We start from the raw sequence: 72,089 nt of genomic DNA, 5'->3' as shown, positions 1-72,089 counted from the left end.
TGTACTTTGAAGCAGTGATTACCCCCGAGTCTCTGCACCCCTTCAACCAGGCGGAGGACCTCCAGGTGTCTCCTGAATTCCCCGGGGTACTACCTGATAAACGGAGAGAGACTTTCCTACACCCCGTACCTGGTACGCCGCCCATTTCTTCAAGTAAGCTTGGCAAAGTGTACATCATAGCGGTGGTTACCCCCGAGCCTCTGCACCCCTCCAACCAGGCGGAGGACCTCCAGTTGTCTCCTGAATCCACCAGGGTGCTACCTGATAACAAATGGAGAGAAACTTTCCTGTGTTCTGTTCCTGGTACTTCACCCACTTCATCTGTTGCTGAGGATGGCTTGATAGGAGGAAGCATCCTAGTCACCAAGATGATGAGACCAGTTTCATTTCCTCTAGTGGACAGAAGAGGTAATCCTCTTGAAGAGAAGGATTGGCCTCCAAACTCTCTGCAGAAGACCCTTGCAGGCCTGAAGAAGAGGGGGCATAAAGGGGGGGTACTGTAACATCCCTGGCGGCGTGCTTGCATAGTGCACCACCTCCCACCATGCAAGACCGCAATCTTACCCTTCAGTCCAGCCTGCAAACCTTGCTCCAGTTCATGCTGTGTGCATAGCTCTTGTCTGACTGCTTAGGGCGGCGGCCCGGTTACTTCCTGATTCTTATAGCTGCTGTGGGCGCACCCCTAATGCGTCTCCAGCCTATTGCTGTGAGTCTCTGGATATTTAAACCCCCTCCACCCAGAAAGAGGGGCCTGAGCAACACTATCTATCAGTGTGCTCCTTGCCTCTGAGTTGCCAGGTCTTGTCCTGTATCTTGTCTGTTTCTGCCACCCTGGGGGCTGCATACCCAGGCCTGTTATCTCTGACTTCTAGTCTGTTTCTGCCACCCTGGGGGATGCATACCCAGGCCTGTTATCTCTGACTTCTAGTCCATTTCCGCCACCCTGGGGGCTGTATACCCAGGCTCGTTCCTGTATCTTGTTGCAAAATCAGTTCCTGTCTGAACTGTCTCCTAGCCTGTTACCTGTTTGTCTCTATGTCCTTACCCTCCCTTTTCCTGCAGTGTCTGAACCTGCACCTAACTCCAACTCGTTGTCTCTGTACTTCTGTTTGTGAGTTTTGTGTCCACTCGCTACTTCATTGTAAGTACCTTGTGTATATCTGGTTCTGCTTGTCCCTTTTCCCTTCCTCCGTATCTACCTCCTGTGTTCTAGCCATCTTTCTGTATCTTCCAGTCTGTTCCATGTGAACAGAGCCCTGTTCTCTCTGCCTGCACCGTCAGCCCTGTTCTGCTCTGCTTGCTCACCGCTCCGGCGGTTTCGCTCTGCTCTGCCTTGTCCACCGCTCCGGCGGTTCCTCTCTGCTCTGCCTAGCCCACCCCTCCGGCGGTTCCTCTCTGCTCTGCCTTGTCCACCGCACCTGCGGTTTCGCTCTGCTCTGCCTTGTCCACCGCTCCAGAGGTTCCTCTCTGCTCTGCCTTGTCCACTGCACCTGCAGTTTCGCTCAGCTCTGCTTGCTCACCGTGCCAGCGTTTTCTCTCTGCTCTGCCTTGCCCACCGCTCCGGCGGTTCCTCTCCGCTCTGCCTTGTCCACTGCACCTGCAGTTTCGCTCAGCTCTGATTGCTCACCGCTCCGGTGGCTCCGCTCTGCTCTGCCTTGTCCTCCGCACCGGCGGTTTCCCTTTACTCTGCTTGTCTACCGCATCTGTGGCTCGGTTCCTGTCTCCCAGTCTGTACTGGACCCTATCCAGCCTGCACTCCAACCTGCTAGTACCTGCCTGTCTGCACTCCAGCCGTGCTTGCCAGTATCTCCCTGTCTGCACTCCAGCCGTGCTTGTCAGTACCCACCTGTCTGCATACCAGTCGTGCTTGCCAGTACCCACCTGTCTGCATACCAGCCGTGCCTGCCAATACCCACCTGTCTGTATGCCAGTCTAACCTGCCTGTTCCTGCATTCCCCGGTGTGGGGCAACAGCTGTGACCGGGGTCTGACCTGGAGTAGCACCTGGTCCCTCTGCTCGGTTCCTCCTTGGTTCACGGAGTCGACTGAGCCAACGTACGACCTTGGTCGGATCGGGTTGATACTTAGTTACGCCCCTCCAGGCACTCCTTGGTTCATGGTACAGTGGGATCACTAATCACGCTCACGCCAGTCAGTCCGGGCGCGAGCGTAACAGATAGATGGTAAATCTTTTCCAGTTATGAAACTCTAGAAGGTTTTAGTCACCCTGATCATCTGACAGTATTGACAATTACCACACCTAAATAGACTGACCCTTTCTAAAGGTAACCATTGGTGCTCTTTCACCAACAGGCTTACAAATACAGGTTACCAAACCAAAAATCTTACAATCCACACACGGATGCTGTTGACTAGAAAGAGGCTAACATTAGACAAGTACACAACCCTATAGATCTTTTAATCCAAGCACCTATTAGAAACTCATTGAAATACAAATGTATTGCCTTGATATAGAACACATTGTACACTCAAGGACAAGTACTGGTGATAGTATACCAATAGATGGAGAAAAATGGAAATAAATGGGGAGGGAAACAATGGTAGGACAGAAAAAATACTTTGTCCCAATGAAAGAATATCAATATGTACCGTGGCAGTAGCCTCAGGCAAGGCACTCGTCATCTCCTGTTATGCCCCACCGCGCTACATGAAAGAGTGGGTCCTTGCTAGGTATTGGTGTTGTGAGGGCCTTACGTCCATGCAAGCTGCCTGTAACCGATGGTGTTGGCCGGCAAGAACCATAGGTTTCAGTGTTCAAGAAAGGAGACTTCCGTTCTTAAACACTCTTTACTGCACGGTAACTTGGTAAAGGTTCTGTACAATGGTTAGCCAGTACATAGTCTCGTGGACCTTCCTTTCACAGTGTAAAGCATTTTCATACACAGAGTATCCTTCTACTGTAGTCTACTCCAGAGCCGGTGAAGCACACTGTTTTGCCCTACTTTGTCCCAGACTAGCTTGTTGCCACAGTCATGTTCCGCAAGTCTCTGTACCTACTCAGCGGTTCCACATCCTATTTCTTCCACTAGTGGCACCCTTGATCTATCATTCAGGACCCCCACAAGTCCCAAGAACTCAGTTCCTTTTAGGTCCGTTACCATCCAAAAACCCCTTTAAGGCGGAAGGCCACTCTGTCTCTTTGGTCACTTCAAGGTTATACTACTCCCTTGGCCCTTAGTCTCATTTACTGTAGTTCACCCACAACGCAGTACTGCTCACGGACACATCCTACTTGAACTCAAATTTGTCCCTATCTGCCTAACTACAGGAAGTGGTCGGGTCATTCCATGTCAAGTGAACCAATGAATTTTTCCTTTATATTTATTATGGATCCGGGTGGTGGAACCTCTGTGCTGTGGTGCAAGTAGGGACCAGAGGGGCGTGACTAAGTAACTACTCAGCCTGACCAGGTTCGCACGGCGGCTCAGTCGACTCCGTGAACCAGGGAGGGACAGAGCAGAGGGACCAGGTGCCACTCTGGGACCGACCTTGTATGAGAGCAGGTGACTCCCACGGGTCAGAAGGAAGGAACTGACCGGTACAGCGGAAGAGCACTGAAGGCAGGCTGATGGGTGGTCTAGGTAGTCAGACAGGCTGATTCGGCTGATAGCCAGACAGGTGCTCCGGGTAGGTACAGTACAGACCAAAAGATTGGACACACCTTCTCATTTAAAGATTTTTCTGTATTTGCATGACTATGAAAATTGTACATTCACACTGAAGGCATCAAAACTATGAATTAACACATGTGGAATTATATACTTAACAAAAAAGTGTGAAACAACTGAAAGTATGTCTTATATTCTAGCTTGTTCAAAGTAGCCACCTTTTGCTTTGATGACTGCTTTGCACACTCTTGGCATTCTCTTGATGAGCTTCAAGAGGTAGTCACCGGAAATGGTCTTCCAACAATCTTGAAGGAGTTCCCAGAGATGCTTAGCACTTGTTGGCCCTTTTGCCTTCACTCTGCGGTCCAGCTCACCCCAAACCATCTCGATTGGGTTCAGGTCTGGTGACTGTGGAGGCCAAGTCATCTGGCGTAGCACCCGATCACTCTCCCTCTTGGTCAAATAGCCCTTACACAGCCTGGAGGTGTGTTTGGGGTCATTGTCCTGTTGAAAAATAAATGATGGTCCAACTAAACGCAAACCGGATGGAATAGCATGCCGTTGCAAGATGCTGTGGTAGCCATGCTGGTTTAGTATGCCTTCAATTTTGAATAAATCCCTAACAGTGTCACCAGCAAAGCACCCCCACACCATCACACTTCCTCCTCCATGCTTCACGGTGGGAACCAGGCATGTAGAGTCTATCCGTTCACCTTTTCTGCGTCGCACAAAGACACGGTTGTTGGAACCAAAGATCTCAAATTTGGACTCATCAGACCAAAGCACAGATTTCCACTGGTCTGATGTCCATTCCTTGTGTTCTTTAGCCCAAACAAGTCTCTTCTGCTTGTTGCCTGTCCTTAGCAGTGGTTTCCTAGCAGCCACTTTACCATGAAGGCCTGCTGCACAAAGTCTCCTCTTAATAGTTGTTGAAGAGATGTGTCTGCTGCTAGAACTCTGTGTGGCATTGACCTGGTCTCTAATCTGAGCTGCTGTTAGCCTGAAATTTCTGAGGCTGGTGACTCGGATAAACTTATCCTTAGAAGCAGAGGTGACTCTTGGTCTTCCTTTCCTGGGGCGGTCCTCATGTGAGCCAGTTTCTTTGTAGCGCTTGATGGTTTTTGCAACTGCACTTGGGGACACTTTCAAAGTTTTCCCAATTTTTCGCACTGACTGACCTTCATTTCTTAAAGTAATGATGGCCACTCAGTTTTATTTACTTAGCTGCTTTTTTCTTGCCATAATACAAATTCTAAGTCTATTCAGTAGGACTATCAGCTGTGTATCCACCAGACTTCTGCACAACACAACTGATGGTCCCAACCCCATTTATAAGGCAAGAAATCCCACTTATTAAACCTGTGAAGTGAAAACCATTTCCGGTGACTACCTCTTGAAGCTCATCAAGAGAATGCCAAGAGTGTGCAAAGCAGTCATCAAAGCAAAAGGTGGCTACTTTGAAGAACCTAGAATATAAGACATATTTTCAGTTGTTTCACACTTTTTTGTTAAGTATATAATTCCACATGTGTTAATTCATAGTTTTGTTGCCTTCAGTGTGAATGTACAATTTTCAAAGTCATGAAAATACATATATATATATATATATATATATATATATATATATATATAGTACAATGCAAAGATTTCACTTCTTACATTACATGAGTGATATCTATTGCAAATTCTACAATAGCTCAGAAACCGGTGAATCGCTCCACACAGAATACTGGCCCCCATATAAGGCTCCATACGGAATACTGGCCCCCATATAACGCTTCATACGGAATACTGGCCCCCATATAAGGCCCCATACGGAAAACTGGCCCCCATATAAGGCTCCATACGGAATACTGGCCCCCATATAAGGCTCCATACGGAATACTGGCCCCCATATAAGGCTCCATACGGAATACTGGCCCCCATATAAGGCCCCATACGGAATACCGGCCCCCATATAAGGCTCCATGCGGAATACTGACCCCCATATAAGGCTCCATACGGAATACTGGCCCCCATATAAGGCCCCATACGGAATACTGGCCCCCATATAAGGCCCCATACGGAATACTGGCCCCCATATAAGGCTCCATGCGGAATACCGACCCCATATAAGGCTCCATACGGAATACCGGCCCCCATATAAGGCTCCATACGGAATACTGGCCCCCATATAAGGCCGCATACGGAATACTGGCCCCCATATAAGGCTCCATACGGAATACTGGCCCCCATATAAGGCTCCATACGGAATACTGGCCCCCATATAAGGCTCCATACAGAATACTGGCCCCCATATAAGGCTCCATACAGAATACTGGCCCCCATATAACGCTCCATACAGGATACTGGTCCCCTTATAAAGCTCCATACAGGATACTGGCCCCCATATAACGCTCCATACAGGATACTGGTCCCCTTATAAAACTCCATACAGGATACTGGCCCCCATATAACGCTCCATACAGGATATCGGTCCCCTTATAATGCTCCATACAGGATACCGGTCCCCTTATAATGCTCCATACAGGATACTGGCCCCCATATAATGCTGCATGCAGGCTGTTACCCCCCACATAATGCCCCATACAGGCTGTCCCCCCCCCTTATAATGCTCCATGCAGGCTGTTACCCCCCACATAATGCCCCATACAGCCCCCCCCTTTTAATGCTCCATGCAGGCTGTTCCCCCCCACATAATGCACTATGCAGGCTGCCCCCCCCCTTTATAATGCCCCATGCAGGCTGTTCCCCACCTTATAATGCCCCATGCAGGATGTCCCCCCCCCTCTTTATAATGCCCCATGCAGGATGTCCCCCCCTCTCTTTATAATGCCCCATGCAGGATGTCCCCCCTCTCTTTATAATGCCCCATGCAGGATGTCCCCACCTCTCTTTATAATGCCCCATGCAGGATGTCACCCCCCCTCTTTATAATGCCCCATGCAGGATGCCCTCCGCCCTTCTCTTTATACTGCCCCATGCCTCCATACATTAAAAAAAAAATCAAATACTCACCTCCCTCCTCCTCACCTGCTACCTGCTGCCCGCTGCCCGCTGCTCGGGTCCGAACTCCAGCGTTGTCGGCGTTGTCCCGCTCTGCGCTCCCTGTGACGGCTCAAGGGAGGGCGCGGTGTAAAGACGTCACCGCGCCCTCTGACCTGAGACGTCACAGGGAGCGCAGAGCAGGAAGACAGCGGATCTGCGGAGGCACGGGGAGAGGTAAGTATCCAACTGCCGGGGCCCTGAGCAAGCGGCGGAGAAGGGCGGGCGCTGACACCGCTCTCCTCCGCCCATAGCCCAGCAGGGTGCGCGACCGCCAGTGGGCCCCTCTGCCTGCTCAGGGCCCCGGCATTTGCCCGGGTGCGCCGGGTGCTGACGCCGGCCCTGCTTCTAGGTAAGCAGGCAGGTAGGCACGGCAGGTAACAGGCAGGTGCTTCCAGGTAAGCAGGCTGGCAGGCACGGCAGGTAACAGGCAGGTGCTTCCAGGTAAGCAGGCGGGCCGAGCCCATAGACAGACTGGCGGACTGGACTGAAGGCAGACTGTCGGGCTGGAAAGCAGTCAGACTGGGGGACTGGACTGAAGATCAGACTGGCAGACAAGACTGACTTGCACAGGACCTGAGGGCTGAAGCAAAGTAAGAATCACAGAGCAACAACCTTGCACGGGCACCTCCATATTGGAGGAGGTGCCTTATATAGGGAAAGTCCTCCGGCCATTGGCCGGGGACTTTTTAGGATGGCCCCTTTAAGAGGGAGGGAGCGTGCGCACCCTAAGCACAGAGCCAGGGAAGCTGCGTGCACCAGCAGCAGCTGCAGGGAGGCCGGAAGACGCCGGAGCAGGACCGCGGCGGTAAGGGGAACGGCGATGCTACAATATTTTTAATTCTTTTGAGATTTTCTTTGGTAATAGTGTGTTAGAGAATGCAAAATGTGAAGAAAAAAATCTATATATATTTTTTTTTCATTAATTTATAAAGTTTTGAAAAAAAATGTGAATTTCTGTGTTGAATGACTTTACATTTCTCCTCATAACTCAAGCCAGAAACAAGATAGAGGAATGAAGAAAAACACCAGTACATTCAGAACTGTACAGGTTTTCACCACGCCATAAGAATATCTTTGTTTAAAATTTTACCCATGCGGACTCAAAAACAAAATTTTGAATGGCATTTCCAAGACAACTATATAATATAAAATTTTCAAAAAATTCACATGTGCTTCCCATGCTCCTAGCCACATTAGTACCAAAATTCATGTTGGGATCTCAAAGGGATCATACTTAAAAAAAAATATCTATATGAACAGTGTCAATTTGAAAATCTTAAATCTGCTCAGCCTGTGGTCAGAAAGTGTAGGGTCTATGTTTTTAAAATAAAATAAAAAGTTTCATGACTTGTCCTGAGCTAAAACCAGCCAAATCATTAGAAAAATCTATAGAATAGTGGATACAGTGAAAGGTTTTTTACAATAGTGATGAAGTGAGCTGAATTATACCTGGCAAGAAAGACTGTGTGTCTATGAAAGTGAACAGTAAGAAAACTCGTGTCCAAAAGAGGCTGGTTATTGCCAATATGAAAGAGACCTATGATTTTTTTTTTTTTTTAATTCAACTTCTGCCAAAAAAGGATTTTCAAAATTCTCTCACCTGTGACCTAAGCATTGTGTCCTGGCTGATGGTAGTGGCGCACACTCAGTATGCGTATGTACAGCACACCAGAACACTAAGTTTAGGATTAAAGGAGGTAAGCTGCTGAAAGATATTCAGATTGGCGAGTCCAACCTTGGTGATTACAAAGTATGTGTCTCAAATAATGTGTGCAGAAAAAGAGTTCAAACTGTTACTGAAATATCTGCAAAAAATGTCCTCCACTAATGGCTCTCCAAGAAAAAATATGACATCATCTCGAAGAGGCTATGGTAGATAGTGTACCTTATAACCAGTGGATCTCTGGTGACAGATGTACTTTTGACACTGTTTCTAAAAGTGCAGAAGACTTTGTAGAATGTTTGTGACCAGCTGATAGTCCTTAAAGGGTTAGCCCAAAACCCAAAAGTAAATATCAATTAATAAATGTATAAAAATGTATAACTTTTGTAATTCAAGTCATGGTAAAATTCCCTACCATTCACTCTGTACTACAACTTAGGGTTCTGTTTATATTACCCACTTCCTATGACGATTCATTTGAGAATCCTCCGTGCATGATGGGATATTCAAACAAATCGTCATTTACTGGTTGAAACTGCTGTCACTCCCCTTTCCACCCTGAAACGAATCGTCATCGAAGGGAAGGGGGCTGGGACATCCCGACACTCACCTTGCTTTCTTTGCCGCCCTGAAACGAATTGTCATCAGTGATACTGATTTCAGGGGCTGGTCCTCAAGGTGTCTCCCTTGTGAAGTGTCTTCCTCTTGAGCCCTGTGTGAAAAGCGCAGCGTCCGGTCTGTTGTCTGCTTAGCTGAATAGTAATAAGCCAGCTCTGCTTACAGTCAGAAATAAAATACAAAAGTGTAGTTATGATATCTGAGTGCTTCATGATTCAATAGCTGTTCACTTGTTCCAAAAAAAATTGATTTTAGTGATAAAAACTGACATCCTACCAAGTTTGAGCAAGGTCTGCTACTTCTCGGATGGCTGTTCTGCACAGGTCAAAAATAGGAAAAACTTTATAAACGTATGCCATCACAAGAAAGATTTTGGAGTGGAAGCTGAATGGCACTTTTTGTCACAGCTCTTGGCAAATGTGTATGTGATGGTTTAATAGGCACCGTAAAATGCCTTGTAGCTTGAGGTAGTCCCCAGAGGCCATATTCAGACCAAATCTTAACATTCATGCAACTTTTCAACTGGAGTGAGAAAAATATTTCCAACATCCAGTTCATGTGTTGTTCAAACCAAGACTACGAAGAAGAGGAGAGTTTGTTAAAATATCGCTTTCTGGAAGCAGAACCCACCAAAGGGACTTGGCAATACCACACTCTCATTCTATGTAAGGAGACAGAAATAAAAACAATGATTTTTTCATTCAGCAACAACAGTGAAGTCCATGACGTGATTGAAGGCGGCACAAAATTGGCAATGGATGACATAACTGGTTAAGTGACCTGTGAATATTATCAGCACTAGTGGCTGGCTAATGGACTCTCCAAAGATTATAACAATGAAGAAGTAGAAGTAACTTTTTTTGCACCCTCTAGTTCATCACCATCCTTTGTGTATCCAAGAAAACCAGACATTATAAAAGTAAGCAAAAATCAGATATTAACCCCATAACAGACTGTACCTACTTTGACACAAGGAAATGGCCATTGTTAGTAAGAGATTGTGGACAAGATTATATTTCACCCAGTAGAAGGGACAAATTGATGATAAAAGGTCAGTGTAAACACTTACTATTAATTGTTTAAGACATGTTCAAATTGTTTTAGTTTATAGCTTAATGAATTAACTACTGTACTATTCATTTTGAAAACTTGAAAAAGGACGTCTAGTGACGTAATAAAAATAAAAATAATAATAATAATAATAATAAACCCTGACATAAGGCAACTAGAAATATATCTATTAATTCCCTTCACCCCAAATAAAATATAATCTTTGGAGGCTCCATACCTTTAGTTTTAACTAATTCTAGTTCGACTTTGGGACTGTTTTTAATTATAGGGAACCTGTCAGCACATTTTTGCTCCCCAAACTGATAAAATCAGGGATACGTCGCTGTAATGCTGAATTAATCCATAACTTTGTTTTATCAATCCTTGATTCCATTTCAGAGAAATCTCTGTTACAATTTTTACACTAATGAAACGTAAGTGCAGGCTGCTTGGCCCTGCACTTACAGCTCTTCAACCTCTCTCACTCTTTCCCAGTCAGCCGCTTGTCATTGACTGACAGGTCTCTCCTGTCTGTTACCTGTACCCCACCTAAGATCTTGGGTAAGCACAGTCATTCCCGGGGGCATGCGCCTCCCCTAAGAATGATGGTGCTTGTGTGAGATCTCAGGCGGGGGATCAGGTGACATAAAAGAGTGACCTGTGAGTCAGTGACAGGAGACCGGCAGTGGGCATTGAATAAGCGAGAGAGGCCAGAGAGCTGTAAGCATAGGGCCAAGGCCCCTGCACTTGCGTCTATTAGCATAAAAATTAGAATAAGGATTTCTCTGCAATGAAATCAAGGATTGACAAAACAAAGGTATGGATTAATTCTGCATGACAGCAACCTGATATAGATTATATCAGTATGGGGTACAAAAACCTGTTGACAAGTTCCTTTTAAATAATAAATGCTACGTTTTTCCTAGTGTATTGCTATCTACAGTTCTAGTTGTCTCGGGGTAATTTATTATTAGTCATTTTTAATAATTTAGCATATACACTGCTCAAAAAAATAAAGGGAACACTCAAATAACACATCCTAGATCTGAATGAATGAAATATTCTCATTGAATACTTTGTTCTGTACAAAGTTGAATGTGCTGACAACAAAATCACACAAAAATCATCAATGGAAATCAAATTTATTAACCAATGGAGGCCTGGATTTGGAGTCACCCCTAAAATTAAAGTGGAAAAACACACTACAGGCTGATCCAACCATGATGTAATGTCCTTAAAACAAGTCAAAATGAGGCTCAGTATTGTGTGTGTCCTCCACGTGCCTGTATGACCTCCCTACAATGCCTGGACATGCTGCTGATGAGGTTGCAGATGGTCTCCTGTGGGATCTCCTCCCAGACCTGGACTAAAGCATCCGCCAACTCCTGAACAGTCTGTGGTGCAACGTGATGTTGGTGGATGGAGCAAGACATGATGCCACAGATGTGCTCAATCAGATTCAGGTCTGGGGAACGAGCGGGCCAGTCCATAGCTTCAATGCCTTCATCTTGCAAGAACTGCTGACACACTCCAGCCACATGAGGTCTGGCATTGTCCTGCATTAGGAGGAACCCAGGGCCAACCGCACCACCATATGGTCTTACAAGGGGTCTGAGGATCTCATCTCTGTACCTAATGGCAGTCAGGCTACCTCTGGCGAGCACATGGAGGGCTGTGCAGCCCTCCAAAGAAATGCCAACCCCACACCATTACTGACCCACTGCCAAACCAGTCATGCTGAAGGATGTTGCAGGCAGCAAATCGCTCTCCACGGCTTCTCCAGACTCTATCACGTCTGTCACATGTGCTCAGTGTGAACCTGCTTTCATTTGTGAAGAGCACAGGGCGCCAGTGGCGACTTTGCCAATCCTGGTGTTCTGTGGCAAATGCCAAGTGTCCTGCACAGTGTTGAGCTGTGAACACAACCCCCATCTGTGGACGTCAGGCCCTCATACCACCCTCTTGGAGTCGGTTTCTAACCGTTTCTGTAGACACATGCACATTTGTGGCCTGCTGGAGGTCATTTTGCAGGGCTCTGGCAGTGCTCCTCCTGTTTTTCCTTGCACAAAGGAGGATGTAACGGTCCTGCTGCTGAGTTGTTGCCCTCCTATGGCTCCGTCCCCACTCCTGGTATCTGCTCCATGCTCTGGACACTGTGCTGACAGACACAGCTACCCTTCTTGCAACAGCTCACACTTATGTGTCAACCTGGATGAACTGCACTACCTGAGCAACTTCTGTGGGTTGTACTGTAGACACCGCCTCATGCTACTGTACCTCTAGGGGTGAGAGCAATGGCAAAATGAAAAAGTAACCAAAACAACAGCCAAAAAGGATGAGAATAGAGAAATGGTCTGTGGTCACCACATGCAGAACCACTCCTTTATAGGGGGTATCTTGCTAATTGCCTACCATTTCTACCAGTTGTCTGTTTCATTTGCACAACAGCAGGAGAAATTGATTCACAATCAGTGTTGCTTCATAAATGGACAGGTAGATTTCACAGAAGTGTTAGTGACTTGGAGTTACATTGTGTTGTTTAAGTGTTCCCTTTATTTTTTTGAGCAGTGTATTTCTAATACCAAAAATATTATTCATTAGTTATGAACTCTAACTTTGTAAGCGTTCCTATAATCCTGTCCCTTTCTAACTACAGAGGTTGGCACCCTAAAACATTTACGTTTTGGCAACTTCTCCTCCCTGATGACTAACCCTAATGTATCCATAGTTAAAGGGGTTATCCAGATTCAGAATCAAAGTCTGCAGTTACTAAAGTATGCCGAATCATAACTGCACGATGCAGACTCTTTTATGATTCCACCGTATTCCCCATCCAGGAGGGCGATAATGTGAAAGTATGTATGTGATTTCTACAAACAACTCAGTGTTTCAGAGTTATACATTCACGGCTGCAATAATGATTCATGCTGCCTGTGGTTCTCGCAATATGGAGTAGCTGATGAATTGCCTTAAACTCAAAATGTTCTAAAGGTACCATCATAATTGCGGTTTAGGTGCAATTGAAAACTGAATTTGAAAATTACATTCATTTTTTAATTAATAGCGTGTGGGTGTTAATCAATAATAATAATAATTCAGACAATTTTACAAACATTATTGCCACTGTCCCCATTTGGGCTCACAATCTACATTTCCTATCAGTATGTATTTGGAGTGTGAGAGGAAACTGGAGAACCTGGAGGAAACCCCCGCAAACACGGGGAGAACATACAAACTCCTTGCAGGTGTTGTCCTTGGTGGGATTTGAACCCAGGACCCCAGTGCTGCAAGGTTGCAGTGCTAACCACTGAGCCACCGTGCTTCCCTAATTGAGTTGAATGAGCACAGAAATTTGTGATAATATTGAGGTGTTACCTGCAAAGTGGCATTGTCTTCACTTGCACAAGGTAACTGCACCGTGGAACCCAACCATAAAATGTTAGTGTCTTAAACCTGTATGGTTGATGTATGCTTGGTTATTTGCATCTCTTGTCCTTGCTTCCTTTCTGTCTCTATTCTATTTTCTGTTTCTGCTTTGCCTTCTGGGAGTTAGTTATCCAGGACCGTCTTATTGAACGACAAACAGTTTTATTTACTATTACATTATAGAAGCTGTAGGAGTGACCACCTAAATGTTTGTGATTTACAAACAGTAGTGTTCAAAATAATAGCAGTCCAATGTAACTAACCAAATTAATGACTGGTTTTGGTATAAATTATATTACCACATGTCAAACAATTTACCAGTTGGTGCAGTAGATTCTAAGAAAACCACCAAACTCCACATTCATGATCTGCATGTTTTTGAGTCTGTGTATTTGAATAATTAATTGAAAGGGGGTGTGTTCACAATAATAGCAGTGTGTTCAATTAGTGAGGTCAATCATTCTGTGAAGGAACAGGTGTGAAACAGGTGGCCCTTATTTAAGGGTGAAGCCTGCACATGTTGTACATGCATTTCTCCTTGAAAGTCTGAGGAATATGCGTCGTTTGAGACATTGTTCAGAAGAACAGCGTACTTAGATTAAAAAGTTGATTGGAGAGGGTACAACTTGTAAAGAAGTGCAGATAATGATAGGCTTTTCAGCTAAAATGATCTCCAATGCTTTAAAATGGAAAGCAAAACTAGAGAGACGTGGAAGAAAACAGAAGACTACCATTCGAATGGATCGAAGAATAGCCAGAATGGTAAAGGCTCAGCCAATGATCAGCTCCAGGATGATCAAAGATAGTCTCAAGTTACCTGTGAGTACTGTGACAGTTAGAAGACGCCTGTGTGAAGCTAATCTCTTAGCAAGAAATCCCGCAAAGTCCCACTGTTAAAAAAAAAAAAAGACACGTACTGAAGCGGGTAAAATTTGCCAAAGAACACATCCACTGGCCTAAAGAGAAACACAAAAACATTTTGTGGACTGATGAAAGTAAAATTGTTCTTTTTGGGTCCAAGGGTCGCAGACAGTTCGTCAGACGACCCCTAAACTCTGCATTCAAGGCACAGTACACGCTGAAGACAGTGAAGCATGGTGGTGCAAGCAACATGATACGGGCATGTTTCTCTTATTATAGTGCCGGACCTATTTACCGCTTACCAGGGATCATGACCAGTTTGCAGATATTAAAATACTTGAAGAGGTCATGTTGCCTTAAGAGAAAAGAGGATATGCCCTTGAAATGGGTGTTTCGACAATGACCCTAAACACACCAGTAAATGAACAAAATCTTGGTTCCAGTCCAACAAAATTGAGGTTATGGAGTGGCCAGCCCAATCCCCGGACCTTAATCCGATAGAATACTTGTGGGGTGACAACAAAAACGCTATTTCTGAAGCAAAGCAAGCAAATTCCAAAAAATTGTGGGATGTAGTCAAAGCATCCTGGGCTGGAATAACAGTTGACAGGTGCCAGAAGTTGGTTAACTCTATGCAATATATATGTGAAGCAGTTCTAAAAAACTGTGGGTATACAACTAAGTATTAAGTTACTGATTCACAGGAATGCTAAATCCTCAAAAAAAAGAGCACCTATTGTGAGTTTGTAAAGACAAATGCAGACACTGCTATTTTTTAGAACTGCCCAATGTTCATTGTTTGCTATTTTCTGTAAAGTAGTCAAAAATTATATACATTTCTCCATGTTTTGAAATAGAAAACAGTGTGCAATGTCCCCAATGCATGGAAATAGTGTAAAGATTTTGTGCTTAACTCATGTTTTTGAACACACTGCTATTATTTTGAACACTACTGTAAATCTCTGTGTTCTAGATCAGGGTTCCCCAACTCCAGTCCTCAAGGCCCACCAACAGGTCATGTTTTCAGGATTTCCTTAGTATTGCACAGGTGATGGAATTATTGCCTGTGCAGGTGATGGAATTATCACCTGTGTAATACTAAGGAAATCCTGAAAACATGACCTGTTGGTGGGCCTTGAGGACTGGAGTTGGGGAACCCTGTTCTAGATGATCACCTCTCTGCCTTGTATATTTGGAACACAGCCCATACTGTTCCATGTCTCGTTTCTCTTCTCTTTTTATGGCATGACTTATTCCTAATAAAATTATATAATGCAAAAAATGCTATTGTTTGTGCATTGGGAGGCCTCAGACTGTGTGGGAGGGGCACTGTAGGGGCATCAAACTGTTGGGGACATTATAATGTCTTTGAGGGGCATTGTGGTGGCATTGGATTGTATATGAGGTACAAAGTGGGGGCATCAATCTGTGGGGGGATGTGCTGTGGAGACATCAGACTGTGTGTGGGGGGTCCTGTGGGGGCGTCCAGACTGTGTGTGAGGGGCATTGTGGTGGCATCCAAACTGTGTGTGGGTCATTATGGGGGCATACGATTGTGTGTTGGGGCATCTGACTGTGTGAGGGTCAATGCATTGTGTAGACATCACACTGTGTGTGAGGGGTGCTGTGGTGGTATCAGACTTTGTGAGAGGGGCACTGTGCTGGCATCAGACTGTGTGGGTCATTATGGGAGAATCAGACTGTGTGAGGGGCACTGTGGGTCATCAGACTGTGTGTGAGGGGCACTGTGGGGGCATCAAAATATGTGAACGTGCATGTCAAGGTCTCAAACTGTATTTTGGGCCATGAAAATGGTATTGTAGTGGGCAGGAACACTAAGGGTCTTCATTAGGCGCACTGTTTTGTGTGGGAGCATGAAGAGGACTGGATGATCATAGTGGGGTGTATTCCTTAACAACAAATTTTCTGCGGCCTGCAGTAGTGGCCTCTTTCCTGTTATCACATTTATGAGTTATGGTTTTTGTAATCATTTCCATGCCAAAAGCCATTGCAATTTTCAGCTCTACCACTAGATGGCAACATAACATCTCCCACAAGCTGCTAAGTACATAGAACCCTCTTGACTGCAGAAAAGTGGCATATAAACAGGAAGAAGCGCGGGAGGCGGAGTCAGTGCGGGACACAGCTCTGCTGGAGGGGCACGCTGCACAGTGTAGCCGGGGCTGACTGCTCTCCTGCGTCAGTCAGGCTGTCTTCCCTCTGCGTTCCCCGCTGCCTGAGCCTAGTGACACCCTTCGTTGCTGCCTCCCCAGGCTCACCCCGTTTCCTCCCCCGTGTGACCACGTTTGTTCAGGCTGGACTCCCTCACTCAGTCGGTCATGCTGCTGCTGGCCGCCGCCTTCTTAGTGGCATTCGTCCTGCTGCTGTACATGGTGTCTCCGCTCATCAGTCCCAAGCCCCTGAAGCTGGCAGGTGCCCATGTTGTGGTGAGTGCGGACTGAGCTGTGTGTGGAGCAGATGATTGTGCACGGCTTGTCCTCCCTGCTGATGGGGTGCACCGTGTGACGTCACGCCCCGCTGTATATACCTGTAGGATATAAAGGTGCAGATCATAAGGGGGGTTGTAGTCCTTCTTGTTCTGTCTGATCACTTGTCTGGTATACACTGGTGGGGAGTTAGGCTTGTGGGAATGGATACTGGGGCCAGCGGGTATAGTCACACATGAGGTCACGTGTAGCTTATCTTTATTTTATGATTGATAACTACATGCTGTAAATACATGGCACTACTACAATGATGGCCCTCTATTAAATCCAGAATAAGGCAAAATCTGACAAGATCCTCTGGAAACTGACCTGCAAGGTGGGTTATTAAACCTGCAGCAGGTCGGTGGTGCGTGGATGTCCTGCAGATTTGTCACTAGGGTGTACTCCCCTTTTATTGAAGATATACTCTCCTCATAAATCCGCTGAGCTCCTATGGCAGTGTGTATAGTGTCCTGTAGCAATAATGTGACAGCTGCAGTGATCAAGTGTTAACCTGACATGTCATTGGTGGGGGATGCTATACAGAGATTAGCAGGGTCCAGACAGGCACTATAGGTGCATCAGGGGATTGCAGATGTGATTATACAAGTGTCCGCACCGATATAGTTTGCTGTAGATTTATACAAACTTCAGTGAGTGAAAATCCAATCTGTATATCTGAATAAAGCCTCGTTCAGAAGTCCATGCAAGGACTGCCCACGGTCTCCTGACCTAAACTTGACAGTCTTAGGAATATATGAGCCTGTCACATTCAGATCGGGAAACTGCGGCCAGGATATGTATCACTGATCGTACGCAAACCTTATTACACTGACATCTGAATCAGGTTTTGGGGTCAAGCACTTGGGTTTGTGTATCACCTTCAACTGGGGAAAATCCACTAATAACTTATGTTAACCACAAGACAAATTGATATCCAGCAGACTTGAAAAACTAAAGTCTCACCACGTCCTGTGGAAGGGGGCTGTCTTTTAATAGTGTCCTCATCCATTATGTGTACAGTCAGTCACATCTGTTATAAAACTACCCAAGGACCATATGATGGGTAATCATAAAAGATCAGAGTTGGAGCTAGGACTTTGTAATGAGTGATGTTAAGACGCAAACTGCAATCATGTTTATGACTTAGTTAATTGTATTTTTTTTTTTCTTTTATCTCTGTTTAAAAATAGGTGACTGGTGGCTCGAGTGGTATTGGTAAATGTATTGCAGTTGAATGTGTCAAGCAAGGCGCTTTTATTACTTTGGTTGCCCGTGATGAGGTAAGATGTTATTGAATGTTCTTTACTTTCATTTATACTTTGTATTGTGATCTCAAACAGCTGGAAATGGCTGAAATGTAACTCCAGTTGAAGGATAATATCCATATCGCCATGATTCTCCCACCCATCTGATTTAAGAGTTTTCTCTTGTTGTTTCTTCAGGAGCGCACCACTCCTAAACAGTCCCCCCCACACACTTACCCTCTCTCCCCGGTTCTGGTTGCTCCAAAGATTCAGTCTGGACCAGCAGCTTGGACGCGTTGCTGGTCTGACCGGTGTGCTCTCCCATGCTGCTAGTGGAGGCATTTTGGTGAGGCACGTGGGACAGAGTCTGTTTGGATGCAGCGTTCGGACCAGTGTCTGTATGAGCTGTGAACTATAGAATTTAGGAAAAAAAGAGCATTTTTAATTACTTAATTTGCAAAGTTACTTGTTTTTACTGTCTCTGCAACTTAACTAATTTAACATCTTATGACCACTCTGATCTATGCTACAGTATATTAACATAGCAAATCTGTTTAACTGTCCCTTACCCTCAGCAACCTAGGGATGGCTTGGCCATCAATGTTCTTTCTTCACTTTGTGTTCCTAAAAAAGTAAGACGCATGCAGTTCACAGACCCACATTGTGCACAATGAAGTAATATTGGCAAGTATAAAGTATACAGCTGTTAATAATAGAAACTCTGAAGGGCTCAGAGACTGTAAAGGCGTCGATACACCATCAATAGCTGTCATACTAATGCTCTATTGGCAGATGTCTTTATGTTTAGAGCTCTCCCTCTTCCATTCAAATTCACTCTCGGTTCGGCTGAGCATGTATGTGGTTTCCATAGGGGGAGAGAGTAAGAAGCGGTCAGATGTGTCCGCTTTACTGGCAAAAGGATCAAGGATTTAAATTCAATTTGCCCTATCCACCATTATCTGTCAGAAGGCCAGAATTGACGGGTCTGTCGGCCATCATAAGCAAAGGAGGTGGAAACTGTCTACTAATACACATCTCTCTTAGGTGGAAGAGTTGCTTAGCCATCATTTTATCCATATTTCACTCTCACACCCAAGAGTGATTTATTGCAGCACTATTCAGTATTTTCAATCTTCAAAATAACATTATTTTTGCAAATAATTGAGCTAAACTGAATGTGTAAGCAGTATTTTCCTTTAGTTTGTAATGCACCTGCCCAATGTACAAAATTATAACCAATTAATAGGGGGATAGCATTCATTCCCATGGGCACGAACCTTCAAGTGTCCTGCAACTACCAATAACCTTTTGGATGGATACTGTACAGCCATGGTGATCAAATTGTAATAATTATGTAGCTCTAAATATAAGGGTATAACTTAATAGAATTATATAAAGGCAATCAGTGTTAGTTTCAGTGTAGGCCGGCCGACATTGCTGGCCCTGTTCATTTTGTGATCTGTAGATCACTTTCTGCATAAAATGCACGTACACTTATTAGAAATGTAATCTCAAAGCAAACTGTCAGTGTGGACAGAAATAGAAGAAAGGGTTGTTGGCTGAACTTCAACCTTATTATCTAATAACAGTATTGAACTAAGTTTAACTCTTCGTTGTAGTTTTTTTTTTTTTTTTTTTTTCTTCGTATTTGGCTGGCAGCTAAGAGTAGTTGATTTGTTATTTGGACTGAATTTTTTTTTTCTCCCCCATTTCAGAGCAAACTAGTTCAGGCCAAAAAGGAAATTGAAAAGTATGCCTTAAATGACAAACAGGTAAGACTTGTATGGAACATTGCATTACTACATATGTTGCATTTTTTTTATCCATGTTTTAATTTATTTATTTTTCTTTAGGTTGTGTTGTGTATATCAGTTGACGTGTCCAAAGATTACAGACAAGTAGAAAATGTCATAAAACAGGTAAGATTATTTATATATTAATTTTGTTTGATTTCTATATATAATTTGGGCATTTTCATTGAATGCAAGTGTACATGTCTCTTTTAGGCCCTGTTCACATCTACATAATGGAAGTGCTGGGTTACTAGCATCATGGTCCCCACTGACTGTAATTGGCTCTGACTAGTTTCTGACATGGTATCCAACAATTTTAGCAGACAAAATAATGCAGCGCGATTTGTTTTCTTACAGAGAATACACAATGTGTCATCATCATAGCCTATAAGTTCATTTTGGAAGGGTTTGTCATTGTGTTTCTCCATCACTTAGTGTTCCTGGAAAAAAGTAAAGTGTACGGTGTGTTGGTCCCTCATTAAGGCCAAGGAAGAAATGCTGCCAAGTATAGAACATGCAGTTTATGGTGGGTGGTAAAAACTCTGCTGGGGCTCAAAGGTATAGTTCATTGCTGCACGATCAGCAGCAGTTCTGCACATTACCTAGTGTTAGTATGCATATAAAATATCCCACCAGCCAGATGTCATCAATAACCTATGTAAATCCAGCCTGAATGGTTGAAGTTTTGTACTTTATAACAATGAGGATGTCATTGGCATTTATATAGAAAACTAACGAAACCACTGAGCATCTAGTTTACAGATTTGTACATATTATAGCTGCGTTGTTTAATTTAGGCTCAGGAAAAACTCGGACCAGTGGATATGTTGGTGAACTGCGCTGGAATGTCAATTGCTGGAAAATTTGAGGAGATAGACATTGATCGTTTTTCAGTAAGTTTTGTTCTTTGTATATATTCACTAAGGTTGGTGATAGTGCAAGAAAAATAAATATCAACAGAAAAAAATGTAAGTGCATCTTAATCTGTGTTTCACTTGAACTTAATGGGTGGAAAGTAAAGTACTGCACCACTCCAAACTTGAATCAAACAGTTAAGGTATTTATTCAGCAATATACAGTGAGTACGGAAAGTATTCAGACCCCTTTACATTTTTCATTCTTGTTTTCATTGCAGCCATTTGGTAAATTCTAAAAAGTTCATTTTTTTTTCTCATTAAAGTACACTCTGCTCCCCATCTTGACTGAAAAAAAACAAATGTAGAAATTTTTGCAAATTTATTAAAAAAGAAAGATGGAGATATCAGATGGTCATAAGTATTCAGACCCTTTGCTCAGTATTGAGTAGACGCACCCTTTTCAGCTAGTACAGCCATGAGTCTTCTTGGGAATGATGCAACAAGTTTTTCTCACCTGGATTTGGGGATCCTCTGCCATTCTTCCTTGCAGATCCTCTCCAGTTCCGTCAGGTTGTATGGTGAACGTTGGTGGACAGCCATTTTCAGGTCTCTCCAGAGATGCTCAATTGGGTTCAGGTCAGGGCTCTGGCTGGGCCTGTCAAGAATGGTCACTGAGTTGTTCTGAAGCCACTCCTTTTATTTTTAACTGTGTGCTTAGGGTCATTGGAAGGTGAACCTTCGGCCAAGTCTGAGGTCCAGAGCACTCTGGAAGAGGTTTTCATCCATGATATCTCTGGACTTGGCCGCATTCATGTTTCCTTCAATTGCAACCAGTCGTCCTGTCCCTGCAGCTGAACAACACCCCCATAGCATGATGCTGCCACCACCATGTTTCACTGTTGGGATTGTATTGGGCAGGTGATGAGCAGTGCCTGATTTTCTCCATACACACCGCTTAGAATTATCACCCAAAAGTTCTATCTTCGTCTCATCAGACCAGAGAATCTTATTTCTCTTAGTCTGGGAGTCCTTCATGTGTTTTTGAGCAAACTCTATGCGGGCTTTCATATGTCTTGCACTGAGGAGAGGCTTCCGTCGGGCCACTCTGCCATAAAGGCTCGACTGGTGGAGGGCTGCAGTGATAGTTGACTTTGTGGAACTTTCTCCCATCTCCCTACTGCATCTCTGGAGCTCAGCCACAGTGATCTTTGGGTTCTTCTTTACCTCTCTCTTCCAAGGCTCTTCTCCCACAATTGCACAGTTTAGCTGGACGGCCAGGTCTAGGAAGACTTCTGGTGGTCCCAAACTTCTTGCATTTAAGGATTATGGGAGGCTACTGTGCCCTTAGGAACCTTGAGTAATGCAGAAATTCTCTTATAACCTTGGCCAGATCTGTGCCTTGCCACAATTCTGTCTCTGAGCTCCTTGGGCAGTTCCTTTTGAGCTCATGATTCTCATTTGGTCTGACATGTACTGTGAGTAGGGTTGAGCGAGTATGTTCTGTCCGAGTATGCTCGGGCCGAGCTCCGAGTATTTATAGCTGCTCGGTGATATGGTTGAATTGCTCCCGTGTGCATGATTTGCAACTGTTTGACAGCTTTATTACATGTGAGGAATGTGTAAGAAATAGATATTCCTCACATGTAATAAAACTGTCAAACAGTTGCAAATCATGCACATGGGAGCGATTCAACCTTATCACCGAGCAGCTGTAAATACTCGGAGCTCGGCCCGAGCATACTCGGCGAAAGGGTTAATAGAACATACTCACTAACCTAGCCCTTGAGTTTATTTTTTACCCTTTTTCCTCTTGTGGTATAAGTGATTAGATGACTTTATTCTTCGGGTCGGTGCGATTACAGCGATACCAGATTCATATCAGGTTTTTATGATTGACATCTGTCACACATTAAAAGACGCTTTTTTTTTGCAAAGACTAGTTCTTGCATCGCCATATTTTGAGCTATAGTTTTATTTTTTTTCCATATTTCATCCGACAGAGTCATGTGACAGCTTGTTTTTTGCGGGACGAGTTGACGTTTTTATTGGTACCATTTTCAGGCATGTGACATTTTTTGATCACTTTCTATTCAGATTTTTGGGAGGAGGAATAAACAAAAACCAACAATTCAGGAATTTGTTGTTTTTTTTTTTTTGTTTTTTTTTTTTAATGGCGTTCCATGTGTGGTAAAATTGATAAGGCAGCATTATTCTTCAGGTCAGTACATTTACAGCGGTACCACATTTATATAGTTTCTTTATGTTTTGGAGCTTTTAAACAATAAAAACTATTTTGTTGAAGCAATATTTTTATTTATTTATTTTTTTTCATCGCTTTATTCTGAGAGCTATAACTTAATAGTGATCCTATGGTGTGAGACGTTGCCTGTCTATCTATTTTCATAGCCCTAATAAATGTTCTTGTTTCCATAATGATCCATGTCAGAAACGCTGTGGAATAATTTTTTAAAGTTGTTTTTTACCTGCCTGATATACTGAGCATTTTATCATCCTAGTAGTTGTTGTTATTATTATTATTATTAATTTATATAGCGCCATTGATTCCATGGCGCTGTACATAAGGGGGTTACATACAAAATAAGAGTATCACTACAGTAAACAAAGTAACAATGATAGACTGGTACGGAGGGAAGAGGACCCTGCCCTTGCGGGCTTACATTCTACGGGATGACTTCAATATCGAGCGGAAAACTTTAAAAAAGGATGATACTGTTACTGACTCACCAGCCTTATCAGGTCTCATAGATATATAACCTCTTAGTGACAAGCCACAGGATGGGCAAAAACTAATTGATCGGTGGAAATCTGACTACTGGATCCTGCATTGATGAATAGAACGGGGAACTTTTATCCACCTCAGGATGGAGCTGCAATGCACATGTTTGACTGTTTCTTTATTCATTCCTTTTCCCAAGCAATGCACTTTGGTGTTTCTGCAGCCTCCTAAAGAGAATGAATGGAGCAGAGGCCGCTCTAAAAAATACATATATATATATACAGTACAGACCAAAAGTTTGGACACACCTTCTCATTTAAAGATTTTTCTGTATTTTCATGACTATGAAAATTGTACATTCACACTGAAGGCATCAAAACTATGAATTAACACATGTGGAATTATATACTTAACAAAAAAGTGTGAAATAACTGAAAATATGTCTTATATTTTAGATTCTTCCAAGTAGCCACCTTTTGCTTTGATGACTGCTTTGCACACTCTTGGCATTCTCTTGATGAGCTTAAAGATGTAGTCACCGGAAATGGTTTTCACTTCACAGGTGTGCCCTGTCAGGTTTAATAAGTGGGATTTCTTGCCTTATAAATGGCGTTGGGACCATCAGTTGTGTTGTGCAGAAGTCAGGTGGATACACAGCTGATAGTCCTACTGAATAGACTGTTAGCTGCTTTTTTTCTTGCCATAATACAAATTCTAAGTAAAGAAAAACGAGTGGCCATCATCACTTTAAGAAATGAAGGTCAGTCAGTGCGAAAAATTGGGCAAACTTTGAAACTGTCCCCAAGTGCAGTTGCAAAAACCATCAAGCGCTACAAAGAAGCTGGCTCACATGAGGACCGCCCCAGGAAAGGAAGACCAAGAGTCACCTCTGCTTCTGAGGATCAGTTTATCCGAGTCACCAGCCTCAGAAATCGCAGGTTAACAGCAGCTCAGATTAGAGACCAGGTCAATGCCACACAGAGTTCTAGCAGCAGACACATCTCTACAACAACTGTTAAGAGGAGACTTTGTGCAGCAGGCCTTCATGGTAAAATAGCTGCTAGGAAACCACTGCTAAGGACAGGCAACAAGCAGAAGAGACTTGTTTAGGCTAAAGAACACAAGGAATGGACATTAGACTAGTGGAAATCTGTGCTTTGGTCTGATGAGTCCAAATTTGAGATCTTTGGTTCCAACCACCGTGTCCTTGTGCGATGCAGAAAAGGTGAACGGATGGACTCTACATGCCTGGCTCCCACCATGAAGCATGGAGGAGGAAGTGTGATGGTGTGGAGGTGCTTTGCTGGTGACACTGTTGGGGATTTAATCAAAATTGAAGGCATACTGAACCAGCGTGGCTACCACAGCATCTTGCAGCGGCATGCTATTCCATCCGGTTTGCGTTTAGTTGGACCATTTATTTTTTCAACAGGACAATGACCCCAAACACACCTTCAGGCTGTGTAGAAGCTATTTGACCAAGAATGAGAGTGATGGGGTGCTACGCCAGATGACCTGGCCTCCACAGTCACCAGACCTGAACCCAATCGAGATGGTTTGGGGTGAGCTGGACCGCAGAGTGAAGGCAAAAGGGCCAACAAGTGCTAAGCATCTCTGGGAACTCCTTCAAGATTGTTGGAAGACCATTTCCGGTGACTACCTCTTGAAGCTCATCAAGAGAATGCCAAGAGTGTGCAAAGCAGTCATGAAAGCAAAAGGTGGCTACTTTGAAGAACCTAGAATATAAGACATATTTTCAGTTGTTTCACACTTTTTTGTTAAGTATATAATTCCACATGTGTTAATTCATAGTTTTGATGCCTTCAGTGTGAATGTACAATTTTCATAGTCATGAAAATACAGAAAAATCTTTAAATGAGAAGGTGTGTCCAAACTTTTGGTCTGTACTATATATATATATATATATATATATATATATATATATATATATATATATATATATATATATATATATATATATATATATATATATATATATATATATATATATATATATATATATATATATATATATATATTTTATTTTTTTTAACTGGGATAACTGTTCTCCTTTTGAGGATAAAATTTCTTCAGTTTGCCAATTGTTGTGGGTCACGACTGTGGTCTGTGGCAAGTGGAAGGGAGATGGGGATCTCTTATTTGACTAAATCTTCTTTTAATAAGTCGGTCTGGTACGGCGTGACTCACAAGAGTCGGCACCAGACTAACTAATCAAAATAAGAACTGCTGCGTTTAGCAGTTAAAGGGAATCTGTCACCACTTTGGAGTTATCAGACCTCTACTATGGCCATACGGGGTGTAGAAAAGTAAATCTATACATACCTGTATGGCCCATAGTAGAGGTCTGATTGCAGAGAAAAGCGCGTTAATCAATTCTATTATGTACAGGCTTGGTGTCCGGGAGACGCCAAGCAATTCCCGCCTATGTGCTTATTATTCCCCCAAATCCATGCCTGTATGCTTAATTATCATACTCCACCCCACCCCCTGTGACGTGCACTGTGCTCCCTGACTTCCCGGGCATGCGCAAAGCGCCGCTCACATAGAGCGCGCTTTGCTTCATCCCGGCACCGTCTGCCTGTGCACTTCGCCGCAGGGTTCTATTACTGGGGAGTCACTGTCACTTCCCGGCGCCTGCGCAATAGAACCCTGTGGCGCAGAGCACTGGGAGACGGGCCGTGATGAAGCAAAGCGTGTTCTATGTGAGCGGCGCTTTGCGCATGCCTGGAAGTCAGGAAGCACAGTGCATGTCACAGGGCCCTGTGACGTGCAGAGGAGGGGGGATATGATGATTAAGAATACAGGAGGGGATTTGGGGGAATAATAAGCACATGGGCGGGGATTGCTTGGCGTTCCCCAGGACGCCAAGCCTGTACAAAATAGAATTGATTAAAGCGCTTTTCTCTGCAATCAAACCTCTACTATGGGCCATACAAGTATGTATAGATTTACTTTTCTATACCATATATGGCCATAGTAGAGGTCTGATAACTCCAAAGTGGTGACAGATTCCCTTTTAAGAGGTGGTTCTCCTAATCCCCTCCTGTGGACACAGATCACACTTGTGGCCTATGGATTGGGATGTGCGAATTGATTTGCACCAACTCAAATTATCACCTATCCTGTAGATAGATGTTAACTGGAACCATTTAATAGCTGTCCAAATTTTTTTGTTTGTTTTTTTTTCAATTATGTTCCTGTTTGATGCTTTTTGTTTTATACGTGACAAACTGGGTTTGTTTTGCCATGGGGAGTTTTAATTTTTTGGGGAGTTGTATACACAAATTGCCACCCAAGACATCACAAAAGATCTCCCTAGGGAAAAATGATTGCTTTTTTTTTTTCCACTGCATATGGGGCAGCCCATATGATAAGGTAAAGGTATTTTTTTTGTTTTTTAGGTCAGAGGCCTGGCAGATATTTGCCCAGGACCAAGATCCATACATTTACGGTGTTCGCTCGTTATCAGATTAAATCTATGCATTTTGCATTGTGCAATCTCTTTACATGTACACCATGCAAAACATTTATTGCGGTGATTGTTAATCCTTCTCCCATCTTAATTTAGAGACTGATGGAAGTGAATTATTTGGGCAGTGTGTACCCCAGTCGTGCTGTGATCTCTACTATGAAGGAGAGGAGAATGGGAAGAATTGTGTTTGTTTCGTCACAAGCCGGACAGCTGGGGCTGTTTGGATACACTGCTTACTCTCCAACAAAGTTTGCACTCCGAGGCCTTGCAGAAGCACTACAAATGGAGGTATTTACATACAGCAAAGCAGTTATAGACAACTGCAATAGTGTTTATATTAAGGTCCCCCATACTCATTATACCTTTTTTTTTTTTTTTTTTGGCCCTTGTGCCGCTTTTGTGTTTTTTTTAACTTGCAATATAAAATTAAATCTTGTTTCTCCTTCCCCCATGACGGCACCACGGAGAGAGGGGATCCACCCTTCAAGGACAGGAAACCTACAGATAAAAGGGCGGTGCCTCTCTCCCGCATCAGTTGGTTTCCTGTCCTTGACAGGACCCTACAGTCCGGAGGAGGCATAGTTGCGGGGTGCCAGAAGATGGACGTCGTGGGATGCCAGACCCGGCCAGTCCGATCCAGGCAGTGGGGGTCCCCCTTCCTCGGCTGGTGCGGTGTCCTGATGTTCCACCGCTGAGGTCAGTGGGCCTTTAGGGTGTGCGGAGGGGGGGGTCTGGACGAAGAGGAGGCCGCCAGGACTGTGCTGGACCCCCCTGGATGCGGAGGTGAGAGCGCGCGCGCGGCCCGGCAGCATGCATTTTAAGCTTACGTGTTCACCGCGCGGGCGCCCCCGGATGATGCGGCGCCGCAATGCATGACTGGGTAGCCAGTAGGCGCGGGCGCCGTCCCCCGCACGCGCGGGCGCCCCTGGGTTATGCGGCGCTGCAATGCATGACTGGGTAACCAGTCTGCGCAGGCGTCCCCCTCCCCCACAGGTACGGGGGAGGTAGGGGGGGGAGGTAGGGGGGGGCCGGGTCACAATGGGAGGGACTCCCAGTGCCTTAAAACATAGCGGAGGACGCCAGTATTTGCTCTTCTGGGCTCTGGCACGCTGTGTGAAAAATATATATATATATGTATATATAACCAGGACCTACCTAAGGAGCAGCAGCTACATCCTCAGTCGCCACCGCCAACCCAACGGAAAAAGGGACCGGAAGAGACGGGGTGCCAGGACCTGAGTGGAAGCGGGCGCTCTGGCAGATCGTCGCAGCGAGGACTCCGGCTACAAAGATGGCTCCACCTCCTGAACCGGTACCTGCTCTTCCGTCTGGTTGGTAAGTGAGCTTCGTGAAAGTCCACTTTGTAACTAGGGGCCCTTGCTCTCTCTCTCTCTCTTCGGAAGGCCATGTCCCTGCTAGGTTCCCTGACAGCGTGCTTCCCGGCCGTTCAATGGGCTCAAATACATACCAGGACCCTTCAGTGGGAAATCCTAGAGGCAGAAAAAGCACTAAAAGGGCGTTTAGAAGGGCTGTTAACGCTATCTGTAAAAAACACTTTCCCTAGAGTGGTGGGGGAACATACACAATCTGGCCCAGGGGATTCCTTGGACAATCCCGACACCGCAAGTCCTGACCACAGATGCAAGCCCTAGGGGCTGGGGGGCCCACCTCAACAACCTGGTAGCTCAGGGGGTCTGGACAGAACGTCTAAAACTATTGTCCTCAAACATAAAGGAGCTCCTAGCAGTAGAGCAGGCACTCCGGGAGTTCATGCACACACTACAAGGACATCACGTGAGGGTCTTCTCAGACAACCGAGTAGTAGTGGCATACCTGAACCACCAGGGGGGTACACGGTCCCATTCCCTAATGCAGGCGACAGAGGTCATCTTTCGCTTAGCCGAGGAGAACTTGCAAACCCTATCCGCTCTACACATAAAAGGGGTAGAAAATCGCACCGCAGACTTTCTGAGTTGGACTCGGTTGAAGCAGGGTGAGTGGGAATTAAGTCAGCCAGTTTTTCGGCAGATTGTACAAAGGTGGGGCCGGCCCTCCATAGATCTGTTTGCCAACAATCAGAACGAAAAAACACGCTCTTTTTGCTCCCTAGATCCCAAAGGGAACCCGGTAGCCGTGGATGCCTTCATGATCCCATGGAATTGCCCTCTAGCTTACGCTTTTCCTCCGACCGCTCAGATTCCAGCTGTTCTGAGGAAAATCAGAGAAGAGGAAGCGAGGGTAATCCTGATGGCCCCCTTTTGGCCAAAGAGAGCGTGGTTTTCATGGCTGAGGAGGTTGTCAATCTCCGATCCGTGGGTTCTCCCGGAGCTCCCGGACCTTCTTTCTCCGGGTCCGGTCCTCCATCCTCAGGTGTCAAGCTTACACTTGACAGCCTGGAATTTGAGAGGGCTCTTCTGAAAGACAAAGGTTTCTCCCCAAATTTGATCACCACACTACTTCAGAGTAGAAAACCAGTCACCACTAAACTATACGGGAAAACCTGGAAGAAATTTCTTTCAGTCTCAGGTTCCAGGTTGGGTGGGGAGGTTCCATTGACAGCCATCCTGGAATTTTTACAGAGGGGTTTGGAGCAGGGCCTGGCCACAAGTACCTTAAAAGTTCAAGTTGCGGCCCTGGGAGCGCTCTATAATTTTGACCAGGGATCGATGGGTATCTAGGTTTATTAAGGCATCTGCTAGATCCCGTCCTATCCCATCCCGAAATACTACACCCTGGGATTTAAACTTGGTCCTTTCAGCTCTAACGGAGGCACCTTTTTAACCCCTGTCAGAAGCATCCCTAAAAACTGTCTCTAAAAACAGCACTCTTGGAAGCTCTTACATCCACACGTAGGGTTAGTGATATTCAGGCCCTGTCAGCAGGGCCCCCCTTCACACAAATCTTGGAGGATAGGGTTATTCTGAAAACTGACCCTGCCTATCTACCAAAAGTGGCTTCAAGATTTCACAGGTCCCAGGAAATCACCCTCCCTTCTTTCTGCCCTAACCCTAGGAACACGAAAGAGAAGGTCTTGCATACACTAGACGTCAGAAGGTGCCTAATCCAGTATCTAGAGGCAACACAAGAGTGTAGGCAGGATAGTTCTCGCTTTGTCTGCTTTCAGGGTCCTCGTAAGGGGAAGAAAGATGATAAGGGAGGCCATCACATTATCTTACTCCTCACGTGGAGAAGCTGCCCCGGAGAAACTGAAGGCCCACTTAACGAGAGCGGTGGCAGCCTCCTGGGCGGAGAAGGCCGGTGCTACGTTAGAGCAGATATGTAGAGCGGCAACCTGGTCTTCCCCCTCTACCTTCTTTAATCACTACCGACTAGACTTAACCTCTTCTTCAGACCTTACTTTCGGGAGAAGGGTTCTGGAAGCTGTGGCCCCCCCCCCCCCCCCCCCCCCCTAATGAGTCACTTCTCTGCAATTCTCTCTGTGGTGCCGTCATGGGGGAAGGAGAAAGACGTAGTTACTTACCAGTAACGGGATTTCTCAGAGCCCATGACGGCACCCGTACATTCCCTCCCTTCACGTGTGGGTGCGCACACTGATTAGTTAATTATTGTAGCCACGTGGTGTGTCTGACTAGGTCTGAAATTGTAAAATTTTGTGTTACTAACCTGGTGGTCCTCTCATGCTCTGTAAACAACTGATGCGGGAGAGAGGCACTGCCCTTTTATCTGTAGGTTTCCTGTCCTTGAAGGGCGGATCCCCTCTCTCCGTGGTGCCGTCATGGGCTCTGAGAAATCCCGTTACCGGTAACTACGTCTTTTGCTGGTCAGTGTAATTATACTAGTTAAAACCTCCACCATTTCATTCACCTATATCTGCATGCAGAGGATGCCGGGGCGACCGTGGCCTGCAGCACTGCAGGCCATTGCTTCCAGCTCGTTTGCTATCCTCTTCCGCAGGCTGGATATGGCCCGTGGACCATAGTTTGCCCAGGTCTGTTCTAAACAAAAGGGCCAGCTATGGCATGAATGTTTAAAAAAAAAAAAAAAAAAAAAAAATCTAAAAGCTATACCCATTGTTTTGGAATATGAGGATAAGGACATCAAAATTAACCTTCCAGAATGCAACCCCACCCATGCTTAACTCCTTCACCCCCAGGCCATTTTCCAAATATTTTATTTTCCCCCCTACTTCCAATTCTGGCGGTACAATTTTTTTTTTTTTCTCATTACGCTGTGTACTGATCTGGTAATTTTATTTTATACTTTGATCTGACTTTTACAGACGCAGCAATACCAAATGTGTGGGCTTTTTCTTTTTAATGGGGCAAAAGGGGGGTGATTTTGATCTCTTGTGGGTTTTTTTTTTTTTTCAAACTTACTATATTTTAATTTATTGCTTGTGCTATACATATGCATGCATTAGCACTGCTATATATAGCTAAAATCAGTCTCCTATGGACATCGGAACACTGCCTTTCACAGGAGGATCATAATGAAAGGCACAGGGGTCTTCAGCAGACCCCCCGGCTGTCATGGCACCCTGAGATCACGTCAGAGAAATCTGTTAAGTGCTGTGCAGAGGGGGGAAAAAAACAAGGCCTGTGGCACAATTGGGCAAAGTCAATTATTTAATTTTTTTTTTTTTCCTTGTAAACAGCTAGCCATTCTGATTCACTGCATACAGCAATATAATAGAAATATGGGAGGCATCATCAGAAAAAGCAGGGTTTACGGCAAAAAGCTGGCAATTCATTTGGTCCAAATGGTATTTGAATACTGCCTGGTACCTGGACTACCAGGAGGTAGACATAGAAAAAGAGATTTTTTGGAGACACAAATTATTCCAGGACAACATTTTCCATCACAAATGCCCTGAACTGCTAATAAAAGATACCGCCTAAAGAGATTTCATGTATGGTTTAAAAAAAAAAATAAAAAAAAAAATGCATGAGAGAGGATACAGGTCATCAGTGCCCCAACAAGCCAGGGCTGGGTCTCCATGAATGTTTTTGAGTATACCATGCGTCCCTAGAATATTGAATTCTTTTATTTGTACTTCTGTTTTGGCACTTTCTAAATATTTTAATTCTTTTAAGTTTCTGATTTCATTTTTTTTCCTTCAGTTTCATTGTTTCTTATAATATTGGCTATCCATAATTTTGATTTTTCTCAGTCAGATTAAAATTTTCAGGGGAACCGATCTACTAAAGAAAATGCTATTTATCTGCAGCTATAGTAAAAATCTGAAGGTAAATATAACACTTCAAACATTTCCAATGGTCTACCTGAAAGAGCAGCTGCATAGAGAAAATTTAAATTCTATTCTCCCTGCAGCCGCTTTCTTGTAAGGATTGGGCCAGCGGAAGGGTAATGATTAGTGTTGAGCGAGTATGTTCTATTAACCCTTTCGCCGACTATGCTCGGGCCAAGCTCCGAGTATTTACAGCTGCTCGGTGATATGGTTGAATCGCTCCCATGTGCATGATTTGCGACTGTTTGACAGCTTTATTACATGTGAGGAATGTCTATTTCTTACACATTCCTCACATGTAATAAAGCTGTCAAACAGTTGCAAATCATGCACACGGGAGCGATTCAACCAGATCACCGAGCAGCTGTAACTACTCGTAGCTCGGCCCGAGCATACTCTGACAGAACATACTCGCTCAACACTAGTAATGATCAGTCAGTGCTCACTACACTGTACTAGTAGTCACTCCCCCTGAACCTTGACTTTGATTATGTTCAAAGAAAAAAAAAAAAAAAACACAAACTGAGCTTGGTTTAGTTGGTATACATGCAGCACATAAACGCACATTTACACTGGCTATAAATCAGAAAAAAAGTACAAGCAAAAATGAGCATAAACACTGCTGTAAAAAAATAATAAAAAGCAAACGTGCATTTAAATAACATGGGGTTCTTAGTAACACTGTTTTTGATCAAAAATAGTATAAATGCCACCCCACTACGGGACGGTGACCCCATTCGGGATGGTCCTACTATGTCTAATAATTAAAACCTTACTATGTGTCAAACTTGACCTCAGTGACACTGACACAGACTGGGTCCCGAACTGTGAACACAAGCCCAGGGAAGCTATATAAATGTGATTTCCAGTTCCATTTAGGGTATGTGCACACGATGCAGAAATGCTCAGGATTTTTTCCTGAGCATTTCTGCATCTCTCTGGCAAGAAAAAACGCATGCGGATTGTACATGCGGTTTCCTGCCAGGGACATGCGGATGTGAAGCGGTCTTCACTTTCATTTCCGCATGCGGGTTGACAAGCGCTTCCCAAGCGATTTTAGCATCACTTGGAAAGTGCTTGTCAACTTTACACTATATAAATCCATGCAACCGGCATGGATTTATATAGTGTGTATGTATGTCAAAAAATAAAAAATAAATATATACTTTACCCTCTGATGGCCCCCGGTGTCCTGCTTCGCTCGGTCCCGGCTGCCGGCAGTGAAGACTTTAGGACCTTCCGACGTCAGCGTCACGTGACCCGTCACATGACTCTGACGTCAGCGAAGGTCCTTCTTCATTCAACCCCGAAGTGCCGGGAACCAAGCAGGAGTGCTGCGCGGGCCGTCAGAAGGTGAGAATATATATATTTTTTATTTTATTCTTTTTTTTTTTAATGGTACCTGGATCTGGATGAGAGTCCTCTCATCCACACCCGGGTACCATCCGCACATTAGACCGCATGAAAAGCGCATCAACATATACAGTGATGCGGATTCCATGCGGTCTAATGCAAGTCAATGGCGGCAAAAGAGCAGCGTTTCCGCAAAATTAAATGACATGCTGCGGATTTTTGACCGCAGCGTTTACGCTGCGGAAAAATCCGCATCATGGGCACAGCACATGCGGATTTCAATTGGGGAACATTGCTGCCCTTCTACCATGAGTTTTTAATGCGTTTCCGCAACTGCAAAAACGCCGCGGAAACGCATGAAAAACGCATCGTGTGAACTCAGCCTTAATGTTATTTAAATACACTTTTGCTTTCTATTTTTTTACAGCAGGGTTTATGTTAATTTTTTTTTTTTTGTAGGTCTTTTAAGATTATGTTCAGCAGCATGTGTACAGAAAAGGCTGTCTGTCAAGCTACAAGCAGAGTGACACACCACACACACTGTGTATTGAGAGACGACTGAACACTACCCCCGGTGCTACCTCCGTAATTAGAAGTGTAGGAAACTGGAAATAAGTGAGTAAAAATCGGCACTGCCAGTGATCCACAGATGAGCAGGAGACAGGAGTAGCTGAAATGCCGTTTATTAGTCTATGCACTTCGAAGTGAACACACTACTTCATCAGTACAAACCAAAAAGACATTTGTGATTTTGTCCTGATGAAGTGTGTTCTCTTTGAAACACGTTGACTAATAAACCGCATTTCAGCTATTCATGTCTCATGCTAATCTTGATCACTGGCAACTCCGATTTTTACCCATTTATTTTCAGCTATAAGGTTCTCCGTGTTTGTGGCTCTGCAGCAGGCTTTTCTAAGTTCTACATAGGGGTTGTGACTCTTGCGACACTCCCCCCATCCCCCAGCTGAGCATTAAAATCACATTTTATCTTCTTTGTCTGCCTCTCAGATAAGACCCTATTGAGCCATTTGTCTGCCTATTTTTTTTTTTCCCCCTTGCTCTTAATTAGAAGCGAGCAGCTGCAGGGAGAATATAGATTAATTTTATCTATGCGTCCATTTTCAGTTAAAACAGCCAAACATGTTTAAAACACTGTTTTAATTTACCTGCAGGTTTATCACTGCTATCACTGCATGTAAATTAGGGGTTGTATATATGCTATATGAGTAGTAATCAGATTAGGGCCACATTGGGTGTATTTCTGAACACAGGACAAATGGTGCAGTAAAACTTGTGATGTGTTTCCCTAATTTCCTTTTTTGTTCCTTCAAATTTGTCCTAACAGTGACATTTAACTGGCGTTTCTAATATTTTACTACATCTTGGCCTATGCAAGTTTAGCATAAAATATGAAATAAAAATTAGTTACATTTATAAGCCTTGAAATATGCTTAAAATGTGAAACTTTGTAAAATCTAAAAATAAAGATGTATGTAAATTACCAGATTTCTTAGTGTGTACACTAATATCTATCATAGTAAATAAAAAGTAGGAAGAAACAGAACAGAATAAAAAAAAAAAAAAAAAAAGTTGCAATTTTTCACAATACCAAAATGTGTAATTTTTCCCCCCAAAAAAATCTCTTGCATATGCCAAAGATGTTTAGCATTATTTTCTCATATACTTACACATGCCAGTTTTACAAAAACTGGTGAGGTCATTATAATGCTGGCAAGATGGGTCCTTAAGGAGTTAAATGACACTGATATTTATTTCCAGGTCAAACCATATAATATTTATGTGACCGTTGCTTATCCTCCGGATACTGATACGCCTGGGTTTGCAGAAGAAAATAAGTCTAAGGTAAGATGTGTATGTACATTTTATTGTAGTAAATGTTTTGTTTAAATGCTCCATAAAGCGGAAGCTCAATGTCTATGCGCCCTATAGCAGTGTAAGCTAGTTAAAAATAAAGGTCTGCATGCTGTCTCTACCCAAGGAGCTATAGATAGGATATATACACACTCAGCAGGTTTGCGCAGGTAAAATTGACAACTGGTTGCAGTTCAAGGCTAGTGAATGGGATTTTACAAATCCTTCCCACATGCTGTGGACATTTTCCGTGCAGATGTATTAGTCTGAAGTTGCAATGTTTGATTAAATTACGATGGTTTAGTAAATGCTAATAAGACAAACTGCTGAAAAAGCACATCCTAAAAAATTAACAATTTTTATTTTAGAATCCTAAAAGAAAAAAATACTTGTGTACAAAAAAAACACCAATTGCATTCAAGTTAAAACCAATAGTTTAGTAAATGTACCATACTTGTCCTGAGGCCTTTGGCAATCTGTATGTATTATGTAAACATTTTTTCTTGTCTACAAACCTATTTTTTTTTTTTTAATGAAGTTTACGGTGTCTATTTTCTTTCTTTAGCCCTTGGAAACTAAACTGATTTCTGAGACTTCAAGTCTTTGCCAAGCTGATCAAGTGGCCAAAGTAATCGTTAAGGATGCTGTAGTGAGTATGTGCTGATAGAAGGAAATTTTCCTCATTTGAAGGCATTCAATAAACTTCCCTCTAAATCCCAATTTGTGTGTGTGGTCTTACAAATTAAAGGCAGTCTGCCGGTTCTGACCCTGCAAAACTTCTTACGGCATTATGCAGGAGAAGTGGATTGCAGTTTAAATATGCCTTTTCGTTTATGGTTTTATATTAGTTTCATTAGATTTTTTAAAAAAAAATCAATCTGGTACATGATGCTCTAAAAGGGACCTTACATTGACCGTGCAGTTGGCTGACAGCAGCTATGTCGGGTCTAAACTTAACAGGCTGTCTATGAAGTGTAATGCCCTGAGGATAGAGAAATTCTCTTTTTGCCCAGTATCACGTAGCTTTAAATCTCTGCTAAATTTTGCTTACCTATATGGTGCAGTGTCATAGAACCCGCTGTTACCTACTAGACCGTGGCAGAAGCCTTCGGAGCATAGCAAGACCTTACAGCAGACCTGTCACTTTATAAGCTACAGGGCTAAATGTGGAAAGGACTACTGAAAACACTGGACACTTCCATGGCTGTACAGTGTAAAGGGGGCACAAGGCTCTTATTATAGTATTCGCCATACTTTTGGAAGTGATGGTTACAGGGACTCATTCAGTCTTACTGCCTTACTATGGGATTACACAAACTGCCATAAGTAATTGTTCAGCTGCATTTTTATTTGTGTTTTTCAATTTGTGTGAAAAGTACTCAAGGTGTGATTGATCTGTGCTTAATCTGGCAACTAACATTTATTTTTTTTTCCTCTGTGCGTTTCTATCTGCAGCAAGGTAACTTCAACAGTTCTGTTGGTTCAGATGGTTATATGCTGTCGTCGCTGACTTGTGGCATGTCGCCCGTCACCACTATAACAGAGGGCCTGCAGCAAGTAAGACACCATGTTTGTCTAGTTGATAACTATAAAAACAACAACATCTGCATAATAAAACTGCTACGCAGATAGCAGAAAAACTAGCAGTTGCTCCCTGCATTTTGAGTTGTTTAACCCCTACCACACATGGCCATTTTACATCTTTTGGATTTTTGTTTTTTCCTCCCCTTCTTCCAAGAGCCAACTTTGTTTTTATTTATTTTTCGGACTACATAGCTGCATAAGGGATTGTTTTTTTGCGGGACAGGTTGTAATTTTGAACTACACCATTGATTGTAACACATAGTGGACTGGAAGACAGGGAGAAAAATTTGAAGTGAAGTGGAATTGCAATTCTGACTTTTTTTTTTTTTTTAATTTGTTTTCAAGGCATATATTTTGTGGTTAAAATTACCTTGTAATATGATTCTCATCAGTACGATTACAGCGTTAACAAACTTGTCCAGTGTTAGAGGTGGTTTGTTTTTGACTTTCCTTCAATTTAGAGGTGATTTTAAAAAAAAAAATAAAAAAAAACTGTTTAAATGTTTTTCAAGACCCATAACTTATAAGTGAGGGCTTATTTTTTGCAGGGTGAGACAACATTTCACGTGATGCCATCTTAGAATAGGAGTGGTCAAAAGGTCATATCTAACAGCCTTTTTTTGCGGTGTTGTGGCGACTGAAAAAAAAAAAATAGTACTTTTTGGGGTTTTGATTTTTTTTTTTTTCTTAAATGTTTTAAGGTGTTTTACTAAGTAGGTTAGGGTACGTTCACACTGCATTTTGTCACACATTCCTTGGTCCCGTTGAGGTTTATGTCCGAACCACCATGCAAACCGGAATTCGCGCGTGTGTGCTGAATGGGCCATAGACTATAATGGTGTCAACAGAGTGAATTAATGTTTTCTGTTGTGCATCATTTTCAGGCGTATATTCCTACTGGAGGCGAACACTCAAAAACGTATACACCTGAAAATGATGCAAGGCAGAGCACACGTTCACTCTGTACTATTATAGTCTGTGGCCCTGACGGCACATATGCCTGAATAACAATTTGCGGGGGGTACGGATGTAAGCCCCGACTGGACAAAGGAACGTGTGACAATGCAGTGTGAAAGCACCCTAAATCTTATATTTTAATCAAACGTTTATGGACACGGTTATGCCACCTTATGCATGTTTTTTTTTTTATTATTTATTTTTTTTTTTTTTTAATGGGGGCGGGGGAAAGGAAGATGATTTGCATTCTATCGATCTTCTCCCTTTTTTTTTTTCCCCCCCTTCACTTTTTACTGTATGTTAATCCCCTTAGAGGACTTGAACTTGCGATCATCTGATCGCTTGTACTATATACAGAAATACCACTGTATTGTTGTATATAGTAAAAATCATGGTTTCCTTCAAAGCCCGGCCACAGGCTGGGTTTCAAAAGAGCTTCATGATAACAGGCATATCCGGATGTCTTCAACAGAATCCTGGCTGTCATAGCACCATATCGGCACTCTGCGATCATGTCACATGGGTGCATAGTATGATTATTCTGCCCCACACCACCCCATGGCGGCGCGCTGTTAATGCTGCTGTCAGCGTTTGACCAAGCCATTTATCAGGTTAAAAGTCATGGGCTGAGCTCCCCTTCCCTCATGGCTCTTAGAGGCTGGTCCTGGCTTTGTGTCACAGCCATTATCTGCTGGGTATGAGACAGAAGTTACATCTTCCATTGTTATACAAGGCATTAACATGAAAAACAAGAATTCCCACTCACCCCTTCCCTAATATGGCTTCTTCTCCCTTAACCCATTTTCATACCTACATTTTATTTTTTTAACCTTTTTGGAGAACATTTTTACCTTTTTGTACCTTAACCCTTTTCTGACCTGAGACTTATCTATGCATCCCTGTGGCCTGGGCCTTAATGACCAGGTACGTATAGATACGTCTCGGCGATCGCGCCCGCACAGAGACAGCATTTAGCGAGCAGAAGGACAGAAGCCCTTCTGCTCTTGGATCTGCGCCATCGAGGGTTCCTGATCGTTGCCATGGTGACCCGATGCCGTCATGATCCAGGTCACCAGGCACTAGCAAGTTAGTTAGATCATGCACACTGCATAATCGAACTAACTTGAGTCTGCAGCACTGACTGGTTAGAAGATATAGCAGTGATCCTGCACTGCTATACCTTATAACTGCGATCAGACTGCAGAAAGTGAAAGTCCCATAGTGGGACTAAGTAAAAAAAAAAAAAAAACAAAAAAAAAAGTATAAATATAAAACGTAAAAATATATTTTTTAAAAATCACAAAGTAATAAAATATATTCTAGTACCCATAAATAAAATATTATTTTGAAAAAAATAAACAAAAGTACACATTTGGTATCGACACGTCAACCGAAATATTGAAAAATTATAGCTCTCAAAATATGGCGATGCAAAAAAAAAAGCTTTTTTTAGTGTGTGATGGCAGCCAAACATAAAAACCAGATATAAATCTATAATCACATCGACCCAAAGAATAAAGTCGTCTAATCGCTTATACTGAATGCCGCGGTCAATCACTCAGATCACTGCGGTATTTAACATGCACAAATGGGAAGCGCATCACTGATCACGGGATGCCAATGGGTTGTCATGACAGCTGGGTATTCATAGGAGATCGCAATTATTGGTGTAAATAGCAGTGCTGTAGCTCTGCTATGTGTAGCACAGGCAATCAGACGATCGCAGCTTCAAATCTCCTCAGGTGACTATTAAATACAGTAAAAACTTTAAAAAAAATCACCCCCCCCCCCTTTGCCCTATTTAAAAATAGAAAAAAATAAACATTTGGTATTGCCGCATTCAGAAACGCCTGATGTATCAAAATATAAAATAAATTAATTTGATGGGTAAACTGCGTAACGAGAAAAAAATCAAAATGCCAGAATTAAAAAAATTTTTGGTCGCAGCAACATTGCAATAAAAGGCAATCAAAACATCTTATCTACCCCAAAATGGTATCAGTAAAAACGTCAGCTCATGACGCCAAAAATAAGTCCTCACACAGCTCCAGATCCCGAAAAATTAGAACGCTACGGGTCTATGAACATGGTGGCAAAAGCATTTCTCAATTTTCAATCTTTTAATTCTTATTCCCTTAAACCATACAGTTATGTCACACACAAGTTAATAAATAACATTTCCCACATGTTTACTTTACATCAACGCAATTTTTTTAAACTGTTTTTTGTTAGGAAGTTTAGAGGGGTTAAAAGATCAGCAATTTCTCATTTTTCCAACAAAATTTACCTAACCAAATGTGATGTGGTCCCTAAAAAAAAAAAAAAATGAAGTGAGTTTGGGGGACCTATATGACAAATACCCAAAAGTGACACCATTCTAAAAACTACAACCCTCAAAGTCCTCAGAACCACCTTCAAGAAGTTTATTAGCCCTTCATGTGCTTCACAAAAATTAAAGCAATGTTTTAGCCCCAATTTTTTTAATTTCTCAAGGGTAACAGGAGAAAATGGACCCCAAAATTTGCTGTGCAATATGCCAATACCCTTTGTGGGGGGAAAGCTACTGTTAGGGGCAGGGCTCGGAAACAAAGGAGTGACGTTTGGAACGCAGACTTTGATAGATTGGTCTGCGGGAGTCATGTTGCTAGCGCTGAGAAGGGAGGGAGATTTGGGAACGCAGAATGTGCTGAATTTCTTCTAGGGGGCTAGGAGCCATAGTGCTTTTCCAGAGCCTTTGTGCTACCAGTAAAGTGGAAGCCCCCTACATTTAACAGACGACTGCCCTGAGTGGGGTTTTTTTTTTTTTTTTTTGCAGATTGATTTGAAACTTTTGTTGGGAATATTTTACATAACGCTGTGTGCCCACTATGCGTTTTTTAAGCGTTTCCGCTGCGGCAATTCCGCTGCAGAAACGCTTTAAAAAACGCTTGGTAGAAGGTCTGCCATGTTCCCCAATGATAATCCGCATGTGCTGTGCACATGCTGCGGAAATTTCCGCTGCGGATTATCATTGCGTACCAATTATTTTGCGGAAGCGCTGGGTTTTCGCCGCCATTGACTTGCATTGGAACGCATAGTATCCGCATCACTGAATCTGTACATGCGGATTCCATGCGTTTCAATGTGCTTATGGTACCCGTGTTTGGAGAAGAGGAGACTCTCCTCCGGACCCGGGTACCATAGTACCTGTAAAAAAATGAAAAATAAAAAGAATAAAATAAAACGTCATTTAGTCATGTGACTGGTCACGCGACCGCTGACGTAAGCAGGTCCTTTAGTCTACCGCGAGCTGCCGGCAAGCCAAGACAAGGACACCGGGGGCCATCAGAAGGCAAGTATAATATTTATTTTTTACGATTCTTTCGGTCACACTGTATAAATACATGCCGGTTGCATAGATTTATATAGTGTGACCAAGTTGTCAAGCACTTTCCAAGTGATTCTAAAATCGCTTGGAAAGCGCTTTACAAACCCGCATGCGGAAATGCATGTAAAGAACGCTTCACTTCCACTTGTCCCTGGCAGGAAAAACGCATGTACAATCCGCATGCGTTTTTTCTGCCAGGAAGATGCAGAAAAGCTCAGGAAAAAATCCCGAGCATTTCTGCATTGTGGGCTCTATAATGAGCACTTACATCGTGGTTTCCATCTAAATCTCCAAATGATGTGATTCTGATAACCCCCAAGGGATCCATTCATTATAATGAGGGAGCAGATTTAGGCCAGACGAAGTCAAGAGTCTGTTCAGAGTTGCACAAAACTGTGGCCGACCGCGCTTTTATGCATGCTTAAAAAGACAGACCCCACTGGATCATAATCCAGACAGAGTCCAAAATGTCTCCATCTGCCTCATTATAAGGAATCTTTCATCAGGGGTTCTGTCCTAACCACGTATTTCAGAGATTTACACGGAAACCCTGGTGTAAGCACTCAGTGTAGAGTGCAGGATAAATATGCGCCGAGCCTTACTGTGATGTTTGAGTGCCAGAATGAACAAATCAACAGCAGGTGTAGAATTGGTTGTATTTATTTTTTACGCCGTTCCTCATGCGGTGTAGGTGAATAGACAGCTTTATTCTTCGGGTCGGTGCGATTACAGTGATGCCAGATTTATAGCGAGTTTTTATGTTTGGCTGCTGTCACACACTAAAAGATGCTTTTTATTGCAAAAATTGCATCGCCATATTTTGTGAGCTATAACTTTCCTATATATCTTCTGACACTCATGTGAGGGCTTGTTTTTTGCGGGATGAGATGATTTTTTTTTTTTTTTGTTATTGGTAGTATTTTCAACTGCATAACATTTTCTGATTTGCTTTCTCTTCCAATTTTTGGGAGGCATAATGAACAAAATCCAGCAATTCAGGAAAAAGAATTTGGCTGGGGGGTTATGCTGTTCACTTTGTGGTAAAAGTGATAAGGCCGCTTTATTCTTCGGGTCAGTATGACTATAGCGATACCACATTTATATCATTTTCCTTTTTTTGGCGCTTTTACACAGTAAAATCTTTTATAGAAAAAATAATTGTTTTTGTGTCGCTGTATTCTGAGAGCTATAACTTTTTATTATTATTTCTCTTCAGCAGTACCACTTTTATTTCTATATCCCCGTTTTGATTGCATTTTATTCCACTTTTTGTTTGGCGATATGATGAAAAAGCTCTATGGGACTTTAACTTTCATTATGCTCATCGCTGGTATAGTGCATTGTAGTGCCATTATACCTGTCAGTGCTGCTCTGACAGAAGGCTTCTTAGACCATGCTCTGAGCACGGTCTCACAGACTTGCCATAGCCTGGTGACCTGGATGTCGCCATGACTACCTCTGGTTGCCATGGCAATGATCGGACGGGATGATGCTGATCGGACGGGAGACGGAACCCCCTCCCTCTTCTAGCCATCTAAATGCTGCAGTTGATATTGATTGCGGTATTTAGGGGGTTAAAATGTTCAATTCGGTGCGGGCACAGCTCCTGGCAGTGACAGCTGGGTCTCTGCTTTAACTTAAGCCGAGCTCCCGGGGGCGATAGCACAGGCACAGCTCCTGTGCCCTGCATGATCGCCATGACGTACCCACACATCAAAGGTTGGGAACCCTTTCCAATCTATGACGTACGGTCGTGAAGGGGTTAAAGCTGAACTACTGTTTTAATTTTTATTTCACAAATCAATAGTATGCGTGAAATGCATCTATAATTCTATGTAAATGGGAGAACCTAAAAACAGAGCGCCACCTTCCTCCTTCCCCTCCTTCTCAGTAGCAGCTGCCATGTAGGTAGATTTTATCTCGTATCTCAGTAATGGGAAAGTGTCTTCACAGAATACAGATTTTACCTCAGAATTGAGATTTTTGATAATGACTGATCAATTTTGGCAGAGAAAGAAGCGGATTTCTCTGATAAGATATATTACAAAGGTGCTTATTTTCATTTGTACTATTGATTTAAATTTTAATTTAATAAAAAACAACGGTTACACTTTAACCCCTTTCTGACGTGTGACCTGGGCCGATTGGACCCATGACGTACTATTAGGTCATATGGCGATCGCAGCATTGCGGGGGCAAGGGGAGGTGATCGCAATACTCGCCTCCTTTCCCGGCCTCCAGCGCTGTCTGCCGCGGCTTCCCCGATGTCGTCATGACAAAATCCGGGTCACCATACAGCAGGAAGATATTTTGGTCATGCGCAGTGCATGACCAAAGTATCTTCTGCCTCTGCAGTGCTGACAGCCTGTATAGCGCAGGGATTGTGCTCCATTCCTGTGCTATACAGGCAATCAGAATAAAAAAAGTGAAAGTCCCATAGTGGGACAAGGTGTAAAAGAAAAAAGTGAAAAAAAAATTGTAAAAATATAATAAATAAATAAATAATCCACCAAAAATAAAAATATAATGTACCCATCAATAAATATTATTATGAAAAAAATAAAATAAAAGAACACACATTTGGTATCGCCGCGTCCGGAACAACCTGACCTATAAAACTGTCCCACTAGTGAACACGGTAAAAAATCTAAAAATAAAAAACGAAGCAAAATACAATGCTTTATTATCATACTGCCAAACAAAAAATGGAATAACACGCGATCAAAAAGACAAATATAAATAAAAATGGTACCGCTGAAAACGTCATCTTGTCCCGCAAAAAACAAGCCACCATACAGCTCAATCAGCCAAAAAATAAATAAAAGTTATAGCTCTCAGAATAAAGCGATGCAAAAAATATTTTTTTCTATAAAATGGCTTTCATTGTGTAAAAGCGCTAAAACATAAAAAAAACTATATAAATGTGGTACCGCTGTAAACTTACTGACCCGAAGAATAAAGCTATCTTACTAATTTTACTACACGCGGAACAACATAAAAAAAAAAAAAACATAAAAACAATTCCAGAATTACTGGTTTTTGTTTATTCTGCCTCCCAAAAATCTGAATAGAAAGCGATCAAAAAATGTCAAGTGCCTGAAAATGGTACCAATAAAAATATTAACTTGTCCCGCTAAAAACAAGCCCTCACATGACTCGGTCGGCCAAAATATGGAAAAATTATAGCTCTCAAAATATGGCGATACAAAAACTAGATTTTACAAAAAAATGCATCTTTTAGTGTGTGACAGCTGTCAATCATAAAAACCCGATATGATTCTGGTATCACTGTAATCGCACTGACCCGAAGAATAAAGTCATCTAATCACTTATACAACACGAGGAATGGCGTAAAAAAAAAGAAACGTAGGGGCTAGGGTTGGGATTTTTTTCAAAAGTAAAAAAATAAAAAATGATATGGCGACTAGTGTTGAGCGCAAGTGCTCGCTACTTGAGTTTGCATCGGGTGCTCGGGTATGCACTTAGTATCACGGGTGCTCTAGTGACATGCTCGAGTCTCCGCATCATATGCTTCGTGGCCAAAATAACCTTGCGGGGATTGGCTGCCATGCACGAGCGATCCCCCGCATGGGTTTTTTTTGAGTGTCTAATAACCGTGAAACATGCGTGTGGGGACTCGAGCATGCCACTCGAGCATGCGCAATACATGGTGAGTACCCAATGCAAACTCAAGCAGCGAGCACTCGCACTCAAGACTATCATTCAATATGATGACCTAATGTTATCAAATTCTGTGTTGTACCTCTGGATTCAAAATGTTCACTATACCCCTTGATAAAATCCTTGAGGGGGGTGTAGTTTCCAAAATGGGGTCACTTGTGGGGGGTTTCCACTATTTAGGCACATCAGGAGCTCTCCAAACGCGACATGGCGTCAGCTCTCAATTCCAGCCAATTTTGCGTTCAAAAAGTCACACAGTGCTCCTTCCCTTCTGAACTCTGCCGTGCTTCCAAACACTGTATTTTCCCCACATATGGGGTATTGGCGTACTCAGGAGAAATTGCACAACAGTATTTGGGGTCCATTTTCTCATCTTACCCTTGTGAAAATAAAAAAATTGGGGCTAAAACATAATTTTTGTGGAAAAAAGTTTGATTTTTTTTTTTTTTCTTTTTGATTTTTTATTTTCACGGCTTCATGTTATAAACTTCTGTAAAGCACTTAGGGGTTCAGAGTACTCACTGCACATCTAGAGAAGTTCCCTGAGGGGTCTAGTTTCCCAAATGGTGTCACTTGTAGGGGTTTTCCACTGTTTAGGCACATTAGGGGAACATCCGCTAATTATTCAAGCAAATTTTATATTCAAAAAGTCAAATGGTGCTCCTTCTTCCGAGCCCTGCCGTGCGCCCAAACAGTGGTTTTCCCCCACATATGGGGTATCCGCGTACTCAGGAGGAATTGCTTAACAAATTGCATGGTGCAATTTCTCCTGTTACCCTCATGAAAATGCAAAATTGGACGCTGAAAAACATTTTTGTTCCTATTTTTACGGCTCAATGTTATAAACTTCTGTGAAGCACCTGGGGGTTCAAGGTGCTCACCACACGTCTAGATAAGTTCTCTGAGGGGTCTAGTTTCCAAAATGTTGTCACTTGTGGGGGGCTTCCACTGTTTAGGCACATCAGGGGCTCTCCAAACGCAACATGGCTTCCGCTAATTATTCAAGCAAATTTTACAATCAAAAAGTCAAATGGCGCTCCTTCCCTTCCGAACCCTGCCATGCGCCCAAACAGTGTTTTTTCCCCACATATGGGGTATCTGCGTGCTCAAAGAAAAAATGGACCCCAAAATTTGTTGTGTAATTTCTTCTCTTACCCCTGCGAAAATAAAAAAGTTGGGGTCTAAAGTAACATTTTTGTTCCACATTCCAAAAATTCCCGTGAAGCACCTGAAGGGTTAATACACTTCTTGAATGTGGTTTTGAGCACCTTGAGGGGTGCAGTTTTTAGAATGGTGTCACTTTTGGGTATTTTCTGTCATAAAGGCACCTCAAAGTGACTTCATATGTGATGTGGTCCCTTAAAAAAAAGATTTTGATGGAAAAATGAGAAATCGCTGGTTAACTTTTAACCCTCATTACTCCCTAATAAAAAGATTAAAAAAACTTGGTTCCAAAATTGTGCTGATGTAAAGTAGGCATGTGGGAAATGTTATTAACCATTTTGTGTGACATATCTCTCTGATTTAAGGGCATAAAAACTAAAATCTTGAAAATTGCCAAATTTCCGTTTTTTTCACAAATAAACGCAAGTGATATCAAAGACATTTTACCACAATCATGAAGTACAATATGTCACGAATAAACATTCTCAGAATTAGGGGGATCCATTGAAGTGTTCCAGAGTAATTACCTCATAAAGTGACAGTGGTCAGAATTGTAAAAATTGGCCCGGTCATTAAAGTGCAAACCACCCTTGGGGGTAAAAGGTGTTAACCCTTTCATCCCTGAGCCTGTTTTCACCTTCCTGACCAGGCCATTTTTTTCAACCCTGACCAGTGTCACTTTGAGGTGATAACTCTGGAACGCTTTAACGGATCCCACTGATTCTGAGTGTTTTTTCGTGACATATTGTACTTCATGATAGTGGTAAAATCTCTTCGATATGACTTGTGTTCATTTGTGAAAATATCGGAAATTTGGGGAAAATTTTGCAATTTTCAAACTTTTTTACTTTTTATGCCCTTAAATCAGAGAGATGCGTAACACAAAATGGTTAATAATATTTCCCACATGTCTACTTTTACATCTGCACAATTTTTGAAACATAATTTTTCTTTGTTAGGAAGTTTTAAAGGTTAAAAGTTGACTAGTAATTTTCTCATTTTTACAACAAAATTTACAAAACTAATTTTTATAGGGACAACATCACATTTGACGTGACTTTGAGGATGCTACATAGGAATTAATGGAATTTAGCTTTTTTCACAAAAATGTTACTTTACACCCCAATTTTTTTTTTATTTTCACAAGGGTAACAGGAGAAAATGCACCATACAACTTGTTATGCAATTTCTCCTGAGTACACCGATACCCAATATGTGGGGGAAAACTACTGTTTGGGCGCACGGCAGGGCTCAGAAAGGAAAGAGTGCCATTTGACTTATTGAATGCAAAATTTGCTGGAATCATTGGTGGATGCCATGTCGCGTTTGGCGAGCCCCTGATGTGCCTAAACAGTTGAAACCCCCCACAAGTGACACCATTCTGGAAACTAGACCCCTCAGGGAACTTGTATAGATGTGTGGTGAGAACCTTGGACCCTCAGGTGCTTCACAGACGTTTATAATGTTGAGCTGTGAAAATGAAAAAAAAAAAAAAAAAAAAACATTTTTCCCACAAATGTATTTAGCCCCAAATTTTGCATTTTTCACAAGGGTAGCAGGAGAAAATAAACCCCAAAATGTGTTGAGCAATTTCTCTTCAGATACCCCATATGTGGTCAAAAGCTACTTTAGAGACACAGTGCAATGCTCAGAAGGGAGGAAGTGCCATATTGGAGTTCAGATTTTACTGGACTGGTTTGAGGGTGCCATGTCACAGGCTCAGAAGGGAAGGAGCGCCACATTGTAGTGTTCAGATTTGGCTGTTATGGTTTGTGGCTGCCATGACCCACTGGAAGAGCACCTGAGGTGTCAGAACAGCAGAATCCCCCCCCCCCCCCCCCCATAAGTGACCCTATTTTACAAACTACACCTCAATGAATTCTTCTATTGGTGCAGTGATCATATTGACACTACAGGTGTGTCACAGAATTTTATATCATTGGGCAGTGAGGAAAAAATGAAATTTTTATCCCAAATTTTGTTTTGGTTTCAGATTTTACATTTTCACACTTGGAAATGAGTAAAAATGGCACCAAAATTTGTCTCACAATTTCTGCTGAATGTAGAAATACCCGATATGTGGCTGTACAGTACTGCTTAGCCACGCGGCGAGACTTGGGAGGGACGAAGTGCTACTTACCTCCTGGAGCTCAGATTTTCCTAGATTAGTTTGCGGACTCCTTATACAGAGCCCCTAAGTGCCAGAAGAGCAGAATCCCCCTTTGTGACCCCATTTTGGAAGTTATACCCCTTTGGGAATTTATCTACAGGTGTAGTGATTATTTTTACTCAATCGGTGTTTTCCAGAAACAAGTAGTAGTGGATGTTGCTGAGTTAACATTGCAAACTGCAGTTGTAGTGACCAGCTCATGCTTATAGAGACACGCACCCGTAAATTAGGGGGGGGCTCTCATCGCTACAGAAATGCCAAGCATAATGCAAAATGTGGTTTAGGCACACTGGGGCTCAGAAGGGAGAGGGGCATTTGGATTTGGGAGTGCAGAATTTGCTGGATTTCTTTTGGAAGTGCAAGGAACCATAGCGCTTTTCCAGAGCTTTTTTGTGTTACGAGTAACGTGGAAGTGCCCTATATTTCTGTTGACAGATGAAAGACCTGAGTGGGGACTTGCTTTTTTGTGGATTGAGTTGAAGCTTTTATTGGGAAAATTTTACATAACCTTTTTGGATCACATTTTATCCTGCGCTTTACCCTGGGCACTTACTATGGGGTTTCCATCTAAATCTCGGAGTGACAGATGAAACCCCCGATGGATCCATTGACTATAATGAGACAGCAGAGTTACTCTGGACTCCGTCTGGCCTCTGTTCAGCGTTGTCCTTTACAGAAGTGCACAAAACTGGCGGACTGTGCTTTTATGCACACCTAAAGAGACCAACACCGCCGGATCAGAGGTCCACAGTGCCTCCATGTGCCTCATTGTAGAGAATCTTCTACAGGGGTTTCCATCTGAATCATGTATTCAGAGATTTAGACTGAACCCCCGGTGTACGTGCTCAGCGTAGAGCGCAGAATAAATGTGAGCCGAGCCTTACTGCAATCTTTGGGAGACAGAATGAACAAATCAACAGCAGGTCAAGAATTAACTTTTATTCGGTGTGATTACAGTGATACCAGATTTATATTGGGTTTTTATGTTTGGCTGCTGTCATACACTATGAGATGCTTTTTATAGCAAAAACTGCATTCCCATATTTAGATGGCTGAAATATGGAAAAATTATAGCTAAAAGTCATGTGACTGCTTCTGTTTTGCGGGACCGTTTTTGTTGGTACCATTTTCGAGTCTTTTGATCGTTTTCTACTTGATTTTTGGGAGGTAGCATGAACTAAAACCTGGAATTGTTTTTTTGCGTTTTTGTTTTATGCCGTTCCGCATGTGGTAAAATTGATAAGGCAGCTTTATTCTTCGAGTCAGTACGATTACAGCAATACCACATTTATATCGGTTTTTATGTTTTGTCACTTTTACACAAACGCTTGTATAAAAAAATAATTACTTTTGCATCCCCTTTAGTCTGAGTGCTATTCATTTTTTAGTTTGTACGCTTACTGAGCTGTATGGCAGCTTGTTTTGACGTTTTTATTTACATTAGTCTTTTTGATCACCTTTTATTGCACTTTTTGTTCAGCGATATGATGATAAAGCATATTTCTTTTGCCTTTTTTTTTTCTCTTTTGTGTTCACTGAAGGGGTTAACTAGTTGGACAGTTTTATAGGTCTGGACATGGCAATACCAAATGTGTACTTTTTTTGTTTTATTTTTACATAAATGTATTTATTGAATTAAGATTTTTCATTAGTAGCGGAGACCCTGGAGAACACTATCAGTGGCAGTTTTTCCAGTCCCTGATCATGTGATCGCCATTATTCAATGAATAACGGCGATCACGTGAAAATAAAATAAAAAAACCCTGATGCGGCTAAACAATTTCTCTCTTCTGACATGTTATATTATGTCCCCAGTCCCCCACAGTACCTTTTTTGTATTGGATCCGCCGGCCCCCTCCTTCTGCTGAAAGAAAATGGCGTGCCCATGCACAGTGCGCCCGTCAAGATCTGGCAGCCGCTGGGATTTTTTTTCATTGGCTGATGACTTTTGATTACTGTGATGGACCCTTTCAGTGATCAAACGCCCCAATATGGCAGCACATGGGCTGTACATCTCTCCTCTCTTCATGTAGTTGTTCTGGGAGAGGAGAGAGATTCATTACGTCAAAGTGTGGTCCTGTCAGAGAAAAAGAAATTTTTAGGCATGGCACCAGTGTACACATACAAAAATGGACATGTGACATTTCGGATTTCGGCAACACTGCACTTTTCAAACCAAAAGCAAGGTGTACATACATATAAAACTTTTTTGAAGGATACTACCTTGTTCCTTGGTTGTAAAAACTGAATAATCCGAGTGGAGGGTTGTACCAAGTTTTACTGCGGAGCAGGCATCACCCTGATTTGCTCCAGGAGTGAAACTGAATCGGTCTCTGAAGCAAAGCAGTTTTCAGTCAGTGACGACTGCTCAGTCGTCACTGCAGAAACATCAGAGACAGGACCAAGTTCCGCAGTTCCCTCTACACTGTGGTATCCCGACAATTTCTTTTCTCCTCACATTCCCCCCTTTTTAGCAGCCCCTGGTATAAAAGTTGATGTAACTAATTTTACTCCCTTTTGATTTTTTTTTTTTTTTTTTTTTTTTTTTTACAAATTTTCATTACCCCAGAAGTCCTACAATTGATAGCCCACCAAATACATTTATATGCCCGTCAATACATTTCCCAAAAACCCACATCCTTTTTATTCCTGTTCATGGATCTCCACAAATGTCCCCAAGATAAAATAAAAAATAGGTATTACCTTGAAAATGGGTTTAGTGTAAAAAAAAAAAAATACTCCTACTGGGCAACAAAATCTGTCCACAGCACCCCTGTATTTCCAGCTGTCATGTCTCAAGCCCGTTATGAAACCCAAATGAGATTCCTTAATTTTAGTGACAATTCCCAATTAATTCCTTAATTTTAGTGACAAGCCCCCCCCACCCCACCCCCAAGAACTGACCCCCAACTACGATTCCCTGGACAAATTGAGACCCCTAATTTCCCCCCTAAAAGATTTATTTTTAATTTCTTATAACCCTGAGCAAAATGTTAGTTGACGAGTCCTTGATTAGTTTCAAGGGCCGTCTGTTATTCTGTCAATTTTTTTTTTTCCCCTCCAAGTGCCAAATACATCAAGCTGTACAAAATGTGAGAGAGCACAACAGTGTACACAGCCACCTTTACAATTTACAAAGGTAGGGACTGCCACATTAACCACCAAACTGCCCCAGGCAATTTGCATCTCAGGTAAAATTGTCTGGCAGCTAGTGACACCCTTTCTTCATCAAGCATACCACGTGTACACAGACAACTACTACACGAGTATTCCCCTATACAAATCCCTCCATGCTGCAAATACAGGAGCCTGTGGGACAGTCCGAAAAAAAATAGTAGGTTTTCCGTTGCAGTTGGTGTCCAGACTTTTGGAGAAGAGGGGTGTCATTGTCACGTGCAAGTAACCAATTTCTTGCAGTGAAGTAAAATTACAAGGAGGATGTCTACATGCTGACCACGCTGCATGTGGCCAACACTGTGACTGTCAGAGATGGGGGCGCCACCAGGGATCAGCAAAAACCGGTCTGCATTACAGACTGTAATAAATTTATGGGAGGCGTTGACTTGTCAGACAAGGTGCTTCAGCCATACCTGGTGAAGCGCAAGACCAGGGCCTGGTATAAAAAGGTAGCAATCTACCATATCCAGATTGCTACCTATAATAGCTTTGCCCTCTATAAAAAGTCACAAGGAGCACTCCGTTTCCTCTAGTTCCAGGAGAAAATTGTCTAGTGTCTCCTATTTGACTCAACTTCACAGGAGGCTGTCTTCGAGTTAGAGGATGTCTGGAGACCATCAGTGACATTTTATTCGCTTGTCCCCGCCATTCCCACCAAAAACTGTCCCCAAAAAAGATGCCGGGTTTGTAGGAAGGACGGTAGGAGTGAATCCTGGTAGTATTGCCTTATATGCCCATCCCAACCAGGCCTTTGTGTCACCCCATTTTGAAATCTAACACACAACTTCCCATTAGACATGAATAAGACCAAATTGTGCAGTAGCATATTTTTTTTTTGTTTTGTTTTTTTTCTGTTTAGTGGGCCCCAGTAGAGAAGAATTTTTATTGGACAAGTAATAAAAATAATATATTAATCAGTAAAACACATTTTACCACATATTACAATTAATTCCAGAACTTGATCTCTTGCATACCAAACTCTATTATTCAGACAAATTCTTGTCTACATGCCCATGTCTGTATACTCCAGAATAAGGACCCCACAAATGTTCTTGAAAAGTCAGGTCATTTGACAATTAAATATTTTTGACCTTTCGTCTTAGTTTGACTGTTTTTACGACTGTCTTGCTACACACAAATTTTGTTTTAATTTATATTGGTGATACGGGAATAATCATTTTATTGGAGGATTTTTAATAATCAGGTTGTACCGTACCTTGACACTATGAGCTTTACTGCATGGTTCTTGCCGAACCTCCTGTACCAGACAATACTTTCAGGATTCAGTAGGTGCTTTATTTTTTTGTGCATATAGCGGTTACTACCTTGGAGGCGGGAGCTTGCTATGGTGTACCACGTCTATTGGCACATTTGTCTCTCATATAGGGATTGATGGAGCTAAACAGATGTTGTATGACTAATCTCTTTGAAAGATAGACCCGTCATTCCTGCCCTGCTGGTGTTCTTTCATCTTTAGAACAAACTCAGGTTTGGTACATAGTTGGCTGCATTTTCCTCCACATTTTGCCCTTCATTCCAGTACAGTTTATTCTTCCTGCTACAATATACGCAATTGCAAGACAACTGTTTTGTTAGCAAGATCAAGTTTTATAATCCGCAAATGTGTTTTAGGGGCATGCGTCCCTTTTGAGTAATAATTCCTAGAAGGATTTTCTTGTTTGGTAGCTCAATGTCTCTGTAAGCTTTGAATGGGTTCTGGAATTCCATCATATTTACCCTAAAGACCAAAGGGTGTACCTATTATAGGCACAGTCGTGTGTCCAGTACTCATATTGGTGCCATATTGAATGTATTTCTGAACATTGAAAAACTAGTGCAAAAAAAATTGAGGTGTATTCCTCAGAATGTCCAAAAAAAGATTCAAAAGACAGGAAAAAAAAATGCAAATTGTAAAAGATAAATACACTGCTCAAAAAATAAAGGGAACACTCAAATAACACATCTTAGATCTGAATGAATGAAATATTCTCAATGAATACTTTGTTCTGTACAAAGTTGAATGTGCTGACAACAAAATCACACAAAAATCATCAATGGAAATCAAATTTATTAACCAATGGAGGCCTGGATTTTGAGTCACCCCTAAAATTAAAGTGGAAAAACACACTACAGGCTGATTCAACTTTGATGTAATGTCCTTAAAACAAGTCAAAATGAGGCTCCGTATTGTGTGTGGCCTCCACGTGCCTGTATGACCTCCCTTCAATGCCTGGGCATGCTCCTGATGAGGTTGCGGATGGTCTCCTGTGGGATCTCCTCCCAGACCTGGACTAAGGCATCCACCAACTCCTGGACAGTCTGTGGTGCAACGTGATGTTGGTGGATGGAGCGAGACATGATGTCCCAGATGTGCTCAATCGGATTCAGGTCTGAGGAACGGGCCGGCCAGTCCATTGCTTCAATGCCTTCATCTTGCAGGAACTGCTGACACACTCCAGCCACATGAGGTCTGGCATTGTCCTGCATTAGGAGGAACCCAGGGCCAACCGCACCAGCATATGGTCTCACAAGGGGTCTGAGGATCTCATCTCGGTACCTCTGGCGAGCACATGGAGGGCTGTGCGGCCCTCCAAAGAAATGCCACCCTACACCATTACTGACTCACTGCCAAACCAGTCATGCTGAAGGATGTTGCAGGCAGCAGATCGCTCTCCACGGTGTCTCCAGACTCTGCCACGTCTGTCACAAGTGCTCAGTGTGAACATGCTTTCATCTGTGAAGAGCACAGGGCGCCAGTGGCGACTTTGCCAATCCTGGTGTTCTGTGGCAAATGAAAAGTGTCCTGCACGGTGTTGGGCTATGAGCACAACCCCCATCTGTGGAGGTCGGGCCCTCATACCACCCTCATGGAGTCGGTTTCTAACCGTTTGTGCAGACACATGCACATTTGTGGCCTGCTGGAGTTCATTTTGCAGAGCTCTGGCAGTGCTCCTCCTGTTCCTCCTTGCACAAAGGCGGAGGTAGCGGTCCTGCTGCTGGGTTGTTGCCCTCCTACGGCCTCTGGACACTAGGCTGACAGACACCGCAAACCTTCTTGCCACAGCTCGATGTTCCATCCTGGATGAGTTGCACTACCTCAGCAACTTCTGTGGGTTGTAGAGTCCATCTCATGCTACCACAAGTGTGAAAGCACAACCAACATTCAAAAGTGACCAAAACATCAGTCAGAAAGCATTGGTACTGAGATGTGGTCTGTAGTCTCCACCTGCAGAGCCACTCCTTTATTGAGGGCGTCTTGATAATTGCCAATAATTTCCATTGATTGTCTATTCCATTTGCACAACAGCATGTGAAATTGATTGTCAATCAGTGTTGCTTCCTAAGTGGATAGTTTGGTTTCACAAAAGTTTGATTTACTTGGAGTTATATTCTGTTTGTGTTCCCTTTATTTTTTTGAGCAGTGTATTTTGATTTGAGTCCTCAGTGGTTGATACCATCTTTTCAGTTAGCCATTAAAAGGTAACAGGTTGCAAGCTTTCGAGACTACTCAGGCCTCTTCATCAGGCTAGTGTAACCCAAAATCTGAAGAGTCACATATTTTATACACAATATGGCACAGAAATAATCCCAATCCTGGTATGCATGGCACCCCATCTCTCATCCTGGAGTGCGGCGCCAGAGTACGCTCTTGCCCATACCGCACTATCTGGCGCCATTTTGCTGAAGACACACTGCAAATATGTCTCCAGTAAAATGGCATGGATAGCGCATGCTCCGATTGCAACGCCTCACTCCTGCCCCGGTCTCCGGCTAAGAGAGGCACTTCGGCAACGCTCCTCCCGGTCAGGTAAGTATGGCGCCGGAGATCGCGCTATGCGTTCTATGTCTAGGCAAATAACGTGATCTCCGGCGCCATACACACTCCTCTTGCCTGTAACGGCTCCATGCGTTCTTCTGTCTGGAGCCAGACTGCGCAGGCGTGTCTAAACGTGGGGAGCAGTGAATATTCCGGCAGAGCACCTCAGTGTGAGATCAGTGTCTGCAGCAGAGAGGAGGCGAGTATAATTGTTTTTTGTTCTTTTTTTTTCTGTGTGCAGCGTGATGAGAATCAGGGAGAGTCATACACATCAGGATAAGGGGCGCCAAGCATACCAGGAAGAGTGTGTGTTTGTGTGTGGTGGTGGTAGGGGGGGGGCGGCCATGCATACCGGGATGGGGGATATTAGCAGAATTGGGGGACATTACCCCTATAACAGTGTGAGCAGCAGGCCCCTGCCTCCTTAACAGTGCATCATGACCACATTGTTTGCTTACATTTTTTTTTCTATTTTCCTCCTCCTAAAACCTAGGTACGTCTTATAGTCCGAAAAATACGGTAAATCTGAATAGGTCCCTAAAGAAACAGGTTTTATAAATTTTGTTTAAAAAAAAATTAGAAAATGCTTCGAAAGTTTTAGCCCCGCTAACATCCTAGCAAAAAAATTGTTTCTAAAATCATGCAAACGTAAAGTAGACATATGGGAAATGTTATTTATTAATTATTTTGTGTAGTATATCTATCTGATTTAGGGGCATAAAAATTTAAAGTTTGAACTAATATATATATATATATATATATATATATATATATATATATATATATATATATATATATATATATATATATATATATATATATATATATATAATAATTAGTACAGACCTTAAGTTTGGACACACCTTCTCATTTAAAGATGGATTTTTCTGTATTACCTTGACTATGAAAATTGTACACTCACACTGAAGGCATCAAAACTATGACTTAACACATGTGGAATTATATACTTAACAAAAAAGTGTGAAACAACTGAAAATATGTCTTATATTCTAGGTTCTTCAAAGTAGCCACCTTTTTGCTTTGATGACTACTTTGAACACTCTTGAAGTGAAATGGTTTTCACTTCACAGGTGTGCCCTGTCAGGTTTAATAAGTGGGATTTCTTGCCTTATAAATGGGGTTGGGACCATCAATTGTGTTGTGCAAAAGTCAGGTGGATACACAGCTGATAGTCCTACTGAATAGACTGTTAGCTGCTTTTTTCTTGCCATAATACAAATTCTAAGTAAAGAAAAACGAGTGGCCATCATCACTTTAAGAAATGAAGGTTAGTCAGTGCGAAAAATTGGGCAAACTTTGAAAGTGTCCCCAAGTGCAGTTGCAAAAACCATCAAGCGCTACAAAGAAATTGGCTCACATGAGGAAAGGAAGACCAAGAGTCACCTCTGCTTCTGAGGATAAGTTTATCCGAGTCACCAGCCTCAGAAATCGGAGGTTAACAGCAGCTCAGATTAGAGACCAGGTCAATGCCACACAGAGTTCTAGCAGCAGACACATCTCTACAACAACTGTTAAGAGGAGACTTTGTGCAGCAGGCCTTCATGGTAAAATAGCTGCTAGGAAACCACTGCTAAGGACAGGCAACAAGCAGAAGAGACTTGTTTGGGCTAAAGAACACAAGGAATGGACATTAGACCAGTGGAAATCTGTGCTTTGGTCTGATGAGTCCAAATTTGAGATCTTTGGTTCCAACCGCCGTGTCCTTGTGCGACGCAGAAAAGGTGAACGGATGGACTCTACATGCCTGGTTCCCACCGTGAAGCATGGAGGAGGAGGTGTGATGGTGTGGGAGTGCTTTGCATGTGACACTGTTGGGGGTTTTTTTCAAAATAGAAGCCATACTGAACCAGCATGGCTACCACAGCATCTTGCAGCGGCATGCTATTCCATCCGGTTTGTGTTTAGTTGGACCATCATTTATTTTTCAACAGGACAATGACCCCAAACACACCTCCAGGCTGTGTAAGGGCTATTTGACCAAGAAGGGAGTGATGGTGTGCTACGCCAGATGACCTGGCCTCCACAGTCACCAGACCTGAACCCAATCGAGATGGTTTGGGGTGAGCTGGACCGCAGAGTGAAGGCAAAAGGGCCAACAAGTGCTAAGCATCTCTGGGAACTCCTTCAAGATTGTTGGAAGACCATTTCCGGTGACTACCTCTTGAAGCTCATCAAGAGAATTCCAAGAGTGTGCAAAGCAGTCATCAAAAGGTGGCTACTTTGAAGAACCTAGAATATAAGACATATATGTTCAGTTGTTTCACACTTTTTTGTTAGTATATAATTCCACATGTGTTAATTCATAGTTTTGATGCCTTCAGTGTGAATGTACAATTTTCATAGTCAAGAAAATACAGAAAAATCTTTAAATGAGGCGTGTCCAAACTTTTCGTCTGTACTGTGTAATATAAATATAATAAATATGTGTGTGTGTGTGTGTGTGTGTGTGTGTGTGTGTGTATTATGTATTAGTGCCTACAAGTAATATTCAACCCCCTGCAGATTTAGCTGGTTTGATAAGATGCAAATAAGTTAGAGCCTTTAAACTGCAAACGAGAGTAGGTTTTATGAACAGAAGCATAAATCTTACAAACCAAAAAGTTATGTTGCTCAGTTGAATTTTATTAAATTTTAAACATAAAAGTGTGGGTCAATTATTATACAACCCCTATGTTTAATATTTTGTGGAATAACCCTTGTTTGCAATTACAGCTAATAATCGTCTTTTATAAGACCTGATCAGGCCGGCACAGCTCTGTGGAGTTATCTTGGCCCACTCCTCCATGCAGATCTTCTCCAAGTTATCTAGGTTCTTTGGGTGTCTCATGTGGACTTTATTCTTGAGCTCCTTCCACAAGTTTTCAATTGGGTTAAGGTCAGGAGACTGACTAGGCCACTCCAACACCTTGACTTTTTCCCTCTTGAACCAGGCCTTGGTTTTCTTGGCTGTGTGCTTTGGGTCGTTGTCTTGTTGGAAGATGAAATTACGACCCATCTTAAGATCCTTGATGGAGGAGCGGAGGTTCTTGGCCAAAATCTTCAGGTAGGCCGTGCTATCCATCTTCCCATGGATGCGGACCAGATGGCCAGGCCCCTTGGCAGAGAAACAGCCCCACAGCATGATGCTGCCACCACCATGCTTGACTGTAGGGATGGTATTCTTGGGGTCGTATGCAGTGCCATCCAGTCTCCAAACGTCACGTGTGTGGTTGGCACCAAAGATCTCGATCTTGGTCTCATCAGACCATAGAACTTTGAACCAGTCTGTCTCAGAGTCCTCCAAGTGATCATGAGCAAACTGTAGACGAGCCTTGACATGATGCTTTGAAAGTAAAGGTACCATACAGGCTCGTCTGGAACGGAGACCATTGCGGTGGAGTACGTTACTTATGGTATTGACTGAAACCAATGTCCCCACTGCCATGAGATCTTCCTGGAGCTCCTTCCTTGTTGTCCTTGGGTTAGCCTTGACTCTTCGGACAAGCCTGGCCTCGGCACGGGAGGACACTTTCAAAGGCTGTCCTGGCCGTGGAAGGCTAACAGTAGTTCCATAAGCCTTCCACTTACGGATGATGCTCCCAACAGTGGAGACAGGTAGGCCCAACTCCTTGGAAAGGGTTTTGTACCCCTTGCCAGCCTTGTGACCCTCCACGATCTTGTCTCTGATGGCCTTGGAATGCTCCTTTTGTCTTTTCCATGTTGACCATGTCTGAGTGCTGTTCACAAGTTTGGGGAGGGTCTTAAATTGTCAGAAAAGGCTGGCAAAAGAGATCTTTAATCCACACATGTGAAGCTCATTATTCTTGGTGCCTGAACTACTTCTTAATACTTTAGGGGGACCAAACAGAATTCTTGTGGTTTGAGGGGTTGAATAATAAATGACACTCTGAATTAACTTTTAACGTTTTTTTAAAAAAAAAGAAAAAAAAAATTGCTGCAGTGCATTTCCCACTTCCAGGCTGATCTACAGTACAAATGTCACAATGCCAAGTTAATTCCGCATGTGTCAACCAGCTAAATCTGCAGGGGGTTGAATACTACTTGTAGGCACTGATTAATATATATATATATATATATATATATATATATATATATATATATATATATATATATATATATATATATATATATATATATATATATATATATATATATATATATATATATATATATATTCTCTATCGCAACGCATATCAACCAAAATTTTGAAGTAGATTGTCTGAATCACTGGGTACATTGAAGCGGTCCAGAGTTATTACCACATAAAGTAACACTGGTCAGATTTCAAAAATTTGGCCTGGTCATTAAGGTCAAAATTGTCTCAGTCACTAAGGGGTTAAACCTATGCTCTTACAGAGAAAACTGTCAATCACTGGACCGCCTACTGGACTGAAGATTTTAGAAAGGTTTAAATGAATAAAACACTGGTTATACTGAACCTTTCTCACAAAGCTAAATATTGCTTTACTCTACTGCTCCTTTATAACATGGTGCCAGCAGATAGTGCTTTATTTTCATGGTGACAGGTTTTTGTTAAGTGTTGTGATTGTTTGGCTAACCTTTTTGTAGATAGTATTGCATAGCAGCCCATGGTAACTCATAAGTCTGGATTGACAGATGGAGTCCTCTCCATCTGTCATACTCATTGGGTGCTGAGGCTGCTATAAACTGTAGAATCTACTGTCTGGAAGAGCACAGTGTCTTTTGTACAACGAAGCAGGCACGGTTTGTGTACCTGCCTATCGCTGCATTGTAAAAGTACTTGCAGTTGTTACAACACGGAGCAGAAGGCCGGTAATCCTTTATTGCACTCCATGGCAGATGTTTGTTTTCATTGGTCTAGACTAATGTGATCCCATATGGTCAGTGGAAGTGGAGCAACACATGCCAATACTGAATAAAATATATAATCGAGAGAGCTTTGAATGCAAGTAAACTTGTAATTTGCCCAAATCACATTACTAATTGAGCTGCTCCTTCCTTACAGGTTGTCACAATGGGACTCTTTCGAACAATTGCCTTGTTTTACCTTGGAAGTTTTGACAGCATTGTCCGTCGCTGCATGATGCAAAGGGAGCGCTGTGCGAAAGAAGAGAAAACGGACTGACCATTACATACCAAGAACTGCATATGCTTGCTGCTAAAAAGCACATGACCTGATGAAATTCCCACCCTTTCACTTCATCAACTTTCCAGCGTGACACTTATATGTACAAAGATCATGAAAGTGCATATTGATAATGTTTGCTGGCAACCAGCATGATACTATGCAAACTGCCTTGAAAGTCCTTTACACTTTGAATGACTTTTGTCTCGAAAGGAAAATGAATAAACTGGAGATGGTGCATACTACGCTACTTATTTGATATGTTTGCATCCCTCCATTCTTTTAGATGCACTTTTTTTTTCTTTCCTGTGAACAGCTAGCTCTTCTGAAGTAGTAGCCAAATTTGCATCTTGTAAACCAAGCAAATTGCTGGTGTTCAAAATATATATGACTCTATGGTTTGTCTACCCTCTCGTGCCTCACAAAGATGTTTCCATAACCTGCTGTCTGTGTGTGCCACGGGCAAGGTCTTTTATGTGGAAAATGGTCTAATTTACAAAAAAAAAAATGTATACATTGATGACTACATAAATTCTTAGTTTTATATGATTGAAGAATTGGTGTATATCAAGTTCTTAAAGGAGTTAAGTACTAGGACATCTCCTTCTCGATTGCTATATTCCACATGTAAAAAAATAAATAAATAATGGCCTCCTGGTTCTCCTGAGGTTCGCCTGATGTTATGCTGCACGAGTCCTGTAGTGAAGCTGATTAGCTCTCATTTCCTTTGAATGTAACTGACGTTCAGAGGAAGTCAAAGGGCAGCCACAGCTTTTACTACTTCCTGATGTCCGTTTTGTCTGAAGGAAGTGAGAGTGAAGCAGCCACTGATTGGCTGGAGGGCTCATGTGGCAAAATGTCCCGCGAGCCCCAGCAGACCAAGTGCTGCTGTTGCTCAAGTAACTTCGGTAGCAGATGGGAGTATAGACCTCTGTGGTTTTACTCTGGGGAATACATAGTCCTTGCAAAGGGGTTGTCAAAGTAGTGGACAACCCTTTTAAGACTTGCTGTAGTTGAGATGTTTTGGACATGGCTTTCTCTTTTACATACTTTTACACATTTCATTTTTATGCAATAGTATTAATCTACTAGGGTATGTTTACACTACAGTATTTTAGTTTTTAATTTACGATTGTCAAAAATGCACATTTTTCAATCAGGATACACTGCAGGACTTCTCATTTTCACTGGAGTTTTGTAAACCTGAAGCATGTGGGCTTTCTCAGCATTTTTTTTGTCTTACTGATTTTTTTGGGCTTTTTTAAATCTATTAACCAATGAAGAAAATTTAATTCTTAAAGATTCCTGACAAAATGTTCAGGCGTCTTTTTAGCCTTACCATTGACTTCTTTTAAAGTATTGAACGTCTTCCTAGAGAAAAGTGGCAGAACAACGTGCATGTTACTTCTTTTAAACACTTTGACGTCTTTGAAAGCCTGAAGCATTTAAAAGATGTTTAGAAAGCTTGAACTCACGAACAGCAAGTGGTTTTCCCATATAAATTAATAGGATTATTATTTTTCATCTTCTGGTTAGCATTTATCCCACTTTTTTATTTATTTTTTTTATGCATGCGCCCGCTCAAAAAATAAAAAAACAGAAAAAAGATGTAGTTTGAACATACCCTTAGATAGATTTCTACCTCTATGCACCCTCCAAATACCAAAGTGGTACCCCAGACTTATTATATTGATGACTGTAAAGCGTAAGTTTTAAACGTGTGGTTTTTTTTTGTTTTTTTTTTAACTATTGGTAGAGGCATTGGATAATTCAGGAAATTTCAACTACAATCAGTGTTTTTAATTTTTGATAGTATGGCCTCATACATGACTAGTGTTTGATAGTTTTCCTTACTGATAGAAGTCTCGTGTGTAGTGCAATGACACAGCGCAAATGCCTTTTTGAAAAGTTTTTGTTACCTAAAAGAGAACATGGCTTGCTTGAAATGAAGATTTTATTTTGTTTTGTAATATATATTATATTGATGAATCCTGCTTCTGCACAATATTTGCTATATTCAGGGACATTTCATACTATCTGAAGTTGTTTAGGAATACCTAGAGCGCATGATGTGTTGGAGATTCTGCTAATTGTGTTAAAATTTCCCCATTTTGACTAATCCTGTCATTTAGATGGTCCGTTTTTTCTCCCATAAGAGAAAAATTGACCAATTTAGATTGATCAGTGTGTGTGGCCTGAGTCATCAGTTTTTCTTTTACGTGGAGAAAAAAAAAGTGCTTTTCCACAGTCTCCTTTCTGACAGTCCGAGAAAATCGGACCGCACTCAATCCAGACATGTGAGTGGCACCATATCCCATATCATGGGTATGAGTGCTATCCATGAAAACCATGGATAGCACTTGTACAAGAATATTTGATGTCTGAATAAGGCATTAGGCTGTATTTGTTAAGGAAATTGAACTGAAATTCTGCAGCAGAGTACAGTCCAATGGAAGGTAATGAGAGTTTAACCAGAACCATTTGCAAATGGTACGAGTAATCTGCTGCAGATACTAGACATGCTATACATTTTCAAATTTACCCGAAACCTAGAATATAAGCAATGAGCAAATACCCAGCAGTAAGGCTATGTGCCCAGATGCAGAATTGAAGCAGAAAATTTCTGCAGCGTTTCTGCATGTTCTTGGCAGTAAAAACGCTTGCGGATTTTACACGCGTTTTTGCATGCGGATTTGACTTGCGTTTTTCAAATGCATTGGGACCTCAAATCCGCATGCAGAAATGCACAAATAATGGACATGCTGCGGATTTTTCCACAAGGAAAATCCGCTGCGGAAAATTCCACAGTATGGGCACAGAACATGCAGATTTTCATTGGGGATCATGGGGCACGGATTACCAAGTGTTTACACTGCAGTAATTCCGCAGCAAAAACGCTTGAAAAACGCATAGTGGGCACACAGCCTAAGACATGGGGTACTTGGTTGATACTATTTTGATCAAAAGTGCGTTATGATAGGGCAAACCTTATCAGGCTGGGCCCTAACCTTAGCATCACACCTCACTATGTGCCATCAGGCCTCAAAATAGACTGGGGAAGAGCAGGACATTAAAGAGGTTGTCCACTACACATAATGCCCCCATCGATTTTAAACTGTGTAAAGAAGTGTTTTTTTAATTACTTTGAATTGTCATTGTTGCCTGTGAGAGGCGCTATCGCTGACCGCTCACTAGACATCACGTGACCCAGCTGCAGCCGGCTCTGGCATCCGCTGATGTCACGTCACGTTCCGGGTGTGACCCAGTGGTGCGCACCCTCCTGATTGATGGGCTGTGGGCGGCATTTCACCGCATGTCATAGCCCAGCATCCACCACGGGCTTTCCCAATGAATGTAGAGGAGAGGGAAAGCGCACGGTGGATGCTGGGCTGTGACGTGCGGTGAAGCCCCGCCCACAGCCCATCAATTGGGGGTGCGCGTCACTGGACACGCCCGGCTACAGCCAGAATTTGACATGGCATCAGCGGATGTCGGAGTCGGCTGCAGGCAACAATTCAAAGTAATTACAAAAACACACTTTCACACCTCTCGATGAGGGCATTATGTGTTGTAGTGGACAACCTCTTTCAAATAGATAAGATGCACAGCCCAATAAAAGGCTCAAATTTGTAACACACCCACTGTAGGCTAGCACTACACAGCTAACTTAGCTGCAACACATGTCTTGCGGCCAAACTTGCTAGTTGTTGCTACACCACAGTGCCAAACAGGTGAAATATAGCCCTAGCCTAATAGACTTTAAAAGAAAAAAAAACTTGCAGCTATTAATTATGGCACAAAGGGTAAAATAAGCTATATGTGAGCCAAGCCTTGGCATATTGTGATACTATTGTCATTAATACTGGGTGATTTATTGGGGTCCTTTGACTGCATTAATACCTGCAGTCAGTGTGTTGCTTATGTTGCCAGGGTTGATTGCAGTAGCTCAGGGCAATAATGTGGACCTAGTACTTTTTTTTTTTTTTTTTTTTTTTTTTTTCCTTGTGGAAATTTAGCATTAATTATGTAGAATTATTCTCGGTAACGACACAAATTGTTGACGAAAGGGAGTTTGTCAGCACTGTAGGTGCACTGGACTCTTTGCATGGCTAAGTAGTTCAGTGCACCTACCCATCTACGCCTCCTCTTCCTTGATTGACAGTTCTGGCTTTACAGGGGCCAGAGAAAGGTGTGAACTATGCCCACTGTACACAGCACCTGTGCTTTGTTTGAACAGTGCAGACAGACTCCCTTGAAGGCTTAAGGGACTAAGTGAAGTGCATATTTCTAATAACTCCTTCCAGGTTTATTTCTTTTATCATATACTTTATTAACCTGTATTAGATGTTTTCTGTCTTTCTTGTGTTCATTACGGATGGTGTGAAGTCCTCTCATAACCACTTCCAGCATTCCTCTATAGATTAGGTATTATTATGCTGTCTTACTGTGACTGTAAACGGAAGACTTTTTCTTAATTGTCACTATAAATTTCATGTTGTTGGGTTCATAAGCTGTTTATTGCCTAAAGTGGTCGCTGCAGTTCGTTCCTCCAAGGTCACAAAATGGAATAAATTAAAATTAAAAAAACATACGTTAGGTTTTGAATATATTAGTATTTGCATTGATTACCATAATACAGAAAGGCATTTTTTTTCTGTTGGATGAGCCTGACAGAACTGATTAACTCAGCATTTGGTACATCCAGTAGAAAAATATGATCTGTATCTCTAGAGAATTGACCTTTTACTGATACTATTGGTTTCAATCTGCATTTCAACAATAAGTATTAAATTGAATAGCTGTACTAAGTGGTGTAAAATTTAATTTGCCTTATACCAATGGCATTGAACAAAACACTGGTTCATGTTATGTCGTATATGTACATAGTACCGTAAGCTTCATCTACTAATTGTTGTTTTTGTGTATGAACACACTTTCATGACTTCTACAGAGTTTATTGGGTAGTTGTACTTCAATGCTGCTCCCTCTTATGATATAGAAGCAATATACACAAGTCATACATTAATGTCATATGCATGGGCCTAATAAAGTAACATTCTGCAACGATAAGTATGCGAACATGAAATATATGAAATTTGATTTGCAATACTGCTCTAGAAAATAGAAATAACTGAGAAATCTTAGCGCATAAATTGGCAAATTCATGTGTACCTGGTAGCCACAGTAAGGCGTTTCTCGTTACCAGGACCTATCAATGCGTATCCTCTTAAAAGTCTGCATATGTATAGGAAGGTAACAACCATGGCTACCAGGTACACATGAATTGGCCAATTTATGCGCTAAGATTTCTCAGTTATTTCTATTTTCTAGAGCAGTAATGCTATTCATATTTCACGTTCGCATACTTAGCGTTGCAGAGTGCTACTTTATTTGTTAGTTGTATATGGAGATGGCTGCTCCTAGTAAGCACCTGTATACACCTGTTTCTTGTTTTAGAAGTGACGGTCAGCCTTTTATGTTTATGTACAAGGGACTAAGTTCATACGGCCACATATAGAAGAAGACTGGTGATGTGGCTGCATGTCTATATGTGGCGGACATTCACTGCGCATCCTGTGATTTTTCATAAACTGTTAATGCAGGAATATCGGAGAAAACCATCTTTTCTTCTTTCATTGTTAAACATTTTTCTCACGCCAAAGACTACATTAAAAGCTTTGCACCTTACTTTTGATGTGTGATTCACTGTTTTTTCTCATTTTTGAGCTTCCATCTATGGATACACTTTCTTTTGGTCGCGTGCCTGTCACTGTAAAATTGTGGCATGGCTGAATTCTCCATATATTTCCACTGGAAGTGATGACATTCCGTCCATCAGTCAACTGATCCTACAACCAATCGGCCTAAGCGATCAGGTGACTGAATGGATGAGATGTCATTATTTCTGTTATAGGTGGAAAAAATGGTGGGGGATCAGTGGGGTAAAGAACACCTTTCTTCCAAGGTTAAATGAATGGTAGAAATCCAATTGAACCAAAATTGGTTGTTTAGTGGTTTTATACTATAGTTGCTGTGTTTTTGTTTTTTTTTTGTTTGTTTTTTTTGTTTGTGTGCCATTTCATCCCTGTGATAGAATCAACTTTTGTAATTATGGAAGAAAAATAAAAATGCTATGCGATTTTACATTAACTGAATTGATATATGGAATATTGTGAACTGATAATGAAACTGTCTTTATGTCATCCATATTAAAGGGACAAAACTAAAATGATCATTCGCATTTCCATATTTTTTTTTGTTTGCGCTACTCCATGTTCTAAACCACCTTTCATTACCCCACCGTGCGGATAGAACACATACCCATTATATTTTTCACTGTCTTATGCAAGAAGTTTAGGAAACCTCCATTTGAGAAATAGATGACACACAGATGGTAAAAAGAGACAGCTGAACCAAACAATGATATGATGGACCATTGTTTTCACAAGTGAGAGAAAAAATGTGTGAATCAGGCCTTAGGGGTCTGTGTATTACTTGGATTAAAGAGTAAAGTATGAGGTTGCACAGAATTTGGCCTTGTCCCTGAGCCATAGTAGTGTACCTTTCTTTGTTATACCTTTTTTTTTTAAAGCTGTGTTCAGATGAATGTATTTTTAGTCCGTGTGCAGTGCGTGTGAACAGTAGTTTGCATGCAGACAGCACTGACCAGCGTTTTAGTAAATGTGCTAGTGCACAAGCGATTTATTGACAAAGATCTAACATCTATGTGGACAAAAATTTGGCGGCCATGATGCGTAAGAGAGCATTAAGCTGCAAACTGACAGTCTTGTTCGCACATTGTGGAATGAATCAATTTAAATGCCGGTTTAATGGGAATTTGTCACTATGTTGAGACTATGTAATCTGAGAACACCATGATGTAGTGGAAGAGAGCCTGATTCCAGCGATGTCACTTACTGGACTGTGTTTTGCTATTTCAATACAATCTGTGTTTTATCAGCAGGATATTATCACTACAGGACAACTGGCCTCATGCATATACCACTGATTAGCTTTCTGTGACCTTCACAATGTGTACAGAATGTTGTGGTGTGGGTGGGATTATACAGTTTAACAACTGAGCTCTGCTTAATCTGGAGCAGAGAAAACTATGATTGTATCATAACTGCTGCACCCAGTAAATGAAGTTATACATTGCTGGAATCGGGGTCTCTATCTCTACATCATGCTGCAGTCAGAATACATAGCAAAAACCTGCTGATTTCAATTTAAGATTACAGCCTTGTTAACATTGTAATATTTGAATACCTGTGAGAGATGAGCTGGTGGTATGTTTATTTTTTATTTCATTATTTAAATAAACGTCACACACTTTAGTCCAAGGTACAAAAAATATATAATATGTATGTGTGTGTATAATATATCCTAAAATCACTCTTTTTGATGCACTAAATTTGATGTGGATTTTAAGAATTTGTCAAACTGTAGGCATCTATAAAGTTACACAGTCAGGGCTAGATAATGGCCATTAAGTGTGTGCGACGATATGTATTTGGGATTATGCAGACCTGTTTAATCTCACTGTGTCCTATTCTTATGTAGGTGTTTGCTTGTTTCCCATGGCATTATACTGTGTGATTCAGTCCTATAGAAATGCTATTGGAATGAAGTGTGGAAATTACAAATACTTGCTCTGAACACAAATTTGAAGAAGGTTTCATACTTTTATATACCGTGTGTGTTCCAAAAGTAGGTGGCCAGAAAATTAACATTTATTTTGATTTATATATAAAATCATATTTACTAACACAAGCATAACATTGACAATTAAATTTTATTCTGAACAATAATACAAAAGCCCTTAAATCTTATCACCGCAGGTGCTCAAACTGTTTTCCATTACAATTTGCACAGCTTTGAAGTCTGCCTCTGACGCTTCGACAAACTTTTTTGCACAAGTCTCTTTGGGTATTAATTTCTTGAAATGCATCTCTTATGTAATTTTTCAAATCACTGACACTTTTTGGTTTTCGACTATAAACTTTGTCCTTGAGTACTCCCCAAAAGAGAATATATTGGGGTCAAGTCTGGTGAACGTCAATCAAGTGGGCCTCTTCGGCCAATCCATTTATTAGGAAATGTTTCATCAAGATACTCGCGGACTACTCTTGAATAATGTAGAGGGGCCCCATCTTGTTGGAAATAAAGGTCATTTGAATTAGGCTGTTGCTGTAACTGGGGAACAACTTGATTCATTAGAATTTCGAGATACTTATCTCCTGTGACAGTTCCATCAAAAAATATTGGTCCTAAAACACCAAAACTTGAAATGCCACCCCAAACGTTGACACCAGGCTCATTTAGTTGTTGCTCTAATGTTAAATGCATGCTCTCATTATACCAATAAATACAATTATGTCTGTTTAATATGGCCAGATAAATTGAAAGAATCTTCATCACTCCACATAATATCTAAAATTACTGGATTTTCTTCAATTTCATTAAGCATAATCTCACTAAATTGCAGCCGCCTGTCTGGATCACCCTCCAATAAACCATGAATTAGACGTGGACAATAAGCTTTCCACCCAATAGATTTCAGGATTCGCATGATAGAAGCTCGGGAAATTCCCAATTCCAAAGAGGCTCTTCTGGTGGACTTTTTTGGACTCTGAACAAATGTTTCAGCAACAAGTTGTTTATTATCTTCTGTACAGACTGTTTTGGGTCGACCAGTTTTTGGAGCATTAAGGATTGAGCCAGTGGCATTGAATTTGTGATGAATGCAGTAAATGGTTTGTCTCTTTGGGGCTTGAGTACCAAATGTTTCAACCCAATTTGCTCTAACGGTTTCAGCATTTTGAGATTTCCAATACTCTGTTAAAATCCATTTTCTTTGATCTGTATTTAAATTATTTGCGATTTATGTGTTATCTGAATTATCTGAAAAAAAAAAACAGATTTGGGGGAGATCTATCTGAAAACTAGATCTGTGAAACTTTCGTGTTTTCATTGGCTGTAAGCCATAATCATCAACATTAACAGAAATAAACACTTGAAATAGATCACTCTGTCTGTAATGACTCTATATAATATAGGAGTTTCTCTTTTTGTATTGAAGAACTGAAATAAATTAACTTTTTGATATTCTAATTTAGTGAGATGCACCTGTATATGCACACACATGGTATATAACAAAGTATGAAACCTTCTTCAAATGTGTTCAGCGCAAGTATTTGTAATTTGGTTTTTTTAAATGACACATCTTTAGTAATCTGCCTTTTTGTCATCTACATTATAAAGGCAGAAAGAGAGGAAAAACTTGTATTTCCTTCTCAACAGAGGCTGCGTCACAACCCAGTTTCTGAATACGCTGCTACACAGATGTATTGCATAGTCAGCAGAGACTACAATATGTAAATACATCTGCTACACCCAAGGTTCCCAAGATCAGTTCTTGGAGACCAAATCTTGAATTAAATATTCTATATCTTCAATGTGTCTAGTACTATCTTTGTTTTAACTTTTTGCTGTTTAACCCCTTCACCCCTAAGTCAATTTTCACCTTCCTGACCAGGCCATATTTTAAAATTCTGACCAGCGTCAATTTATGTGGTAATAACTCGAAAGCTTCAACATATCCCAGTGATTTTGAGAGTTTTTTTTCGTGACACCATCTATTTCATGTTGGTGGTAAATGTTGGTCAGTATGATGTGTTTATGAAAATATCCAAATTGTCTCTTCAGAGAGGAAGAGAACTAGAACTTTAGTGCCACCTATAGGAAGTAGCAATCCTAAAAGTCAATAGTGACCCTTTTAACGAGCCTTGTCACATGACTTCCGATAAAACCCAGAACCAGAAACTCAACTTGCAGACACTGTGTTTTGGGGTACTGCCCCTTGTCAGTGCAAAGTGTGAGTTCTAGTTTGGCTGGGTGAGAGGCGTCAGACCAGTATCTAAGGGGTAACATTTCTTCTTGCAGAGAGTAACATGTTAAGCATGTCAAGGTGAGGAGACTTTTTAAGCCGCAATGCTCCTCTGGGAAATATGCAAATTCTCTTCATAGAGGAAGAGAACTAGAACTCTAGTTCCACCTATAAGACGTAGTCATCCTAAAAATCAATAGTGACCCTTTAACGAGCCTTGTCACATGACTTGGGATAAAAGTCAGAACCAGAAACTTAATTTGCAAACACTGATTTAAAAAAAAAATAAATTCAGGTTTGTTATAAACAACTCCATATAAGCTCATCAACTTAAACTTTGTTGTTTCAAACTCTCATCATCATGGTTCATATTTATTCTAGTATAACAAACCAAAGTATACACCGAAAAGACATCCTAAATTATCTAGGAAAAAAAGACCCTTTCACTAAACATCAATAAAACTCACTATTTGATCAGGTGCTGCCCTCTGCATCAGAACCACCACCGCTTTTGCTGTCTAATTTATAAATCAAGAATAACCTAGGAAGGATCAGCCTGACACACTTATGCACAGATACATGTTTCTCTTTGAAAAGTCCTAAGTTCCTCACATCCCACAAACTCTGCATCACACAAGTCATAATTATCCATAATATAACCATTTTTCACACGACTACACGCACCAATTCCAAACACTGCAACACGCCAATCAATAAAACTCATACCCGCTAACTTCTCACACATACCACCTACACTCTTCCACATACTGTACGCATAATCGCAGTCCCACATAGTATGCCTCACAGTTTCACATCCACTACATCCTTCTCTCGGATATACATCCGTTCTGGTCAGACCTTTACTCTTCTGAACCTGTCTCACAGGCAAAATATTTTGCAAGGACATCCATACAATATCCCTGTCTATTAGACATCCCATGCATTCCCAAATTCTTCCATGGAACCGAAATTTCATTCCCTTTCAACCCCACAATATTACACTCCACCTCATTCTTACATATTTTCATCACATTCTTAGCCATTCAAAAATCATAACATCATTCATCGGCACACTCAGTAAATCACGCTTCCTCACAAACTTTTCAATCACCTCATACCAGACCGGACACTTAAAATCAACAGGCACTCCAGCATCCCTCTTTCTCCAACATAATCTATACAACATCCAACCAGCTGAATAACTTGCTATATACGCTCCCTTATTCTCTTTATTCAACAACATAATTACTGTTTTGATATACTGGAGCCCCAGAAAAATCTCAATGTTTGGAAAGGCCATGCCACCATGGTGACAAGCCTTGAAAAGACTTTCTCTCAAGTTTCTCCATTTTACTGCTCCAGAAAAAAGTAAAAACTAACTCCTCCACTCTTTTGATTTTTCTATAAGACTGTGGAAAAAACGTTGCAATAAAAAGCTAAATCGGAAGAATCACCACTTTTATGATTAATATCTTACCACTCAAGGTCAAGTCTCTCAGGCGCCAAAAATGTAACTTGCGCTCTATGCGCAATCCACACTCCTCCCAGCTCTCCTTACCTTCAAATCCTTATAAAATAGTACTCCCAGCATTTTGATAACACCCTCCTCACACTTTACCCCTCCATTTTAACCGTCATCCCAAAAACATTTAAAACTACATTTATTCCAATTCACTCTAAAGCCAGATGCACCACAGAAAAAATCCAAAAGCAACTTAACCCTACTCATAGATGCAACACTTTCACTCACAGCCACAACATCATCCATATATCCGAGAACTTTCACATGCTTCCCACCACTCCCAGGTGCCAAC

The 72,089-nt window shown here is 42.0% G+C and overlaps 1 protein-coding gene across 1 annotated transcript; it reads left to right on the top strand.

Annotated features, from left to right (window-relative positions):
- Window positions 1-16,395: 16,395 nt before the first annotated feature.
- KDSR (3-ketodihydrosphingosine reductase) lies at window positions 16,396-64,363 on the top strand. The gene is made up of 10 exons (XM_073678670.1): window positions 16,396-16,741; window positions 17,974-18,063; window positions 19,743-19,799; window positions 19,881-19,946; window positions 20,618-20,713; window positions 27,004-27,195; window positions 35,249-35,332; window positions 35,907-35,990; window positions 36,797-36,898; window positions 60,267-64,363. The coding sequence occupies exons 1-10, from the start codon at window positions 16,634-16,636 to the stop codon at window positions 60,384-60,386; spliced, it is 999 nt and encodes a 332-aa protein (XP_073534771.1). The 5' UTR covers window positions 16,396-16,633; the 3' UTR covers window positions 60,387-64,363.
- Window positions 64,364-72,089: the final 7,726 nt, after the last annotated feature.

The sequence above is a fragment of the Phyllobates terribilis genome, unplaced genomic scaffold, assembly GCF_046119375.1.
Source record: "Phyllobates terribilis strain yellow unplaced genomic scaffold, ASM4611937v1 Scaffold_4__5_contigs__length_816908805, whole genome shotgun sequence".
Classification (NCBI taxonomy): Eukaryota; Metazoa; Chordata; class Amphibia; order Anura; family Dendrobatidae; genus Phyllobates; species Phyllobates terribilis.
This window is presented reverse-complemented; position numbering and strand designations above follow the sequence as displayed.

What these genes read in the sequence shown, in the direction of transcription:
- KDSR (XM_073678670.1), top strand. Translation starts at nt 16,634, where the DNA reads ATGCTGCTGCTGGCCGCCGCCTTCTTAGTGGCATTCGTCCTGCTGCTG. An exon ending in CAGAAGCACTACAAATGGAG is followed by an intron (nt 27,196 to 35,248) that starts GTATTTACATAC and finishes ATTTATTTCCAG; the next exon opens with GTCAAACCATATAATATTTA. An exon ending in CAGAAGAAAATAAGTCTAAG is followed by an intron (nt 35,333 to 35,906) that starts GTAAGATGTGTA and finishes TTCTTTCTTTAG; the next exon opens with CCCTTGGAAACTAAACTGAT.